Here is a 72,089-nt window from a genome sequence, read left to right as displayed (position 1 = left end):
ACGGACTGGAATATGTTCTCATCCATTCACTCCCTGCTTCCAAGTGGACTATGAAGTCTCACTTTCTGCCATGTTAATGACAGTAATTTCACACTCCTTGACGTTGCGTTCAGCATGTGACTTGCTTTGACCAATGGGATGTTATTAGATGAAACATAAGCATTGGCTAGAATTACGATTGTGTGATTAAAGTTAGTCTCTCACCGCTTTGCTGTTACCATGAGAAAAACATGCCTCAGCTACCCTGCCACAAAGACTGTGATTCACCTGGAGAAGAGCTGTCAGGCTAAGCCCAACCCAAGTCAGCAGGATCCCTACTGACCCCCAGCAATGTGAAAATAAATGCTATTTTTGAATGTCGCTGAGGAGTTTTTGTTGGTTTTTATGCAGCATTATTTCAGCAAATGTTGATTGAAAGTAATAGGGTATTAGGTACTGACGTGATTACTCGAAGGGCCAAAGGAGCTGACTCTAGACCAAACCTCTAAGAATGATTCCACAGAAGCAAACTAGCTGGCCCCCGTGGAAGCTGCTCTTTCTACTACAGTTGCTCAGTTGCTATAGGAACCGATTCCTATCGGTTCATATTCCTATATGAATAGGAATATGAACGGATAGTTCCTATTCCTATATGAAATGATTCATATATCACTTGTCCTAGATAACATGTGGGAGCAGTTGGCTAACACAATACATATTCATAATTGGATTCATGGTTAGCATTAATATACTATCAAGCCTTCCTTTATTTGACTCAAAGATTAGAAACAATTAAGTTAGCAAATATGAGGACTCTTAGCCGTTCTCGGACAATTCAGAAGCCACCAGGGATTGTTGAAACCTGCCAATAATCCATATAAAAATATAGGAATATATATTCCTTGATAAGAAAAGAATATCCAAATGCCACAGTGTATCAATTAGCCTTTTTCTCACTTATTTTTTCGTACTTCTTCCAACCCTTTAATCAAGCAACAGCAAGCAGCAAAACAAAACTATAAACAAAAATAAAAGAGGAAAAGCAGCTGTGAAGAAAGATCAGCTCGGTGCTTTGTGACCACCTGGAGGGGTGGGATAGGGAGGGTGGGAGGGAGGGAGACACAAGAGGGAAGAGATATGGGAACATATGTATATGTATAACTGATTCACTTCGTTGTAGGGCAGAAACTGACACACCATTGTGAAGCAATTATACTCCAATAAAGATGTAAAAAAAAAAAAAGGATGCAGCTTTTACACTCAGGGAACAAGGAAACAGTGGAGAATTACATCTCATTCAGCATAGACATCAAAAACTGCTTTCATTGGCTTAACCTATGTAACGTAATTTAGTAACATTAGTAGCATTCAAACTGTAATAGAGATTGAGACCATCTGGTGGATTTATGGATGCTGACATCTGGGGGTAAATTGTGATCTACACTACTGACTTGATCTAATACAATTTTGTGGGAGACTTGAAGAATCACAGCACTCCAATGTATTTCATTGTCATAGTCATATAGAGACATCATTTATAAAATATAAATACACAATTAAGTCAACTGCAATTTGCTTTAAGGTAATTTTATAATGTTCATAAAAACATACCATGATAACTTATATCCTCAGCCTAAATATGAGACAAAATTCAGACAAATCTCATTCATCTAATTAGGCATAACTACCTGTGATTATTTACAAATATCAGTAATTCTCAAAACTTTCAAGGTCGTCAAAAACAAGGACAGTCTGAGAAAGTGTCACAGCTAAGGATAGTCTTAGGGGACAGGAAGACTCAATGTAATGTGGTTTCCTGAATGGGATGCTGGAATAGAAAAAATGATTTTAGATACCCAAAACTAAGGAAATCTGAATAAAATACAGAATTTAGTTAATAATGATGTATCAATATTGATTCATTAATTGTGACAAATATGTCATACTAATGTAACTTGTTAGTACAGAAAACTTAATGTGGTGTATATAAGAACTTTCTATTTTATCTTCACAATGTTTTCATAAATCTAAAACTATTCTCAATTAAAAAAATATTAGAAAACAAAATAACAAAAATAATTTTGTCAGGAAGTCAAGCAGTAAACCACAAATGCCTTTCAGTACAAAGGAAATTTCCTACATAAAAATGTTACTTTCATTTTATGAAGAGGTCTTGAAGGTCACATGATCCAAATATAAGATTAAAGATCTCAAGCTAGGCTCACCTATGACAGGGAAAAAATTGAAGCTATTCTTTCTCCTGGAGACAGGAACTACATACTTAAGCATAAATTCCAGTACCAAAATAGTTTTAAAGAACTACTGTAACCCTTATTCCTATGGGTTAGAGGGGAAAAACATCAACTCTAAAGTTTCTAGGTGAAAACCAACAGGTGAAAAATTCAAATATGAGCTATGATAGCAAATGTGAAAAATCCAAATGTAATTACATCTTAAGTAACTATTTTTTACTGAGGAATTTCTCTAACTTTAATAATTTTCCTGAGATATGACATTGCTTAGAGGTAAAAATTAAATTAAATATTTAAATGTGCCTTTTAGGTGTTTTGGTTGTAATATAAAGAATGTCTTTCATTGTAGTTAGTGAGAGAAAAGCATGAATGGTTAGACTGAAGATTTTTTTTTTCCTTGCTTATTTTGACATCCTTGAAAAAAAGCACAATTAGAATTAAGATCTTGCTTTTTAAGGTGTGGCCCTTGGATAGGCAAAGAGCTTGCTAGAAATGTGAAATTTCATACTTCATCCCAGAACTTCTGAGCAAATTACTCATTTTGACAAAATTCCCTAATGATTTTCCTGCTCATTAAAATTTGCAAAACACCGAATTAAGCTACTTAATAACTACTTAATGGCAACTATCTAACACACTCACACACACACACACACATACACAAGCATGTGCACAACCATTTTTATCCATTCATTTATATCATGAAGCAGAAATTTGAATTCTTATAAATTTATCTTCAAAAGGACCACATGATTAATAGCGTCAGAACTAGATAAAAAGAGGAGGGATGTTATCATTTCTGTCACTTATTATCTTTGTGTCTTGGATGTTGATTAAATATTCTGAGCCTCATTTATTTCATCTGCAAAGTGGGGCTATAAAATCAATCCTGACTACTTCACAGGAGTTTTTATGAGAATAACAATCAATAATTCATGTGTCCACTTTGCAGTCCATAAAGTACTAGAGTCATATGAAATTTGCCATGATGATTCCTATTAGCACCATTTGGTGAAGGAAAATTTCATAATTGTAAGTATGTCTAAGACTACAAAGCCAACAACAGACAGGTTAGATTCATTTGTTGCTATGGTAATGCATGTCAGATAGATTAATTTGATGTAGAATTTTTTTTTTTTTTGTCATTATGTGGGCCTCTCACTGTGTGGCCTCTTCCGTTGTGGAGCAGAGGCTCTGGATGCGCAGGCTCAGCAGCCACAGCTCACGGGCCCAGCCGCTCCGCGGCATGTGGGATCTTCCCGGACCGGGGCACAAACCCTTGTCCCCTGCATCAGCAGGCAGACTCTCAAACACTGTGCCACCAGGGAAGCCCGATATAGAATTTTTATCTGCTTATTTCCTCTTTCCTAGAATATTTTTCTTTTCATAATGCAGGTCTCATCATGGGATTCTATCTATGGTAAAGATTTAAATTATCAATTTGGCAAAATTCATCAGGGAAAAAGAGGTTTATCAAAACATTGTTAGATCTCCAATTAAACAGCCCCTTTACAAAAATAATAATAATAATAATAAGAAGAAGAAGAAGCCCCTTGACTAAATTTTACATAAAGACCAAAACAGTTCACTTTTTTTCATTAATTTATGAGTAATTCATAGGAACAATTTAATTCATGCCAAGTTTCACTAATAGTCCTGCATATGTATCAATTAGCTTCCTACCTTCTCACTCTTTTTGGATGCAAGTTAGTTTTATTGTGACTTCTAAAAATTTAATTCAATACCCTTGCTTAGAGTATTCACCATCAACATCATTACTTTCCTCGCTTATATAAAGATTTCATTTCTCATATATGTATCATCAACTGTTATCCAAGTCCTTCTACATCTAACATTTAGGTTGCTTCCTATTTTTATGTGTTAGAAATAAAAATTGAATAAATGTTCATAGATTACATAACATAAATGTCTTGTTGATTAGGTTAAAATGCTTAAACCAAAATTCTTGGGTCAAAGTTATCCTTCTTATAAATATTTTCATACACATTTTCAAATGGCACCTTCCCCTGAAACTTTGAACCAATAGTCTCCCAAACAGAAGATGACAATAGGCATGCTGTCTTTCATTCCAACACCAATGATTATCTTTAAAAATTGACCAAATTAAACAGGCAAAAATAGAATCTCATTTTAAAATGCATACTAATTAAATTTATGCGGGAAAATACATTTTTAATTTTACTAGTAATTTTTGGTTATCTGCCTTCCTTTCTTCCTTCCATCTTTCTTTCCTCATTCTCCCTTTTTGAAAAAAAATAATATTTTTTATGTTGTTTTACATTGACTTGTGTCTTTTTGCTGAAATTTACCATAAAAATACACAAAAATAAAATCTCTTATTATTGAAGATAATTTGTTGTCAAATGTGTGACAACAGATTTAGTTTTAGTTACGTTCTTTTAAATGTCTTATTTTGATTGTATGGTATTTACTGTTTCCATGTAAGATATTTAAAGTGTTTTACTGTACTAATTTCATCCTTTATTTTTGTTATTTAATGGGCAGTTTACACTTGTCTAATTTTATATTTGCTTCTTATAGTTTATCTTAATTTTTAACTCCTTGATTTACCTGTAACTAATGCTATTCCATGCTCTGATATAAACTTTTACATTTCCATGTATCTAAATAATTACCTATTTGTCTCAACACCATGTGTCATATTTAGACTTTTACCCACCGTTTTCAAACGTCACCATCATGCTGCTCATTGAAATGTGTGCTAGATTGTTGTTCTGGTTGTTTTTATCTGTTCCACTAGTGTGTTTGCTCTTGTACCAGCAACACAGTTTTTTGTTTGTTTGTTTGTTTTTGTTTTTTTATGTATACTCTCACTCTAAAACATTTTACTAACAGGTAGAGCATATTCACCTCACAATTTTTTTGCATTTTTAAAATTTTCTTTATTGAAAGATAGTTGATTTACAATGTTGTGCCAGTCTCTGCTGTATAGCAAACTGTCTCAGTTATACACATAGAGACATTCTTTTTTGTATTATTTTCCATTATGGTTTATCCTAGTATATTGAATATAGTTCCCTGTGCTACACAATAGGATCTTGGTTTTTTAGCCATTCTATATATAATAGTTTACTTCTATTCACCCCAAAGTCTCAGTCCATCCCTCCCACACCCACACTTCCCCTTGGCAACCACAAGTCTGTTCTCTATGTCTGTGAGTCTGTTTCTGTTTTGTAGATAGGTTCATTTGTGCCATATCTTAGATTCTACATATAAGTGACATCATTTGGTATTTGTCTTTCTCTTTCTGACTTACTTCACTTAGTATGATAATTTCTAGTTGCATCCATGATGCTGCATATGACATTATTTCATTCTTTTTTATGGCTGAGTAGTATGCCATTGTATATATTATATGTACATCATCTTCTTTATCTACTCATCTGTCAATGGACATTTAGGTTGTTTCATGTTTTGGCTATTGTGAATAGTGCTGCTATGAACATAGGTGTTCGTGTATCATTTTGAATTATTTTTTTTTTCATTTTTGAAGGTATTTGTATTTGTTTTTCCTAAAAATTAACTCATTTCCCTACTTAAAGGCTCACATGAAGTTTTTTATTGACATAAAATTGAAATACTACCTTATTAATGCAATTCATCCAAGAGTATGATATATCTTTCTCTTTTTATTTATCTGTTCTTTATAGTCCTTCTAAAAAACATATCTTCATCAAAATTATTGTTATAATAGTAATCTCAATATCTGTGGGTAGTTGTTCTTAAAAAGGAAATTGACACCCCAAACCTAACTACTCTGAGAATAATTATACAGCACTTGTAATTTGCACATATACAAGCTCCCATCAGTTAAGAGTGTCCTCTAAAAGAAGCCCTTTTATATAAAAAGAAAACAAAATAGTGATCTCACATGTTAATGCTCTCTGCTGAGCATTGCTCATCTGTCTTCATTTATTCTGTACCACTTTAGTTTACACCTAAATAAAACCTTCTATGCATGAATGAAAAACCCATACACATGAATCTATAGGAATAGTGGTTTACTTTTTATAACAACATTTCATGTAAATTATTTTTCTAATTGCAAAGTCAGATTCAGAAGACAAACTTGATGAGAAACTTGAGGCTTAGGAAGGTGAAGTTAAATGATTTAGGTTGTATTCCAAGAAGGAACAGAGCTGGGAACAGAGTCCAGGTGTGCAGAACTCTGTTACCATTTACCCACAAAAATCAGCTCTCGTGTAACACAATACAAAGGATATTTTAAAATTATTATGTGTTAAATACTTGCTCATAATTAATCTTAAGAAGAACCTTCATATATCAAGATTTGCCAGTTATACCCATACTATTAAGCAGTTGTTTTTAGTTATTGTATCACGCTTGGATTACATTTAAATATTTATTTAAAGCAGCATATGTTATGTGGCATCAGTGAAAACATTGTTCTAATAAACATAAAAATGATCTTTCTCCATAAACAGATACTCAACACTGTCAATACCAAAGTTAATTTGAAAAAGAAAATAAAATATTTCCTGGCTTTTTCAATTGAATTTGGAGATAGAATATTTCTTAAATATTTTTCGGACAGCAGTCATGACAAGTAAGTTAAAAAGTTAAAACAAAGAAAATAGAAGATCTTTTAAAATTCTTAGAATGGCCATCATCAAAAAGTCTGCATACAACAAATGCTGGAGTGGGTATGGAGAAAAGGGAACACTCCTACACTGTTGGTAGGAATGTGAATTGGTAAAACCACTAAGGAGAACAGTATGGAGCTTCCTTAAATAACTAAAACTAGAACTACCATATGACCCAGCAATCCTGGAGAGAACCATAATTCAAAAAGAAACATGCGGGGTTCCCTGGTGGTGCAGTGGTTGAGAGTCTGCCTGCCGATGCAGGGGACATGGGTTCATGCCCCGGTCTGGGAGGATCTTGCATGTCGTGGAGCGGCTAGGCCCGTGAGCCATGGCCACTGAGCCTGCACGTTCAGAGCCTGTGCTCTGCAACGGGAGAGGCCACAATAGTGAGAGGCCCACAAACCACACACACACAAAAATGATACATGCACCCCAATGTTCACTGCAGCACTATTTACAATAGCCAGGGCATGGAAACAACCTAAATTTCCATCAACAGAGAAATGGATAAAGATGTGGTACATATATAAATGGAATATTACTCAGCTATTAAAAAAATAAACTACCAAATGTCATTTGCAGCGACATGGATGGACCTAGAGATTGTCACACTGAGTGAAGTAGGTCAGACACAGAAAGACAAATATCATATTATAGTGCTTATATGTGGAATCTTAAACAAAAAAACGTACAAATGAACTTATTTACAAAACAGAAGTAGACTCACAGAGGTAGAAAACAAACTTATGGTTACCAGAGGATAAGTGGGGTGAGGGATAAATTGGGAGATTGGGATTGACATATATACGCTACTGTATATAAAATAGATAACTGATAAAAAGATACTGTATAGCACAGGGAACTCTACTTAATACTCTGTAATGGCTTATATGGGAAAAGAATCAAAAAAAAAAAAAGAAAAAGAGTGGATGTGTGGATATGCATAACTGATTACTTTGCTGGACACCTGAAACTAACACAACATTGTAAATCAACTATAGTCCAGTAAAAATTTATAAAACAAAATAAAATGAACTCCTTAGTCCACATCTAGACAGGCATTTAAAACACAATTTGGGACATCTAGTTCAAGGCAGTAAATATGCAAATGCTCTGTTTGATAACTGAAAAGGTACCACAGAATTAGATAATGGTAGAGGTCAGATTTGAACACAAATCTGTTTGAGCCAGAGCCCTCCTCTAAATAAAGGGTAAAACACAAAAGAATATCAGAATATATATATATATATATATATATATATATATACACACATATATTCTTGTATAAAGATATAAGCTAACTCAAAAACATTTGCAAAATGAAACAACAGATAACAGCAACAATAAGACTTCAGTTTTATATCAAGGTATTGATAAATGTTTCATGGAGACAATGGAAATTAATTGAGGCTGAAGCATTCCTGAATTCATAAATTCAAACAGTCTAGTCTCAGATCACAACCAGTATCCTTTCAGTTTTGTCCTTCAGTTACTCCTACTGAAATTGTTCTCTGGTCACATCAGTGTTTGTCTTATTTCAGATTTGTATTTCTTTTATTTTCTCCTTTAGAACCTGTCATTCCAGATGTTCACAAGGGAAAGCACCAAGCTTCTGTCTTCTATCAGCATTTGAGGTTGTGTGTGGAACCTCTTTAAAATCCTCCCTTTGAATAAATACTGAAAAAAGTTTACATTTATTACATTAAAAATTAAACTGTCTTGGAGATAGAATCACTGCTTTTCCAACTTTCATTTTCTGGTAGAGTTATATGCATGATATTTCAATAAGTCTTATTATAACATGGCATCCATTTTAGTTCATCTGATTTGTATACTCTTGTTTGTCACTGTCACTCTTAGCTTATGATACAGAAGACTGCCAATGTGCGCTATGCAAATATTATATTCATATTTATTCAATTTAAATTGAACAAGACATTGATTGCATTATCAATGCATACACCTACATTTTTTTTCTTTGAGCCTTGTGTATATATCAGAAGACTTTAGTTTCTATTCATAAAGCATCTTTCCCTAATTCTTTAATGAACACTCTCATCCCCAGAGTGCTAGAAAGTACTTCCCCCACTGAGATTTCAATTCAATAAATAGTGAGACAGATAAAAGTGTATTTCATATTCACATATCAGAATAAATAATGGAACATTTTGAATTTTTCTTCAACTCCAAGAAAATAAATGAATGCTACCTTAGAAAGACAATGCAGACTTCTGTATGAAATGAGGAAAAAATATCATGTAATTAATTCTAACCTACTTTATATATTTTTTCTAATAATGTATTATCATCTTATAAGTAACTTAGAGAAGTAAAATAGGAAAGTAGTCCTATAACGTCTACTTTTAAATGAAGCAAGATCATTTATAGATGGGAGGAGTAATCTTACAGTATTTAAATCAAAATAATATTTTTCTGGTGCCACACAATCCTCTCTTACTTCAAAAATTTCCAATAATCATTTAGCAAAGAGGAATTAATAAAGTCCTTTTTGGGGCTCTCACCCAGGGGCAACCGATGTTTACTTCAATTAGATGATCACAAAAAGTGTGTTTATATGTCTTATTTTCATCTCCATGTTCTCTCTTTTTTGCATGCTAAAATTTTTGGCTGCATATATTTTATTCTTATAAACATCTTTAACTCTGGCAGTTATTGTTATTCCAGTTTGGGGGTTCAGTGCAAAGAAAGATAGCGCTGCTTTTTAGGGTGAGTTTTGGGCTTCAAGGGTAACAATGGGGAAAGAGGGCTCTGGATGGCTGCATTATTTAACGTTCTCCAGGTTAAAAAGGTGGCAGGGATTCGGTGTAAGTTTTCGTTTTGCAGTCAAGGGAGTGCGTTCATGTGGGAAGTTCTTTTTTTAAATGTTTATTTTATATTGGAGTTTAGTTGATTTACAATGGTGTGTTAGTTTCAGGTGTACAGAAAAGTGATTAAGCTACACATATACATATATATATATATATATATATATATATATATATATTATTTTTAAAATTATTTTCCTATTTAGGTTATTACAAAATGTTGAGCAGTGTTCCTTGTGCTATACAGTTGGTCCTTGTTGGTTATCTGTTTTCAATATAGTGGTGTGTATATGTCAATCCCAAGCTCCCAATTTATCCCCTTTTCCTTATTGTTGTTACTCACTGTCCTATTTTATTAAAGAGACATTGTCGAAAAAGATAAAATCATGAGGCACATAGATACAAAATAAACATGTTAAAGATTTTATTTAACTCACTATTAAGAGGAAACCAGTAAGGTATTGCAACCAGTTAAAAGAGCAATCTAAGCAAAGTCACATTTTTAGATCCGAAATATTGAAATGAATGTATAAATTGAAGCAAAACTGGATTCTCCCATATTGGAAAAATGGGAAGTCAATAGAGCTTCTATTGGAGTAATTTATTTGCATGTCTATAAAATTATTTTAAATTTCTATCAGCTATGTAAAGCTTGAAAATTACAAAATAGCTAAAAATCAAATACTTGAATTAAATGGAATTTTTTCTTTATGTCTCTTTCTGATAACTTATTATAGTGTATAGAAATGAAGCAGGTTTCTGTCCATTGATTGTGTATCCTGTAATTTTACCAAATTATTTATTAGTTCTGGTTGGTTTTTGGTGGCATCTTTGGGATATTCTCTATAAAGTATCATGTCATCTGCAAACAGTGACAGCTTTACTTCTTTTTCAATTTGCATTTTTTTCTTACCTAGTTGCTGGGGCCAGGGCTTATAATGCTATGTTGAATAAAAGTGGTAAGAGTGGACAACCTTGTCTTGTTCTTTATTCTATAGGAAACATTTTCAGCTTTTCACCATTAAGTGTGAAGTTAGCGGTGGGTTTGTCATATATTGACTTTATTAGATTGAGGTATGCTTCCTGTATACTCACTTTGTTGAGAGATTTTATCATAAATGGTTGTTGAATTTTGTCAAATACTTTTTCTGCCTCTATTGAGATGGTCATGTGACTTTGATTCTTCATTTTGCAAATGTGATGTGTCATATTGATTGATATGCAGATGTTAAAACTCCCATGTATCTCTGGAATGAATTCCACTTGATCATGGTGTATAATTCTTTTAATGTATTGCTTAAGTTTGTTTGCTAATATTTTGTTGAGGTGTTGAGGATTTGGGGATCTATGTTTATCAGGAATATTGACCTGTTAATTTTGTGTGTATTTGCTGCCTTGTCTGGTTTTGGTATGAGGGTGATGCTGGCCTCATAGAATGAGTTTGAAAGGGTTCCTTTCTCTTCTTTTTTTTTTTTTTTTTTGAATAATCCGAGAAACATAGGTATTAGTTCTTCTTTAAATGTTTGGTAGAATTTACCTATGAAGTCATTTGAAGCTGGACTTTTGTTTTTTTCTGAGTTTTGATTACTGATTCAATTTTGTTACTAGTAATTGTTTTATTCAGATTTTCTATTTCTTCATAATTCAGTCTTAGAAGCTTATATATTTCAAAGAATTTATCCATTTCTTTCAGGTGTTCTAGTTTGCTGGTATATATTTTTTCATAGTGTTCTCTTATGATCCTTTGTATTTCTTGTGGTATTTGTTGTAATTTCTCCTGTTTCATTTTTGACTTTATTTATTTGGGGTCTCTCTCTCTCTTTTTTTTTTTTTTTTTTTTGGCGGTATGCAGGCCTCTCTCTGTTTTGACCTCTCCCATTGTGGAGCACAGGCTACAGATGCACAGGCTCAGTGGCCATGGCTCACGGGCCCAGCCGCTCCATGTCATGTGGGATCTTCCTGGACCGGGGCACAAACCCATGTCCCCTGCATCAGCAGGCGGACTTTCAACACTGCACCACCACGGAAGCCCAACTCTCTTTTTTCTTGATGAGTCTGGCTAAAGGTTTATCTTATCAAAGAACCAGCTATTAATTTCATTGATCCTTTTCATTGTTTTCTAAGTCTCTATTTCATTTATTTTTGTCTCTTTACTATTTCTTTTCACCTACTAACTCTGGGCTTTACTTGTTCTCCTCTTTCTTGTTCCTTTAAATGTAAATTTAGATTGTTTGGGATTTTTTTTGTTTGTTTTTTATTGTTTCTTGACATAGGCCTGTTTTGCTATATACTTCTATCTTAGAACTGCTTTTGCTGCATCCCACAAATTTTGGAAAATTGTTTTTCCACTTTCATTTGTCTAAAGGTATTTTTTAAGAAATTTCCTCTTTGATTTCTTCACTGACCCATTGGTTGTTTAGCAGCATCTTATTTAGCTTCCATGTGTTTGTAGTTTATCCAATTTTCTTCTTGTAATTACTACCTTTCAGAATCTCTCTTTAACTTTTGCCAGTTTCTTTTTGCTGTTCTGATTGGATGACTGCCATCGTTCTATTTGCTTATCTGTTCTTCTGTATCATCTAATTTGCTGTTGATTCCCTCTAATGTAGTGTTTATTTCAGGTATTGTATTCTTCAGGTCTAATTGGTTCTTCTTTTATTTTCTCTTTGTTGAAGTTGCCTCTGAGTTCATCCATTCTGCTCCTGAGCTTGGTGAGCAGGTTACCACCACTACTTAACACTCCATTAGGTAAATGTCTTATTTCCATTTCATTAGGGTTTTTTCCTGGGGTTTTGTCTTCTTATTTCATTTGGAACATATTACTCTGTCTCTTTATTTTGTTTGACTTTCTGTGCTTGTGTTGATAAATGAAGCAAAACAGCTACTTCTCCCACTCTTGAAGGAGTGGCCTTGTGTGAGAAGATACCCAGTGTAAACTACATATAACAGGCAGTTTTAGCAGGCAGGGTAGAGATGGAGCAGATATGGATGGAAATGGGATCCCAAGGGGACTTAAACAATGGTGCTCACCAGTGCCTCTGACCCCGGAGAGAGTTCTAGCAGTTCCCTGACCATTTGGCAGATGCTCTAAGGTAAAGGGATTTCCTTCCCTTATAGTATAGGCACCCTTTTAACTGATATATGTGTGTGTGTATATATATATATATATATACACACACACACAAACACACACACATACATACAGCTGTGTCCCTTGCCAGCTGTGTCCCTTGCCAGGCATGCCTACAATGGGCCCTTCAGTGATATTCCTTCTTACTATAGGTCACTGTGTCATGGGTCGAGTTTCCATGAATACTGTGTCTTCACTGTTGCTATCCATTTCTATGTGGTTCCTCTATGTGCAGAAGCTATCAATTAGCCCTCAGTTCTTCAGGAAAAATTGCTCTATATGTAGGTGTAGATTCAGTGTGTCCATGAGAGGAAGTGGGTCTTCCTACACCACCATCTTGGACCACTTTCAGAATTTCCTTCCTTTAAATGTAGGAAAATAACCCATTGTGTATTATCACATTTTGCTTATCTATTAATCTGTAAATGGATGCTTGGGTTGCTTTCTTCTTTTAGGTTTTGTGAATAATGTTGTTATGAATATAGTTGTAAAAATACCTCTTCTGGACCCTGCTTTCAATTCTTCTACATATATACCCAATAGAGGAACTGCTGGATGATATGTTAATTTTATTTTTTAATACTTTTGAGGAACCACTATATTGTCTTCCACAGTGGCTTTACCATTTTACATTCCCACAAACAGTGCCAAATATAAAATGACATTGTTGGTGGGAATGTAAAAAAAAAAGTGGACCAATTTCTCCATATCCTCACTAACATTTGTGAATAACATTTTCTTGATCATAATTTTTCTTATTAAGCTTTCTATTGACTTCTTTTTACTTCTACTCTATTTGAAGTGATTGCTACTGGTTGTCAGAACATAATATAATGTTAACTCTCTTATTGCTGTTTCTTATGTTTGCCTCTTTTGTCCCCATTCTCTAAGTGTCAGTATCCCTCAAGTGTCTAAGTACAACTCTGTTAAATTATTTTTCTTAACTTTTCTTGCACTATGATTTAATCAAAAACTGTGGCTGTAAGTCTAACCATTACCAATAGTTCCCACATGTTTGTGTAGATCCTTCTATATGATAATTGAAATATTTTGAATTTTACAGTAGAATATCTTTGAAATGAAGTCCACTGCAAAATTTAAACATATCCTAAAAATATTTATCTAGAGCTCAATCTTGAATTTACTGTTATTTGATTCCATGCAAAACTGCAATAAAATAACTGACGTTAGAGAGGCAGTCACTAGGGGATATGCTAATATTCCATTTATAAATGTGTTTATAGTTTATAATTATGCAATTAGATTACACAATATAGAATCTGGATAAGTATAGCTGAGCTTTCATTCCAAAGTGATTTTAATTAATTTCATATATTCTCTAAAGCATCAAGAGCAATTCTGTCTGTAATATAAATATCATGTAAATAAATGAAGCAATGTTAACTAATAATACTATTGACAGTAACAGAAATCATTTTTTGTGCTTGTATGCTATAGAAAGTGCTGAACAAAGTTAATGGTTTTACAAGTATCAGATTTAACTCCATGCAACAAAAACTAGAGATAGGTTTTATTATTTTATCTTACAAATATAAAGAAAGTATAAAATGAATTTCCCTGGTTTGAACAAGTTCAAAATGCTAATAAATGACAAAACTATGATTCAAACCTAGGTCTGTAGCACCTCAAAGCCTTGTAGTTAGACAATATTTTTTTTTTTTTTGTCCATGCCACATGGCTTGTGGGATATTAGTTCCCTGACCAGGGATTTGAACCTGGGCCCTTGTCAGTAAAAGCATGAAATCCTAACCACTGGACTGCCAGGGAATTCCCTAGACAATATCTTATACATTAACTCCACAGATATAAACTGGAAGAAATACAATTCAAATGAGATATTGTCTCATTATTCCATACTTTGACAGATCAACAATCAAACAAACATGAAAAGGTCAAACAGTACATTGAATAAGGATATATTAGCTGTTCCACCTTTCTTGTTTGGGTTGCTTCTCTCTGGTATCATGGACTCCTCTCATTTTAAGGAAGTAAATCTTGGTTCATGGTTTTACGTAGTTGTTTGTGGCATAATTTGATCATTATGTCTCACAGGCTAACTATGACTACAGATGTTTTTTCATATTTATCATTTGCCTAAATCCTAATCCTAGATTTCTTGAATTCCTCTGTTCTGTGAATGAATGATTCTCAGTTATGCATTACCTTGGCTTTGATAACAGAAGGCATATAAGTTACTAATTCAAGAGAGAAGCCTTAAGTATAAGACTTTGAGGATAATAATGGAGATAATTATTTGGTGGCCCACTCTTTCCCTTAATCTTCATTGCCTAACCTATGGTAGTTCTCTGAACGTCTAACTGTTCTGGTTTTCAGAGTAGCTGACTATAGATTGGAAAGCACAGAACCCAGCTGTTTAATCTCCTCTAAGACTTCTGCTGTGACTCATATGACTCATATATTTGCTTTTGATTTACCTTTGTAATTCCCTTTTGGCAGGTATTTTCAAAATTGCTATGATGTAAGGTAAAGTGTTTTACCCATCAAATATTCTTGTCTTTTATTATTTAATTAAACAGTTTTCTCAAGGAAAAAAAATAGTGGTATTTATCTGAATGATGGGAGCAGCAATAACTACCTTAGTAGACCCTGCAAAGGAAAGTCAAGATACCATAGAAATTCTGGGTTTCCATTATTTCTGGATCAAGAGCCAGCAATGGACTCAGATAGGTTATAAAGCCCAGACCCAACAATGAAGCCTAAAGAATGAACTTACCTGAAAAAAATGGAATGAACACCTGAGGTCTTTACATAAAAACATTATGGATGGTTTTGTTTGGGGGATACTGACTCAGCTCTTCTCTAAGAAAAACTGATCAGTCCAAACCAGAGTTTCTACAATTATATCATGGAGAGCTTATCATTCTGGGTCCAAATAAGAGAAGGAAACTACACAATTATAGGAATATAAGAAATTTATTATGAAGAAATATCAATTCCAAGAGGAGGTTGGAGTAAGGAAGTATAGTTTGCTGGAAATCCACCCTCTAGTATGTTAAGAACATTGATCCCAGGACGATGTCTCACTGAAAGCACTATACTACAATTTGCTGAAAGGACAGTGTTGGCAGAAGCCACTGGCCACTGGGTGCTGTTGACTACCATGTGGGGAAAGAATCAGGTGCTGAGGAAGCTTTGAACAGTGCAGCAGACTGGTGAGAGAACACCAGAACCAAGAAGCAATACCTTCCTCCTGCAATGAGATCCCATCACCATCTATGGATAAACAAAGGGAAAAATATATAAAGGGTTCAGATCCATTTGCAAAGAGCAGGAGAAAATATACAATTTAGAGGCACAAAGGCAGTAAATCAATAACCAGAGCAAAGTGAGATAATTTGTGTTAATAAACTTATTGTTTGCTACTGAAATATGATCGCTTGGTTCATTTGTCAAGTTTTTCTTAACTGAAATAAGTTTACTTAAAATGCAAGGATTTTTTAAAATTTCCATTTCAACCTATGTATTTATATCTTAATCAAACCATTACAATGTGAAAGAACATTTGCTTTACCTCACTCCATAGTTAACAAAACATTTTGTTGAACTTCATACCTATTTTAATTGCTAATGAACTTTTCTAATGAAATTAGAAATTCTGTTAGCATGTACATTGGAGGAAAGAGGAAAATACTCAGACAAATACAAAGTGGTAATAATTGTATAAGGAGAAGCTGAGAAGAGTCATACAGCAAAAGAGAGATGAAGTTATTCTATTTAAGAATGTATCCATTATTTTTTTTCACTCATTTCTCCTAAACAAATTTAAACCATAAAAAAACACAGTTTGTAAGTAGTTGCTTTTATAGTTAGAAAGCATTAATATCCCTTGGATTAATTTCTTATTTTTTTAGTTTTTATTTATTTTATTTTTTAAACATCTTTATTGGAGTATAATTGCTTTACAATGGTGTGTTAGTTTCTGCTTTATAACAAAGTGAATCAGCTATACATATATATATATATATATATATATATATATATATATATATATATATATATCCCCATATCTTCTTCCTTTTGTGTCTCCCTCCTACCCTCCCTATCCCACCCCTCTACGTGGTCACAAAGCATCGAGCTGATCTCCCTGTGCTATGCAGCTGCTTCCTACTAGCTTTCTAATCCATCCAAATGAAACTCAGGAACATGACTACTGAGGCTTTAAATCTACTTTCCACTGAAATTGCATTTAAAACACTGTAATTCTATTGGCCAGAAGACAATTGGGTTCACATGCATGTCTAAGTATGTATTTATACAATACAGATGGTCCCTGACTTACATTGGATTGATTTAATACTTTTAGACTTTGCAAGGGCACAAAAACAACATGCATTCAATAGAAACCGTATTTCAAATTTTGAATTTTGATTTTTCCCAGCTTAGCTGTATGATAAACCATAGTCTCTAGTGATGCTGGGCAATGGCAGCTAGCCACAACTCCCACTCAGCCACATAATCACGAGGATAAACAACTGTTACATGTACAACTATTCTGCATTCTTACAACCATACTGTTTTGCACTTTCAGTACAACACTCAATAAAGTACATGAGATATTGAACACTTTATCATAAAATAGGCTTTGTGTTAGATGATTTTTCTAGCTATAGGTTAATGTAAATGTTCTGAGCACATTTAATAGAGGCTAGGCTAATCTATGATTTTTGATGTTAGTGTATTCAGTGCATTTTCAACTTACAATGGGTTTATTGGGGTGCAACTGCATCATAAGTTGATGAAGATCTGTAGTAGTAGATGAGTTTGGTTGCCCCACTAGATTGAGAGCCCTGACGGGTACTTTGTCCATTTCTGTAACATCAGTGTGCACTCCATGCACAGAACAGAACAAGAGTTCCCCGTAAATGTTGAGCAAAGGTCTGTGGAGTGTATCTAACATAAGAAAAATTGAGAACCATCCAGAGATTTGTAGTAGGGATATTGAACATGATCTGTCATGGTCATTTTTCAAAACAGATTCAGATGCTGGAGTTGGAAATTTTATGATTTTTTAAAAAACATATTCTTCAGTATTCTATGTTTCTTTGTCTCATATTACTGAAAAGATTGAAGGGCCACTGGTAGTTCAGAGGTTCTATTATTAATGAAGAACAATGTATCCATTCTTTAAGTATATCCCATCAGAGGATGTAATTTTTTCTAATATAGCATTCTCACAATGTGTGATGATGAGATAAAATACCACTCAAGACTGGAGGAAGGGGCTTCACTGGTGGTGCAGTGGTTGGGAATCTGCCCGCCAATGCAGGGGACACGGGTTCGTGCCCCCGTCCAGGAAGATCCCACATGCCGCGGAGCAGCTGGGCCTGTGAACCACAACTACTGAGCCTGCGCATCTGGAGCCTGTGCTCCGCAATGAGAGGCCGCGATAGTGAGAGGCCTGTGCACCGTGATGAAGAATGACCCCCGCTAGCTGCAACTGGAGAAAGCCCTCACACAGAAAGGAAGACCCAACACAGCCAAAAATAGATAAATAAATAAATAAATTTGTTTTTTAAAAAAAAAAGACTGGAGGAAAACCAAAAACCTGTGATATGACCCATTTATTTAATACCAGCATCCAGAATAGGAAAAAGCATGATGTTTTCTTATTTCTATGACAACTACATATGGAAATTTCCCACTTCTAAAAAGGCTCAATGGATTTCATAAAAAGAAGTTCAGCACTTTTTAATTATAATTTATTTTTACTTTAAAAAATAATTGTTACCCAAACATATTTAAATTTGTTTCCATGTGATTTTATGAGAAACTAACCATCCGAGGCTTCTTTATATTCCTATAGAAATTCTAGAAGAGCAACTATATTTTATTATTTTATCTCCTCTGTTGATAGGCCCTTGAATTTCCCATAAGATGTCAAAAACTTCAGTATAGAACAGCCTCTATCAATTATGTTCATATAAGTTCCAAGAGCCTGTGGGTTGGTAGCAATCAGATTGATCCTGAACACAATGCATTTATTTATATTCCAATGTTATAGGTATATATAAGCATATGTATGTGCGTCATGCAGAGATGGAATGGATTTCTAGTCAAAACTTCTTTGCTGCTTATTATGAATCTGTCTTCATTACCACCAAATTTATTTTCCCCATACCTGTTATGATGACTTTTTCTGTCCCATGCAGTGACAATTTATGTGATGCTAAGATCTGCTTAGCATATTCTGCAGTACAAGTTCCTATAATAGGAATATTTCTAGAACATTTGGCAGCTGTCAAGATCTTTGTTTATTAGTTCAATTAATCACTAATAGTTTACATTCATTTGTAATAGATGGGTAATGCAAACTTGGTTTGGCTAAGGACTTATCATTATGTAAGTACATATTAAAGGTAGACACCTAAAAATCTGTCTTGCAAACCAAATGGATACAGCAGAAACATTAAAAAGAGAATAGTGCAACTCCACAGATGTTGGGGATTACTGTTCTTCATATAATTGACATGGAGGAAACGCTTTATATCAGTACCTCTTTTTGCCCTTAATTTTTAAGATTAAACATACAGAATGTATAAAAATTTTTATTCTACAAAAATGGTAATTTTGTGTGGTCTGACAGAATATTTTCCTTTGATTACACTCTGAATGCTCAGAACATATCACTGTGATGCTTTATAAAATTCCCCATCTATGCTCATCCTATGTTCCAGGGGCAGAAAAGGATCAGACAGGAAGGATCAGACCCATCAGAATATTCTAACTTATGAATAAGGGGGACTTGACTCCTCAAAAAATGCTGGACAGATATGCAATCCAATTTCTACTCCAGCTCCAACATTTTTGTCTTTTCTGGTTTCCCAAGTTGGTCTCTTAGCTATATGATTAGGTTTCTTTCTCTTTTCACTATGTTTGGACTGAAAATTCACTGAGAGAGCTTGGCCGCACTTAAAATACTTCATGTTCCTGAGATATTGCGGCTCATTTTGTCTTTCAGTGCTGCAAACCTGGCTAAACTACTGTATCTAATAGGCTTTAAGGATGGCAAATCTTGGCCCAGACCTCAACCCTCTCTTTCTGTGGGAGAGTTTGGGAGATTATGGTCTTCCAATCTCAAAAATAAGAGAAACAAAGAAGAGTTTGGTGTGGTGGTGATGCTGAAATAAATGGAAAATGCACTGAGTTCAAACAACAGTTCAAATTCTAACCTCTCTCACAAACTTCGCTTTTGTATATACTGTTTATAAAAATTTTATTGAGGTATAGTTGATTCACAATGTTGTGTTAGTTTCAGGTGTACAGCAAAGTGAATCTGTTATACATATACATATATCCACTCTGTGATATAGTTTTGAATTGCCATCTGAAAGTGCCTTCATTACTCATCAGAATTTGTCCTCTGAGATGCCATGTAAAAACTTGCTTTAAAGGTTAATCCACATGGATCATACCTATGTGTTAGAGGGACGACTGGCTAAAACTTCCTTTAATAAATAGATAACATAAGCTATGATAGAAAAAATCTATTGTATTTACACATAATTGGCCATGATTTCAGAGTTATTTTGGTACCATGTGTAGCTGAATAGGTTTTAAAAATCTATTCATAAACTTTCTTAAACAAAGAATAATCTCTAAACTCTAACTGGGACTTGGGCAAGATTAAGCTGAGTAGGTGATATGAATGCATGTGTATGTGTGTATGACAAGTAGGGGAGAAAGAGAATATGAAGGAGAGAGGGAGAGAGAATTTTAATTTATTTTATATATTTTAAAAATATTTTAATTTTATTGGAATATAGTTGATTTACAATGTTGTGTTAGTTTCAGGTTTATGGCAAAATGATTCAGTTATACATATATTAATTCTTTTTAGATTCTTTTCTCATATAGGATATCACAGAATATTGAATAGACTTCCCTGTGCTATACAACAGGTCCCTGTTGGCTATCTATCTTATATATAATAACATGTGTGTGTGTGTGTGTTCATCTCAATGAAAGTAATTTCTTTAAGCAGACAAGATAAAGTTGGGTGAAGAAAAAATATATTGTTTAAACATATTGGCCAATTAGTGTGTACTATTATTATTATTCAAACATTAAAAGGGTCAAAGCAAGCCAACTATAAATATTAACATGGCTTAATTAAAATTGATTATTAATACTTATAGAAATATCAGGAGAGATATACAAAGACTCTTTTTATGTGCTTTCAACTAAAGCCAAAGTAAAGGAGATTCAAGTGATAAAAGGTAGCTAAAAGGGTAATATCTGCTTTTGCCCATTCTTATGCTAGATATTTTCCAGTCATGATCTGGATTTTTATTGGGCCTCTTCTTCAAATCTCTCCATCAATGTACAAACACTTTTTGATGAATATGCCCTTGATGTTTCATTTACATTGCTGTTCCTGATCTTCCTAATAGACAATTGCTACATATTCCAAAAACAAATATACCATAAAACCATTTTTTTCCTTATGCCAAATTCGATTACTTGAAGAAAGCAGTATATAAATCAAGACAACATTCAAGTTTTGGAACTTATTTTAATTCCCTTGTAATGACTTCCACAGTGCTTTCAAAATAAAATCCAATTTCTCTGCAAGATATAAACTCATGGACAGTTCCAGGTACTTCCCTCATTTGTCTCTGACACTTATACAATGTGAGAGTATGAAGACTATAAAGGAGTCTTGTTTTACTCATCTTCCAAACTATTCTATGGCTATAGCAAAAATGTTGGAGTGTATGTAGCCTGATATATATTTTTGTAAGTTTGCAAAAATGTTATTGATTAATAAAACAAAATAAACCAATGTTTGTCCAAGTCTATCACTAGTTAATGAAGAGACTGTGTTAAAGACAAGGTGTTTTTCCATCTAGTTAAGCTGCATTTAGCGTATATCAATGTTCTTCCTTTCTACTATGATTTTCAAGTCCATAAAACAGTCAGGCCTTGAGAAAAATTGTAAATCAAGAAAAGCTGTGGATGCCACCTCTAGTGTTCTCATCCATATTGTTCTGGTGGAAAAAATGCTTCTCTTTTTCTTTCCCACTAAGAATGTCATGGTTAACATAAACTCTTGCCTACCTAGTTTTCTTCATCAAAACTTATTTATTTCAAAAAAGACATATTGAACACCTTATGTTCCAAAGATAGGAGTAAGCACATGGGATAAAGATCTGACCTAATAAAATCTACCATCTACTAGGAAAGGTATACAATTATTGAGGTACAACACTGTTTGGTTAATTTCACTTCTGTTTTAAATCTCACATTTTATTATTTATTTTGAAAAGCAAAGTAAATTCTGTCATGGTGATTGATAGTTTGTTACTGTAGAAGCATGGAATCAGATGTGGTTCTTTAAATACTTCTTTTTCTCTAAGGTAACACCAGAAGAAATAAGTTTGAGAAGTCCTGCTTGGAGCAAGCTCTGAAAAAATTAAATTGAATAAATATTTTTTCTACTCCTTGTTTAATGTCATAAACTCTCATGTGGTATGGAATAAATTCCAATTCTGCACAATAATTTCCCAGCCTGGAATACCTCAAGTAAGTTTTTATTTACCTTTTCCATTATATATATATATATATATATATATATATATATATATATATATATATATATATTGTGTGTGTGTGTGTGTGGTACGTGGGCCTCTCACTGCAGAGTACACGTTATGGATGTGCAGGTTCAGCGGCCATGGCTCACGGGCCCAGCCGCTCCGTGGCATGTGGGATCCTCCTGGAACGGGGCACAAACTTGTGTCCCCTGCATCGGCAGGCGGACTCCCAACTACTGCCCCACCAGGGAAGCCCCTAGGACTATCTTAATGTTACAAATTTTGTAAGATATAGTTAAATGAACAACTTTGCAAAGTTTTAATATTGGTGTTTAAAATCAGTATTATCATTCAGTGGACCAAGATAATTAAAAATAGGAACATTTCTTGCTCATAATACTTTTCCCAGGAAGCTCCTGAGTGTATATATGAATTTTAAGATTGCATTACTTTTTCACTCATTGATTTATTTGAACTATACACAGTGGAAGGTGATTTATTTGAACTATATACTGAAGAGTACAAAAAATATTTGAGATCAGAGTTCAAATTAGTTCCAATTTTTTAAAAAATTAGTTCCAATTTACAGCATATTTCTGGTCATCTGGGATAAAATAAACCAAAACTCTAATGCTTCATTTAAAATTTAATTTTTCTGATCATTGTAGACAGACAATTCAGGTCATTTAGGGTGACTTATGTTTTTTTTCTGCAGAGTGAATTATTTTGTCTAAATTATTTGGCAAATTGGTTTTAACTCCATTATGTCAAAATGTATCCTATTAAAACATTTCTCCACTAGATATTTATGAAGAATCCAATTTACTCTGTAATGTAAGGTTTTCCAAATTTAATTTGGCACAAAAGCACAGATCAACATTTATTCTCAGCATATGTTTGTATATTATTATTATTTAATGTATATTTATGTCTCTCTCCTATGATATAATATTCATAGTTTATTGCTATATATCTAATGTTGTCTAGAACGTTGCTTGCTATGAGTAAATGTTCATGGTCTATTATGAAAGAAACACAAAAGAAGAAAGAAATCAAGCTAAAAATGAAGAAAGAAAGATTGCAGCGCTATTTACAATAGCCAGGACATGGAAACAACCCAAAGGTCAATCAACAGAGGAATGGATAAAGAAGATGTGGTGTATATATACAATGGACTATTACTCAGCCATAAAAAGGAACGAACCTGGGTCATTTGTAGAGACGTGGATGGACCTAGAGACTGTCATACACAGTAAAGTAAGTCAGAAAGAGAAAAAACAAATATTGTATATTAACACATATATGTAGAATCTGGGGAAAATATGGTATGGATGATCTTATTTACAAAGCAGAAATAGAGACACAGGGTTAGAGAACAAAATTATGGATACCAAAGGCAAAAGTGGAGGTGGGATGAATTTGGAGATTGGGATTGACATGTATACACTATTGATACTGTATACATAATAGATAACTAATGAGAACATACTGTATAGCACAGGGAACTCTACTCAGTGCTCTGTGGTGACCTAAATGGTAAGGAAATCAAAAAAAGAGTGGATACATGTATACATATAGCTGATTCACTTTGTTGTACAGTAGAAACTAATACAACATTGTAAAGCAACTATACTCCAATAAAAATTAAAAAAAAAAGAATACAGTGAACTTAAAGAAGGAAAGAAAAGAAAAGAAAGAAAAAAAGGAGGGAGGGAGGGAGGGAGGGAGAGAGGAAAAGTGGGGGAGATAAGGTGAGGGAAGGAGGGAGGAAGGGAAGATGGAAAGAAAATAAGAGATTGACAAGTCTCTTTTCAAGGATTAGGACTGAGAAAAGGGTTGTAAGTTCATTCAATTTCTACCCTGAGTACTCTACAAATTCTATATTCTTGGGCCCAACAACTGAATGGTGGTAGTAAGGAATTATTCTCATACCTGGGAATTCTCTGTGAAAGAATCATGGCTTGTAGAGTATTGTTTTTCCAACTCCTTAATTGTCTTGTCTCTGTGAGCAGAACCCTGTGAGAAGATTATTCATAACCCCTGCTCTTGAGTTCCCTTACCAAACAAATGTTCAAACAATAGTATTCACAAAGTATTCACACCCAGGAAGAGAAATCTTAGCAGAAAATATGCCAAACATTTCAGAATTTTTAGCAAACCTAGTGCTCTCCACCACCTATCACAAATTTCAATGACTTCTATAACATGTTGCATACTTGATACTACTTGAAGCAATCTGTTTTATTTTGGGGAAAATTATTTAAAATACCTTCTTTATAATGGGGAACAAGGAAAAAAGGCATCCTCATAACCTCCACTGAACTTGGCTCACTGAAGCAATACTATAAAAATGGCATCTACATCTAAACATGACTTTGCTATTTGCTGCTTTCCACCTGTTACTGACTATGTGGAAATTCACAAGAATTAATTAAAACATTGTTTTTTTTTTTAAACATTAGTTCTTTTTTTTTTTTTTGCTGCATTGGGTATTCATTGCTGCACACGGACTTTCTCTAGTTGTAGCGAGATTTTTTGTTTTGGTGTACGGGCTTCTCATTAAAGTGGCTTCTCTTGTTACGGAGTACAGGCTCTAGGCACACAGACTTCAGTAATTGTGACATGCAAGCTCAGTAGTTGTGGCACATGGGCTTTGTTGCTCCATGGCATGTGGGATCTTCCCGGACCAGGGTTGAACCTGTGTCCCCTCCGTTGGTAGGTGGATACTTAACCACTGCACCACCAGGGAAGTCCCAAAACTTTGTTTCTTGTTATTAAAAAAATTCCTCCAAGAAAATAAGTCACCTCAATGAGTAAGGCAAACAGAATAAGCAGGAAGCGAAGAGGGAGGTCCAAAGAAATTTTTGACTACTGTTTCCTGGGAGTCCTGGCTAACTCCATTTACCTATATGTGAAGAGATCCAACTTGCAGTGGGTTTCCAGGAAAACAATCTTCTTGTTGGTTTCTAGAACCAGTGAGCCATGGCTGCTGAGCCTGCACGTCCAGAGCCTGTGCTCCGCAACGTGAGAGGCCACAACAGTGAGAGGCCCATGTACCACAAATAAATAAATAAGTAAATAAATAAATAGGATGTTTTATGTAAGCCTCATTGTAACCATAAGCAAAAGCCTTTAATAGCTACACAAAAGAACAAGAGAAATGAATCAATGCCACTACAGAAAATCATCAAATCACAAAGAAAGAGAGCAACAGAGGAAGAAAGGAGCAAAGTTATTACAAAGCAACCACAAAACAATTAACTAAATGAAAACACTAGATTCATTGTTAATAATAATTTTACACATAAATGGAATAAATTATCCAATCAAAAGACATAGAATGGCTGAATAGGTAAAAAATAAAAATAAAAAGACAAAACCAGCTATAGGTTGCCTACAGGATACTCACTGCAGCTTTAAGAACACACAGAGACTAAAAGCGATAAGAAGGAAAAAGATACTCCATGCAAATGGAAGCAAAAATAAAGCAAGTGTAGATATACTTATTTCAGACAAAATAAACTTTAAGTTAGAATGTTACAGAGACAAAGAAGCTCATTATCCAATGATAAAGAGATCAATTCATCAAGAAGATATAATATTAGCATACATTTATGCATCCAATATAGGAGCACCTAAATATATGAATCAAATATTAACAGATCTAAAGGGAGATAGAGACAGCAACACAGTAAAAGTAGGGGGCTTCAACAATGGATAGGTCATCCAGACAGAAAATAAAAAAGAAATCATTGGACTTAAACTACATGTTAGACAAAAGAGACATAACAGATATATTCAGAACATTCCATCCAACAGCAGCAGAATACACATTCTTCTCAAGTGTACATGAAGCATTCTCCAAGATAAGGCATAGTTAAGCTTGGCAATAAAACAAGTCAATACATTTAAAAATATTAAAATCATATCAAACATCTTTTCCAGTCACAAAGATATAAAACTAGAGATCAATTACAAGAAGAAAAATGAAAAATTCACAAATATGTAGAGATTAACCAACATAGTCCTGAACAACCTACAGGTCAAAGACAAAATCAAATGCTATCTTGAGACAAATGAAAATGTAGATACCAAAACCAGTTCTATCAGGGAAATTTATAGTGATAAATGACTATATTGTTTAAAACTCTCAAATAAACAATCTAATCTTACATCTCTAGGAACAAGAAAAAGAAATATCTAAGCCAAATATTATTAGAAGGAAGAAAATAACAAAGATCATATGGTAATAAATGAAATAAAGATGAAAAAGACAATATGAACAGTCAATGAAACTAAAAGTTGGTTTACTCAAAAGATAAACAGGGGTTTCCCTGGTGGTGCAGTGGTTGAGAGTCCGCCTGCTGATGCAGGGGACACGGGCTTATGCCCCAGTCCGGGAAGAACCCACATGTCACAGAGTGACTGGGCCCGTTAGCCATGGCTGCTGAGACTGTGCATCTGGAGCCTGTGCTCTGCAACGAGAGAGGCCACAAGACTGAGAGGTCTGCGTACCACAAAAAAAAAAAAAAAAAAAAAAGATAAAAAAATCAACAAACTTTTATCTACACTTAACAAAGAACAAAAGAGAGAGAAATAAAATGAATAAAATTATAAATGAAAGAGGAGATAATAAAACTGATATCACAAAATTACAAAGAATTATGAGACTACTATGAGTAATTTTCCACCAACAAATTGGACAAACCTAGAAGAAACAAATTCCTAGAAACATAGAACCTATCAAAACAAATATAATAAACAGAAAATTTGAACAGACCAATTACTAGTAAGGAGATTGAATCAGTAATCGAAAACCTCCCTAAAAATAAAAGTCCAGGACCAAGTAGCTTCACGGATGAATTCTGTCAAATGTTTAAAGAATTAATACCAAACATTATTAAACTCTTCCAAAAATAAAAGAGAAGGTAATACTTCCAAACTCATTTTATGAGGGTAGTATTACCCTGATATCTATGCCAAATGAAGACTTTACAAGAAAAGAAAATTACAGAGCAATATGCCTGCATATATGCAAAACTCCTCAATAAAATAAGAGAAAACTGATTTCAACAATAGAAGAAAGGATCATACATCATAATCAATTGGGATTTTATTACAGGGACTCAAGGATGGTTCAGCATTCACAAATCAATCAATATGATACATCCATTAACAAAATAAAATATAAAAAATAATACAATTACCTTGATACATGCCAAAAAAGCACTAGACAAAATTCAACATTCATTCATAATAAAAACTCTCAACAAACTAGGTATAGAGGGAACGTACCTCAAAATAATAAAGGCCATATATCATAAGCTCACAGCTAATATCATACTCAGTGATGAAAGCTGAAAGCTTTTCCTCTAAAATCAGGAATTAGATCAGTTTGGAGATCCACTTGTATTCACCTTTTATTCAACATAATACTGGAAGTCCTAGGCAAAGGAATTGGGGAAAAATAAAAAAGAAAAAAAAAGTTATCTAAATAGGAGAAGAAGAAATAAAAGTATCTCTATTTGCAAATAAGATATTATATATAGAAAACCCTAAAAATTCCACCAAAAATGTGTTAGAACTTAAAATAATTTCAGTGAAGTTTCAAGTTACAAAATCGATATACAAAAAATCAGTTGGATTTCTATACACCAACAATTTGAAAACAACCTCATTTACCATAGTATCAAAAATAATAGAATATTTAGAAACAGTTTAGCAATAAATTTAACCAAGGAGGTGAAAAAGTACACTGAAAGCCATAAGATATTGATTAAATAAATTGAAGAAGACACAAATAAATGGAAATACACTCCATATTCATGTATTGGAAAAATTAAAAAAAATAATATTGTTAAAATGTGTATACTACCCAAAGCAATCTAACAGATTCAATGCAATTCTTATCAAAATCCAAATGGTACTTTTCACAGAAATAGAAAAATTATCCACAAAAGACCATGAATATCTGAAGAAATCTAGAGAAAGAGAACAAAGCTGGAGGCATCATGCTCTCTGATTTCAAACTCTACTACAAAGCTATAGTAATCAAAATTCCATGCTGTTGGCATAAATACAGATACATAGATCAATGGAACAGAATTGAGAACTCAGAAATAAATCTATGCATATGTAGTCAATGAATTTTCAACAAAGGAGATAAGAATAAACATTGGAGAAATAATAATTCCTTTAATAAAAGGTATTGGGGAAACACATGTAAAAGAATGAAACTAGACCCTTATCTTACACCATGCACTAAATATAAGACCTGAACTCATAAAACTTCTAGAAGGAAAATATATAGGGTAAATTCCTTGACATTGGCCTTTGCAATGATTTTTTTGTATTTGAATCCAAGAGTGAAAGCCACAAACTCAGAAATAAAGTGGGACTGCATCAAACTTAAAAGCTTCTGAACAGCAAAGAGTACCATCAACAAAATGAAAAGGCAGGTTCTCTTTCCTCCACACCCTCTCTGACATTTACTGTTTGTAGATTTTTTGTTGATGGCCATTCTGACCAGTGTGAGGTGATACCTCATCATAGTTTTTATTTTCATTTCTCTAATAATTAGTGGTGTTAAGTATCTTTTCATGTGCTTCAGTATAATTATGAAAAAAGTATCAGAAAAGGACAAATGGGGCGGCAGTGTACAAAACACCTGATGAGTACTCCTCAAACTGCCAACGTTATCAAAACAAAGAAAATCTGAAAAACTGTCCCAGCCTAGAGGAGCTTAAGGAGACAGAAGACTAAATGTAATGTGTATCTGAGATGGGATCCTGGATCAGGAAAAGGACATTAGGTAAAAATTAAGGAAATCTGAATAAGGTATGGAATTTAGTTAATGATAATGTATCTTTGGTTTATTAATTGTAACAAATACAGCATTCTAATGTAAGATGTATAATAACTGTCTGCAGAGATTGGGTAGGCAGAGTATATGGGAACTCCCTTTACAATCTGCTCAATTTTCTGTAAATTTAAAGCTGTTTTAAAAATAAAATTTATTAATAAAAAAACGGAAAACAAACAAAGAAAAACTAAATGAAAAGGCAAGCTGTGGAATGAGAGAAAGTATTTGCAAACTACGCACCTGATATGGAGTTAATATCTAAATGCAAAAAGAACTCAACAACTCAATAGAAAAAAATATAATTGCAATATGGGCAACGGACCTGAATAGACATTTTTCCAAAGAAGACATTCAAATGGCCAACAGTTTATGAAAAGGTGCTCAACAGCACTAATTATCAGGGATATTCAAATCAAAATCACAGTGAGATATCACCTCACATCTGTTTGGTTGGCTGCTATCAAAAAGACAAGAGATAACAAATGTTTGCAAGGATGTGAAGAAAAGGGAAAATGTATACACTGTTGGTGGGAATGTAAAATGAGTATAGCCATTATGGGTACAGCACATTATGGAAAACAATATGGTGGTTCCTTAAAAAATTAAGGATAGAACTACAATATATTCTCACAATTCCACTTCTAGGTATATATCCAAAGGATACAAAATCATCATCTCAAAAAAATATCTGTACTCCCTTGTTTATAGCATTCACAAGAGCCAAGGTATGGAAACAATATGTGTCCCATGATAACAACAATGGATGAATTGATAAGAAAACATGATATATGTATACACACACACACACAAAATTGAGTATTATTCAGAGTTTATAAAGAAGGAAATCATCATATTTGTGACAAAATGGACAAAACTGGAGGGCATTAAGCTAAGTGCAAAAAAGGTAAATACTAAAAAAAAAAAAGGTCAAACTCATAGAAACAGAGAGTAGAAAGGTGGTTGCCAGGGACTGTGGGGGAGCAGAAAATAAAGAGAGATTGTTAAAAAGGTAAAGACTTTCAGTTATAAGATGAATAAATACTTTGGATCTAATATATAACCTGATGACTATAGTTGATAACAGTTTCCTATAACTGAGATTTACTAAGAGAGTAGAACTTAAATGTTCTCACCACCCCACACCAAAATGTAAATATATGAGGAGATGGATGTGTTAATTAATTCGAGGGGGGAAATCTTTTCATGATGTATAAAATATATGAAATCATCACATTGTACATTTAAAAAATCTTACAAATTTATTTGTCAATTATAATTAAATAAGATGAAATATGAAATAAAATAAAAGGGAAAACAGATAGATTATAGATAGATAGATAGATAGATAGATAGACCCATACATACCTAGATACTTTTCCTGCAAGGATACTTCTTCCTCTGCAACCTTCTCGAAAAGATTATACTTACTCTCCATACCACATATGCCTCTGACCTCTTTCTGGCAGTAAAGTTTTCTTTTTTTTTTTTTTTTTTCTGTACTCCATTTCTTTAGTACTTTAATCTTTCACCTTTAGGTAAAAACCCTATCCCACTGAAGTCGATAACCATTCAATAAAAGCTCTTCCTAAGTTTTATGTTATCAATCTGTCATCTAGTCAGAACGAGCATTCTTTGTACCTGGATAAATCCTTCCCTCCACTTCAAGTTTCACCATTATTCTATCTGAATTCACCAGTCATATGGCTACATATCCAGATCCATGCACCCTCAATGGACTCAGGATAAACATTTCCATTTTAATTTGGCCACTAGGACCTGTGGTCGCAACTTATTTCTTGGTGAGCAAAGTGTTTTAATGCTGAAATTCTAAATTTACACCTCCAATGATAATATCCTAAATTTCTATTCTGATTTCTTAATCTGTTGTTTCTATTACAAGTGGTAATGCTATCATCAAGACCTGTAGTTCTTTAACTTTTCTATTCCACAATGCATCTATCTATTTATCTATCTATCTACCTATCTCTCTACAATCTATCCATCCATACATACATCCATCCACCTATTCATGCATCTAAGTATGACACTTCTTTCCTTTTTTAAATTTTTAACATTTTAAATTAATTTTTACTGGAGTATAGTTGCTTTAAACTGTTGAGTTAATTTCTGCTGTACAGCAAAGTGAATCAGCCATATATATAAATATGTCCCCTCATTTTTGGATTTCCTTCCCATTTAGATCACCACAAAGTACTGAATAGAGTTCCCTGTGCAATACAGTAAGTTCCCATTAGTTATTTATTTTATACTAGGAGTGTATATATATATATATCAATCCAATCTCCCAATTCATCCCACTCCCCCTTTCCCCTGGTATCCATACATCCTTTCTCTACGTCTGTGTCTCTACTTCTGCTTTGCAAATAAGTTCATCTGTATCATTTTTCTAGATTCCACATATAAGTGTCATTACATGATATTTGTTTTCCTCTTTCTGAGTTACTTCACTCTGTAAGACAGTCTCGAGGTCCATCCATGTTTCTACAAATTGCACAATTCTGTTCCTGTTTATGGCTAATATTCCACTGTATAGATGTACCAAAACGTTTTTATCCATTCTTCTGTTGATGGACATTTACGTTGTTTCCATATCCTATGTATTGAAAATAGTGCTGCAATGAACATTGGGGTGCATGTGTCTTTTTGAATTATGGTTTTCTCCAGGTATATGCTCAGGAGTGGGATTGCTGAGTCATATATAGCTCTATTTTTAGTTTTTAAAGGAACCTCCATACACTTCTCCATTACATTCCCATGAACTGTATAAGAAAGTTCCCTTTTCTCCACACCCTCTCCAGCATTCATTGTTTGTAGATTTTTTGATGATGGTGATTCTGACCAGTATGAAGTGATACCTGATTGTAGTTTTGATTTGCATTTCTCTAATAATTAGTGATGCTGAGCATCTTTTCATGTGCCTGAGGCTCCAGCTTCGGAGGTCAGATCCCAGGGAGAGGACTGGTGTTGGCTGCGTGAACACAGACCGAAGGGGGCTAGTGCACCACAGCTAGCTGGGAGTGTGTCCGGGAAAAGGTCTGGAGCTGCCACAGAGGCAAGAGACTTTTACTTGCCTCTTTGTTTCACGGTGCACAAGGAGAGGGGATTCAGAGCACCGCCTAAACAATGTCCAGAGATGGGCGCGAGTTGCGGCTATCAGCACGGACCCCAGAGACAGGCAGGAGAAACTAAGGCTGCTGCTGCAGCCACCAAGGAGCCTGTGTGCAAGCACAGGTCACTATCCACACCTCCCCTCCAGGGAGCTGTGCAGCCCTCCACTGCCTGGGTCCAGTGATCCAGGGACAACTTCCCGGGGAGAACATATGGTGTGACTCAGGCTGGGGTAATGTCACGCCCGTCTCTGCCAGCACAGGGTTCCCCACATCCTGCAGCCCTCCCTGCCCCTGGCCTGAGTGAACCACAGCCCCCTAATCAGTTGCTATTTTAACCCCATCCTGTCTGAGAAGGAACAGATGCTCTCAGGTGACCTACATGCAGAGACGAGGCCAAATCCAAATCTGAACCCCAGGAATTGTGTGAGCAAAGAAGAGAAAGGGAAATTTCTTCCAGCAGCCTCAGGAGTGGTGGATTAAATCTCTACAATCAAATTGATGTACCCTGCATCTATGGAATACCTGAATAGACAATGAATCATCCCAAATTGAGGCAGTGGACTTTGGGACCAAATATATATATATATATATATATGTATTTTTTCCCCTTTTTCTCATTTTGTCAGTGTGTATGTGTATGCTTCTGTGTGTGACTTTCTCTGTATAGCTTTGATTTTACCATTTGTCTTAGGGTTCTGTCTGTCCGTTTTTGTTTTGTTTTGTTTTTTAGTATAGTTTTAGCACTTGTTATCATTGGTGGATTTGATTTTTGGTTTGGTTGCTCTCTTCTTTCTTTCATTCTTTCTTTTTTTATTGCTTTTAATTTTTAAAAAAATATTTTTTTTATTTTAATAACTATTTCATTTTATTTTTTCTTTCTTTTTTCTCCCTTTTATTCTGAGCCATGTGACTGACAGAGTCTTGGCACTCCAGCCAGGTGTCAGGACTGTGTCTCTGAGGTGGGAGAGCCGAGGTCAGGACATTGGTCCACCATAGACCTCCCAGCTACATGTAATAACGAATGACAAAAATCTCCCACAGAGCTCCATTCAATGACCAGCAAGCTCCACTGCTGGAAACCCTATGCCAAACAACTAGCAAGACAGGAACACAACTCCACGGACTAGCAGAGAGGCTACCTAAAATCATAATAAGGTCACAGACACCTCAAAACCCACCACTGGATATGGACCTGCTTAACAGAAAGACAAGATCTAGCCTCATCCACCAGAACACAGGCACTAGTGCCCTCCACCAGGACCCTACACAACCCAATGAAATTAGCCACTGGGGACAGACACCAAAAACAATGGAACTAATAACCTGCAGCCTGTGAAAAGGAGACCCAAACACAGTAAGTTAAGCAAAATAATAAGACAGAGAAAAACACAGCAGATGAAGGAGCAAGGTAAAAAACCACCAGACCAAAAAATGAAAAGGAAATAGAAAGTGAACCTGAAAAAGAATTCAGAATAATGATAGTAAAGATGATCCAAAATCATGGAAATGGAATGGAGAAAATACAAGAAACGTTTAACAAAGACCTAGAAGAACTAAAGAGCAAACAATGATGAACAACACAATAAATGAAATTAAAAATTCTCTAGAGGGAATCAATAGCAGAATAACTGAAGCAGAAGAACAGATAAGTGACCTGGAAGATAAATTAGTGGAAATAACTACAATGCACCAACATTCAAATTATAGGGGTCCCAGAAGGAGAGAAAAGAAGGAACTGGAGAAAATATTTGAAGAGAATATACTTGAAAATTTCTCTAATATGGGAAAGGAAATAGTTAATCAAGTACTGGAAGTGCAGAGAGTCCCATACAGGAAAAAACCAAGGAGAAACATGCCAAGACACATGTTAATCAGACTATCAAAAATTAAATACACAGAAAAAATATTAAAAGCAACAAGGGAAAAACAACAAATAACATACAAGGGAATCCCAATAAGTTTAACAGCTGATCTTTCAGCAGAAACTCTGCAAGCCAGAAGGGAGATGCAGGACATATTTACAGTGATGACAGGGAAAAAATCTAAAACAAAGATTAGTCTAGCCAGCAAGGATCTCATTCAGATATGAGGGAGAAATTAAAACCCTTACAGACAAGCAAAAGCTAAGAGAATTCAGCACAACCAAACCAGCTTTACAACAAATGCTAAAGGAACTTCTCTAGGCAAGAAAGAAAAGAGAACAAAAAGACTTACAATAATAAGCCCAAAACAATTAAGAAAAATGGTCATAGGAACATACATATCGATAATTACCTTAAATGTAAATGGATTAAATACTCCAACAAAAGGACATAGACTGGCTGAATGGATACAAAAACAAGACCCATATATTTGCTGTCTACAGGAGACCCACTGCAGACCTCAGGACACATACAGACTGAAAGTAAGGGTATGGAAACAGATATTCCATGCAAATGGAAATCAAAAGATAGCTGGAGTAACAATTCTCATATCAAAAAAATAGACTTTAAAACAAAGATTATTACAAGAGACAAAGAAGGACACTACATAATGATCAAGGGATCAATCCAAGAAGAAGATATATCAATTGTAAATATTTATGCACCCAACATAGGAGCACCTCAATACATAAGGCAAATGCTCACAGCCACAAAAGGGAAAATCGACAGTAACACAGTCATAGAAGAGGACTTTGACACTCCACTTTCACCAATGGACAGATCATCCAAAATGAAAATAAATAAGGAAACACAAGCTTTAAATGATACATTAAACAAGGTGGACTTAATTGATATTTTTAGGACATTCCATGCCAAAACAACAGAATACACTTTCTTCTCAAGTGCACATGGAACATTCTCCAGGATAGATCATATCTTTGGTCACAAATCAAGCCTTGGTAAATTTAAGAAAATTGAAATCATATCAAGTATGTTTCTGAACACAACACTATAAGACTAAATACCAATTACAGGGAAAAAATCTGTAAAATATACAAGCACATGGAGGCTAAAGTATACACCACGTAATAACCAAGAGATCACTGAAGAAATCAAAGAGGAAATCAAAAATTACCTAGAAACAAATGACAATGAAAACATTACAACCCAAAATCTGTGGGATTCAGCAAAAGCAATTCTAAGAGGGAAGATTTTAGCAATATAATCCTACCTTAAGGAACAAGAAACATCTCAAATAAACAACCTAACCTTACACCTAAAGCAATTAGAGAAAGAACAACAAAAAACCTCAAAGTTAGCAGAAGGAAAGAAATCATAAAGATCAGATCAGAAATAAATGAAAAAGAAATGAAGGAAAAAGTAAAAAAAGATCACTAAACTAAAACTAAAATCTGGTTATTTGAGAAGATAAAAAAAATTGATAAAGCATTAGCCAGGCTCATCAAGAAAAAAAGGGAGATGACTCAACTCAATAGAATTGGAAATGAAAAAGCAGAAATAACAACTGACACTGCAGAAATACAAAGGATCATGAGAGATTACTACAAGCAACTATATAACATTAAAATGGACAACCTGGAAGAAATGGACAAATTCTTATAAAAGCACAACCTTCCAAGACTGAACCAGGAAGAAATAGAAAATATAAACAGACCATTCAGAAGCACTGATATTGAACCTGTGATTCAAAATCTTCTAACAAACAAAAGGTCAGGACCAGATGGCTTCAGACGTGAATTCTATCAAACATTTAGAGAAGAGCTAACACTTATCCTTCTCAAAATCTTCCAAAATACAGCAGAGGGAGGAACAATCCCAAACTCATTCTACAAGCCCACCATTATCTTAAAACCAAAACCAGACAAAGATGTAGCAAAGAAAGAAAACTACAGGCCAATATCTCTGCTGAACATAGATGAAAAATCCTCAACAAAATACTAACAAACAGAATCTAACACCATATTAAAAGGCTCATACACCATGACCAAGTGGGTTTTATCCCAGGAATGCAAAGATTCCTCAATATACACAAATCAATCAATGTGATACACCATATTAACAAACTGAAGAATAAAATCCTTATGACCATCTTAATAGATGGAGAAAAACCTTTCAACAAAATTCAACACCCATTTATGATAAAAAACCTCCAGAAAGTAGGCATAGAGGGAACTTACCTCAACATAATAAAGGCCATATATGAGAAACCCACAGCCAACATCATCTTCAATGCTGGAAAACTGAAACCATTTCCACTAAGATCAGGAACAAGAAAAGGCTGCCCACTCCCACCACTATTAGTCAACTTTGTTTTAGAAGTTTTAGCCAGAGTAATCAGAGAAGCAAAAGAAATAAAAGGAATCCAAATGGGAAAAGAAGTAAAGTTGTCATTGTTTGCAGACAACATGATACTATGCATAGAGAATCCTAAAAATGATACCAGAAAACTACTAGAGCCAATCAATGAATTTGGTAAAATAACAGGATTCAAAATTAATGCACAGAAAATTCTTGCATACCTATACACTAATGATGAAAAATCTGAAAGTGATATTAAGGAAACACTCCCATTTACCACTGCAACAAAAAGAATAAAATACCTAGGAATAAACCTACCTAAGGAGACAAAAGACCTGTATGCAGAAAAGTTTAAGACACTGATGAAAGAAATTAAAGATGATACAAATAGATGGAGGAATATACCATGTTCTTTGATTGGAAAAATCAACATTGTGAAAATGAATATATTACACAAAGCAATCAACAGATTCAGTGCAATCCCTATCAAGGCACCACTGGCATTTTTGACAGAAATATAACAAAAAAAAATTCACAATTTGAATGGAAACACAAAAGACCCCATATAGCCAAAGCAATCTTGGGAAAGAAAAATGGAGCTGGAGTAATCAGGCTCCCTGACTTCAGACTATACTAGAAAGCTACAGTAATCAAGACAGTATGGTACTGGCACAAAAACATAAATTTAGATCAATGGAACAGGATAGAAAGCCCAGAGATAAACCCACACACATATGCTCACCTTACTTTTGATACAGTAGACAAGAATATACAATGGAGAAAAGAAAGCCTCTTCAATAAGTGGTTCTGGGAAAACTGGACAGCTACATGTGAAAGAATGAAATTAGAACACTCCCTAACACCATACACACACAAAAAAAACTCAAAATGGATTAAAGACCTAAATATAAGGACAGACACTATAAATCTCTTAGAGGAAAACATAGGCAGTGCACTCTTTTTGACCCACCTCCTGAAGAAATGGAAATAAAAACAAAAAATAAACAAATGAGACCTAATGAAATGTAAAAGCTTTCACACAGTAAAGGTAACCATAAACAAGGGGAAAAGACAACCCTAAGAATAGGACAAAATATTTGCAAATGAAGCAACTGACAAAGGATTAACCTCCAAAATTTATAAGCAGCTTAGGCAGCTCAATATCAAAAAACAAACAACCAAATCCAAAAATGGGCAGAAGACTTAAATAGACATTTCTCCAAAGAAGATATACAGATTGTCACAGACACATAAAAGAATGCTCAACATCATTAATCATTAGAGAAATGCAAATTAAAACTACAATGAGATATCATCTCACATTAGTCAGAATGGTGATCATCAAAAAGTCTACAAAAAATAAATGCTGGAGAGGATGTGGAGAAAAGGGAACCCTCTTGCACTGTTGGTGGGATTGTAAATTGATACAGCCACTATGGAGAAAACTATGGAGGTTGATTAAAAAACTAAAAATAGAACCACCATATGACCCATCAATCCCACTACTGGCAATACACCCTGAGAAAACCATAATTCAAAAAGATTCATGTACCACAATATTTATTGCAGCTCTATTTACAATAGCCAGGACATGGAAGCCACCTAAATGTTCATCAACAGATGAATGGATAATAAGATGTGGCACATATATACAATGAAATATTACTCAGCCATAAAAAGACATGAAACTGAGTTGTTTGTAGTGAGGTGGATGGACCTAGCATCTGTCATACAGAGTGAAGTAAGTCAGAAAGAGAAAAACAAAAACCATATGCTAACACATATATATGGAATCTTAAAAAAAAAATGGTCATGAAGAACCTAGGGGTAGGATGGGAATAAAGATGCAGACCTACTAGAGAATGGACTTGAGCTCACGAGAAGGGGGAAGGGTAATCTGGGACAAAGTGAGAGAGTGGCATGGACATATATACACTACCAAATGTAAAACCGTTAGCTAGTGAGAAGCAGCTGCATAACACAGGGAAATCAGCTTGGTGCTTTTTGACCACCTAGAGGGGTGGGATAGTGAGGGTGGGAGGGAGGGAGATGCAAGAGGGAAGAGATATGGGGATATATGTATATGTATAGCTGATTCCCTTTTTATACAGCAGAAACTAACACAGCATTGTAAAACAATTATACTCCAATTAAGATGTAAATAAATAAATAAATAAATAAATAAATAAATAAATAAACAAAGTCATTTGGAGCTAAACACTAAGCTAGAGGATGTACAAGAGAAACAAAGATATAATAGTAAGTTCTCTGGACAGTATTTATAAAGTTGTCTTTTCAAGCAGGTTACTTTATGTTGCAGTAACAAGCCACTCTCAGACTTTAGAAGCATGGTCAATATGGTTTGCAAGAAGGCTCTGCTCACTAAAGACATGAACACTGGCTGACAGTCCACGAGTGTATGATCCCATTACCTCAATAAGACCCTTCAAGCAGTAAAAGAGAACACAGAGAATGCTTCACTCACCCTTAATTGTTTCCACCTGGAATTGATGTGTATTACATTTCATGAAGCTAAGCAAAAGAAAAGGACAATCCTAATTTAAATAAGGCAGGAAGTATAATTGTCTTTTCAGTCTGAAATGTCAAGATAATTGAAAATATTAGTGAGTAGTATGAATATCTACCTAAAGAGAACTATGAGACACTTGTATATTGAAGGTATTGATAGTTTATCATATACAGGTGTGAGATTATTTACATAGTGATATAATGTGAAAAGTGCATATAGTGGAAAAATTCTTAAAGAAGTCAATTTTAGCAGTCATTTTCTGGAAGAATAATTCACTCTTTATTATGGTAATTGAAACCTCTTTAGAAAATTAAGTTGATCAACAGTAATGAATATCTAGAAGCTAACTAGAAATTAAAATATATAAAAGAAGAAACAAAAGACTAAAACAATCAAAATGCTCATTGAATAATTTGAGTGATTTTATTTTCAACTCTTATTATAGTTTTTTTAAAATTATTATTTTGCGGGCTTCCCTGGTGGTGCAGTGGTTGAGAGTTCGCCTGCCGATGCATGGGACATGGGTTCGTGCCCCAATCTGGAAGATCACACATGCTGACGAGTGGCTGGGCTCGTGAGCCATGGCCACAGAGCCTGCAGGTCCGGAGCCTGTGCACCACAACAGGAGAGGCCACAACAGTGAGAGGCCCGCATACCACAAAAAAAAAAAAAAAAAAAAAAAAAAATATATATATATATATATATATATATATATGTATATATACTATTTTGCTTAGTATGAGATTTGTATTGAAATAATAATAATAAAGTTAAGCTAAAATTTTGTATGGGTCAAGCATGAAGATATTTTTTATTTTAATATTCATGATAACTGCCTATTTGTTACTAGTTTAAAACCCATAGATTTCATTAAAATATATAAAATATCCTCTTTTCTTAATTCATGTTATTTTCTCTCCAACCTTCAACAACTATAACAATTTAAGATCAAACTTCTAATCAGACAAAGCCACATTCAAATCCCCTATTATTTACTAGATGTTTGAGCAAGTAGCATAACATATATAAATCTTATTTTTTTAAACAAATGTAAACAATTGTTGGTAATTTGTAAAATGAAGATAAAATTTTACTGTAAGGCTTAAGTTATATGCTATATGTACAGTGCTAGATATATAATAGATCAAAAAATATGAAGTTAATTCCTTATATCGTTCATGTAATAATTTGGTGAATATGTACTTTATTTTCTTGGATGACCATTTTATTTATGATTCCATTAATCACTTCTATTCCAAACAGACACGTTTTGGTATTCCCTAGAACATAGCTGTTGTTTTGGTTGTTGTTGTATTCTTATTTTGAGATTTTAAATTTGTGGTTATATATACCAGCCTTTCTGTGAGCTGGATACAAGTTAAACTATATGTTCTTTCAGATAAAATTTACAATGATAAGACCAAGAATATGTAATTTAACAAGACATTGTGAAGTTTAAGTTTTCCATTGAAAGGAACCTGAGAATTTGACTTTGTCATTTAGTTATTCTGTGACTTTGAGCATGCTGCTCACCTTTAGAGATCATTACCTTATTTGTAAAATAAGAGGGGATAGACTAAATGATCTTGAAATTTCAACCAGTTCTTTTATTCTTTGATTTCAGTGGACTACCCTAATAAAATTCTCTGTTTGATTTTTTTGTTTTGTTTTTGTTTTGCGGTACATGGGCCTCTCACTGTTGTGGCCTCTCCTGTTGCGGAGCACAGGCTCTAGATGAGCAGTCTCAGTGGCCATGGCTCACGGGCCTAGCTGCTCTGTGGCATGTGTGATCTTCATGGACCGGGGCACAAACCCATGTCCCCTGAATTGGCAGGTGGACTCTCAACCACAGTGCCACCAGGGAAGCCTAAATTCTCTGGGTTTTTATATTTTATTTGATTAAATCTAAATGTGTGAATTGTTTCTGCATTGTTTAGAATGAGTTTTTCTATTAGGTTAAACTGTACGGAAGCAGCTCTCTTTTTTTGTACATTTATTATTTCAAGAGAGCGAAAGCATAAAAACAGCACATTCCATTTGTTTACAACATATTTGAATGAGAAATGCAAAGAGAAGAGTGTGCTAATAGAGTATATCATATTCACATAACTCTTTCTTCTTTGTACTAATAAGAATATTACAATGTCATAATCAGCCTCTGTATAAATATTGCTTTCTTCCCAGGGGGCTATGTAAAGTAATTTATCAGTAACAATGATCTTCTTTTGTAATTATCTATTATTTTTTTAAAGTCATTAATCTCATTAAATAATTCTAAATAACACAAAGGAAATTTTAAACTTTGACTCTATGAAAATTAATGAAAACGAATCCAACATATTCCATAAGGTTTTATTTTCTTTGAAATCAACAAATATGATTAATTTTATATGTGACATTCTCATTATTACACTGCTTATAATTTTCTCACTGTAGTCTAATTTAGAAATGTTGAACAATGAGGTACTAATCTAAGTAAACAATGGTATTAGTGTCCTCAGTAGATATTATCTCTTCACATTCTTTGGATCTAATAATACTGATGTCACATAAGAGCTTCAGGTCATTTTCTTCAAGCTAATGTTAATATCTAGTGAATTCCCTTTACAAATATATTGTGTTGATTAACTGGAATAAATAATGTCAAAGCACTTTTTCAACTATACAGTACTATTTCAGATATTAAAGTGAGTTGAAACTAATTTAAATAAACTCTAATATCAGTTTTAGTGATTGAAGGTAAGCTCAGAGGACAAAAAGCTATGAGGTCTTCATGTAATGGTGAAAAAAGATGCATGGATAATTTTGCACAAGTTGAATAATTTGGCGGCCTTTGAGACAAAGTTTGCTCAGTCTAATTTATTCAGCCAAGATCTTTCTCCCAACCTTCTCCAGAGACTTATGACCATTTATGAAGGTAATTGTGTATTAGGGAAAAAGAAATAGAACTTTTGGGAACTATTGGACACAGGTCTGAACTGTCACTATCTCAGGAGACTAAAAATGTCACTAGGGTCCACAAGTCAGAATAGAAGCTTATGGAGGCCAGGTGATCAATCAAGTTTTAGCTTAGATCCCTGTCAAAATGAGCCCACTGGATTCCCAAACCCATCCTGTGGTTATTTCCCCAGTTCCAAAATGCATGATTCGAATAGATATTCTCAACAGCTGGCAGAATCCTCACATTAGTTAACTGATCTGTGCAGTGAAGGCTAAAAGGATGGAAAAAGTCAAGTGGAAACCATTAGAAATGCATTTACCTAGGAAAATAGTAAACCAAATGCAATAGAAAGCTATTCGAGTGATTGCAAAATTAGTCGTATCACCATCAAGGCCTTGAATGATGCAGGGGTGGTGATTCCTTTCATGCCCCCATGCAACTCATCTATTTGTCCTGTGCAGAAGATAGTTGGATCTTGGATAATGACAGTGGATTATCACAAGTTTAACCAGGTGGTAACTCCAATCACAGTTGCTATACCAGATGTGGTTTTAATGCTTTGGCAAATTAACACATGCCTTAGAACCTGACATGCAGCCACTGATCTGGAAAACTACTTTCTTCTATACCTGTCAGTAAGGTTCAACAGAAGCCGTTAGCTTTCATCTGGCAAGATCAGAATCACACCTTCACTGTCTTAACTTAGGGGTATATCAACTCTCCAGCCCTATGTCATAATTTAGTCAGCAGGGATCTTTTGTATTTCCCTTACACAAGATTTCACACTGTTCCATTACATTGATGATACTATGATGATTGGACTTAGTAAGCAAGAAACAGCAACTATGTTGATGTTTTAAAGACATTTAAGTATCAGAGGATGGGAAATAAATATGACAAAAATTCAGTAACCTTCTACCTCAATTAAGTTTCTAGGGTTCCGGGGTGGGATAAGTCAAGATAACTCTTCTAAGGTGAAGGATAAATTGTTGTATATGGTCCCTCCTACAACCAAAAAAGAGACACAATGCCTGTTGGACCCCTTTGGATTTTGGAGGTAACATATTCCTCATTTGAGTGTGTTATTCCAGCACATAGGGAGTTCCCTATGGTCAGTTGACAAAGGAAGAGAAAACTTGAGTCCAGTTTGAAGATATTTCTATAGAGGCAGGCACCACCACAAAGTGGATAGGTGAAGCTCTATAATCCATTTCTGGGACATCCCTGAGGGACAGTGGTGAAGAAAATCCTATCAATGGACAGAACTTCAATGAATGTACCTGGTTTTTCACTTTTCTTGAAGGGAGAAATGACCAGGTGTGTGATTATATACAAACTCATGGACTGTGTGTGATCACTAGTTTGGCTGGTTAGTCAGGGACTTGGAAGGAACATGATTGGGAAATTGGTGACAAGGATGTTTCGTGAAGAGCTATAATAATTGACCCCTCTAACTAGGAAAATAACATAAGAATATTTCTGTTTCATGTGAATACCCATCAGAGTGTGACCTTAGCAGAGGAGTATTTTAATTATCAATTGCATAGGTTGACCCATTCTGTGAGTACAAGTCAGCCTCTTTTCCTGGTCACCACTATCCTCGGTGAATGGGATTATAAACAAAGTGCCCATGGTGGCAGGAATGTAGGTTGTGGCAGGAATACAGGTTTTGCCTGGGCTGGACAACATGGATTTCAACTCACCAAGGCTAACCTGGTAATAGCTGCTGCTTAAGGTACAGTCTGCCAGCAATAGAGATCAACACTGCATCCTCAGTATCACCACTCCTCAGGGTGATCACCCAGCTACCTGGGGGCAGGTAGACTACATTGAATTGCTTCCATTATGGAAGGAGCAGAATTTTGTTCTTATGAATAGACATTTACTCTGCATACAAAAGTACCATCTCTCCAGGCCAAAATGTCCATCCATGGATTTCCACAATGCCTTATCTACCACCATGATATTCCACAGGGCGTTGTTTCTGATCAAGAAACTCACTTCACAGCAAAGGCGGGACAGCAATAGTCACATTCTCATGGTATCCACTGGTCTTATCAAGTTCCCCATCATCCTGAAGTAGCTGGCTTGACAGAATGGTGGAATGGTCTTTTGACTACTCAATTAAATTGCCAACTGGGTGACACTGACTCAGTGTCTTATATATGATGCAATTTGTCCCATAGCCAGGATTTACAGGTCCAGGAGTCAAGAGGTAAAAATGAGAGTGGTGACATTCACTATTACCCCTAGTGAACCATTAGCGAAAGTTTATCTTCCTGTCCCCATGACTTTATTCTCTGATGGCCTAGCCCATCATAATTCCAATGGAAGGGGTGCTTAGATCAGAAGGCACAACAGTGAATCCACTGAACTGAAAGTTACGACTGTCACCTGGAACTTAAGGTTCCTTACGTCTCTGAATTAACAAATAAGAGAGTTACTGTGCTGGTTGGGGTGAGTTATCCTGACTACCAAGGAGAAATGCAACTACTATTTCACAGTGGAATTAAGGAAGGATATGTCTATAATAAAGAGATCCCTTAAAGCATCTCAGTATTGTTTTTGATTGAAGTGAATGATAAACTACTTAACAACCAAGTGCAGGCAGAACTAGTAGTGGCCCATACCCTTCATAAATAAAGGATTGGATAACCCCACAACATAAAGAACCACAAACAACTGACATTCTTGATGAAATTAAAGGGAATATAGAAAGGATAGTGAAAAAAAAGTAGTTATAAATACCAGCTATACCTAATGACCAGTAGAATTGCAGGCTGTAATCATCATCTTCATATGTGTTTCCTCCTTATTTTATTATATGTTTGTGTATAAATGTGTGTGTGTAGAATATTTTTGTTCTCTTCCTTCTCTTATCACTTATCAAGTAACATAAGAAGTATTGACTTTGTCTCATGATATTTAAGTTATTGGATATCAAAGAGAAGAGCAAAGACCACTCAAGGACTTTGTATCCTCTTCTGTGGAAAATATTGGTATGTTTTTGGTTGTACACAGAATAGTTTTATCATGTTAGGTAGAAGTATGACCTTGTTTTATTATGTTATTGTTTTTAGTTGTAGATCAAGTATGGTTTAAGGAGATGTGTATGAGTGCTCACATGGTTGGGTCACACGGTACCCAGATATTTGGTCAAACCCTATTCTGGATGTTTCTGTGAGGGTGTTTTGGATGAGATTAACATTTAAATCAGTTGCATTTGAGTAAAGCAGATGCCCTTCATAATGTGGATGGGTCTCACACAATCAGTTGAAACCTTGAATAGAACAAAAAGAACCCCTTCTCTCCCCTCACCCAAGCAGGAGGGAATTCTCCAGCACACTGCTTTCAACTTCATCTACAACACTGGCTCTTCCTAGTACTATAGTAGACAGCCTTCAGAGGGAAGACATTGATGTCAAGAGAATTAAGTTTTTCCTCATTCTTACGGTCAAAATTCTGAGTGCCCTTTTAGCTGAGACTGTACTTGAAAGTGAGAAATTAATGAAGGGATTTTCCTTGCCCTGAAATGAGAGACTGAAGACAAGAAGAAAGGCCCAAAGAGAAGTATTCCATGTGGGAAATGAGACTCCAGGTTGATTGAACCTCTTATAACCCTGAATGGGGATCTAGACATCAAAATGTAAATTGCGTCTCAAAACAAGAAGGTAACTCTTGCTTTGATTTATCTTTGGGATACTAACTAGAAATAAAGGACTAGGGGACATATTTTTTTCTCTGCCCTGCACCCTTCTTACCACTGGAAAGTTGCCCTTTCTCATGCCATGTGGTGTCATTGCCAATCATGTGGCCTCATCTGTTTCCTGGCAATAGGCATCGGTATGGAAGACAAAGGGCCTATTTAGAGTCCTTCCATTATACTGAATAATCATTCACTAAATCACAAATAAAAGGAAAAGGGCTTGGGTTGCCAGAGACCATCTTCCCTTCTGTATGGTGGACTAAGCCATCATTAAAAGTGATGTGAGTAAACAAGAGTAAATTGCAAGACCAAGAAGAGTCAAGAAAATAAAGGGGTCAGGGAGAATCTTTATGGCATTTTTTGGGACCCTGGATCCATGATGCATATTAGCATCATTTAAACTTGTCTTAAGGTAGGTCACTCATTCTACCTTCAACAAATAAAATATATCAAGTAATATACAATAACATATAGTATATAGCCAGGGATTGCTCACAGTGATGTTAGTGCATTAGAGAAAATATGGGAAATGTCCCTACCTATATTAGGCTCACATTCTAACAGAGTGAGGAAACTAAGAGATAAGCTCGAGTTTCTGAGTTGAGTTTCTAATACTCCAAATGAAAAATCTTTGTGAATACCATAGTCTTCATGCCTTAATTCAAGTAAGAGATATATCGGCAAGGGGTCAGGGAGCCAGAGGGTCAGTTAAGGATTCCCTAAATATTTAGATAGAATGTTTATGGTCACACTGTGAAGTGGTATTCATGTCATTGGCAAGTAGGTTTTATTTCAGCAGTCAGAAATATTCCAGGAAAAATAAGGGTTTTATATAAATCAAGTGGTTGTTCAGCTGTACTATTTTATCAGAGATAAAATTTCTATTCGGAATGCCCCATCTTCATTTTGGATGGATTATATATCATTATAGCTTAAACGTAATTATCTTAGCCTCTCAGCCCTTCACTGCAGCTCCTTTATTTATCTGTGTGTGAATAAACAGTGACAGTAAAGGAAATCATTATATGATGAATCCCAGGTGAGACCTTTTGTAAAGTGAAGACTCATTTTATAATGCAATTTATCACCTCTTTATTTACTTATTTTGTAAAATAGGACTTTAATATATGACATCTTCATAAAAAATAAAATCAGGAGGGCTCACTTATAAGTTGTCAAGTAATACTGACCTGAGTCATAATGCTATAATACTAGCAATACATAATATGAGAAATTATTCTCCTGAGTTACAGAATGTAAAGGGGATTTAAAAATCAAAACCTCCTAGTACCCAAAGGATGTTTTATATGGAGTTCAGCCTTTGAATTCTTAGTAGCAAAATTATGATAATTAATATTTGGTCATGAGTTAAGCTAACATTAAAAGGAGAACAGATTTTTTTAAATCATTTTCTGAGTGAATGAAAACTTTTAATTCTTTCTAAGTAAGAATAAAAGACTTAAGGACCTTTTATCTCTGAGGGTGTTTCCAGAGGTATTAGAAACACACAGATAATAAAATCTCTTTATTGTCATAGTCATGCATGACATTTTGCCTGCTTTATTCTTTATTTTTAACGGGAGAAATACCTTTATTCTTCTGTTTCCAGAAACTGCACCTGGAGACAAAGACTGCAAAGTTAATACCCTGACTTTGTTGGCAGTTTAATTGGATTAGAAGTGTCTTTGATACTGAGAAGATTTTGTGTTTAATCATTAGGCAGTATCCACTGTAGGTGAGACTGTGGACAAGGTCAAGGACTTCTTCAGCAACCATACTCTGGCCCTGCCTAGTGTCCAGGGTTCACAGACTCCTTTCCTGCAATTCAGCAGTGTTCAAGTTTGGGATCTGAGGTCAGAGTTATGTAAGGACTTAATGTGGATGAACCGGCATTCAGTATCAAGATTTTCTTACTCAGTGTGAGTGATTCTCCAATGTACCTTCTGGTCTGCTAGTCTTATGAGGTACCCTTCTAGTATTTGAAGCTAGATTCATTTTCCAATGACTGTCCCATTCCAGACATAAAGTCTATTTTTAGCCTTTGCAAACTCAAAATTTGTCCTGTTCTTCCACAGCCAACTTCATGCCTACCTCCTAACATCTCTTTTCCATATTTCTCCAGGGTAAAAGTGATCCACTTCCATTAGCCTACATTCATAGGACATGCTCTAAGACCTAGACTCTACCCTTCCATCCCTCAACACACCCAATTCAGCCCCATTTAAAAGGATAGATAAATTACTATGTTTACTGATAATAGCTCACTTCCTTTCCTATCCTATTAGTACTATTTATATGTTAAAGAGGTTGAGCTGGAAAAGCTTGTATTCATGTTTCCTTTGATTTAAACAAGAGATTTTGTTTTTCTTTTCACTCTGAGTTTCATGAATCATCTTATTTGAGATCAATTTAAGACAGGAATTCAAGTTTATCTACTATATGCGAGAGCCTATTTTGGGGGTATTAGGGATTTTGGCATCCCTCAGATCCATTCATACGAGTCAACTCTTAAATATTTTCTTTTAAAAAAAGAGAGTAGTTTAAGTTTCTTTAAAAAAATGAAAAAAATGCCAATCCTTGTTTTAATTAGGAAGTTGTTAACTTATAATGAAATATTAATATTATCTTGGTAAAATGTTAGTAAAATGTTAGCCTTAGTGTGTGAGCCAATTTAAAAAGTCACTCTGCTGATAAATTCACTCTTTCCTTTTTAATGAACATCCTTTCTTTTCCACCTTATTTTTTGGAAAATTCTCTGTTTTACAATCTGATAAAGGAGTCTGGAACTCTGGTTTTGATACTTTCTTGTGGTCTCATTTCTTAATTGGTCCACAACCTTTCCAAGCTTCAGGACCCTTTACTTTTTGTTGCTTTGTGTTTGTTTCTTTCTTTTTGTTTGATTAATTATACTTGCCAAATGAGAAGAAAAAAAGGTATCATTCTGGGTTCAAATATAGTGTCCAGTTTTATATTTAACAGATAAATATCCTAAATAAATGCTGTTTCCTAATTTCTTAACTTGCATAGCCTTTAAAAAAAAATACTGCCTTACATCCCTTACTGTACTTTTCTTTCTCTTCTATTTTCTCACACTTATTTTTTCAAATTATTATTATGTTATATCTTTACCATCACTCCCTTTCCCATTGTCAATATCCTTCCTTCCTCTCTTTTTCTTTCCATCTATCTTAGAGGAAGAGCTAACATTTCTGCCTGCAGTGAACTTTCTAGCTCTAAGCTAGTACTAAGGACAGGGCTGGAAACGCTGCCACGAGTGAAAAGCAACATGTCTGACCTCCCTGGTTAAATAGGAGAAAGCACAGATATGATCATGTTAAACTCGCTTCATAAATAACTTAAACTCCTCTTCATGTAGATAAACTAAGGTGCTTGCTTTTGTAACAATAAATTGAGATAGTGATCAAGTCTGAAAGACTGAGGAAAAGACCAATATTTGGAGAAATGCAATTTAGAAGATTAATAGAAATGTTAACAGAAACTTTTGAGACACTGGCTGGCTTTCAAAAGGACAGTGAAAGAAGCTTTTCAGCTGCAGAGAGAATTGAGGAAGCCCAGAAGCCCACAGGTATCAGGCTGGTTCATTGACACTCTCACGAAGGCATAAACTGATATTGAAAAGAAGGAAAAAAAGTTTAAAATTACTTGAAAATCAGACTAACAGGAAGGAACTAAACTAAATTTAAGCACAAAAAATAACAAAGTGCTTTGGAACGGATGAGTCTGGTTATTTGCAAGGTTTGACCCTTATGTTTCCTTAAAGGCAGGAGTGGGATTGGGCTAGAAAAAGGACTGGGGAAAGATTTGCTCTCCTCTCTGCTACAGGTGCCTGGTACAGGGTGGATATTTTAGGTGGTGACTCTTTCCTAGTGTGCAATAATATGATTCATATAAACATAACTTAGAAATATGGCAGGATTGCTTCTAGAGCACTGCAATAATGTGAATATCACAATAAAGTGACTCACCCAAAGGTTTTGGTTTCCCGGTGTATATAAAAGTTATGTTTACACTATACCATAGTTTATTAAGTATGCAACAGCATTATGTTTAAAAAATGTACATACCTTAATTTAAAAATACTTTATTATCAAAAAATGCTAACTGAGCCTCCAGTGAGTTATAATTTTTTGCAATAGTAACAGCACAGATCACTGATCACAGATCACCATAACAGATATAATAATAATGAAAATAGTTTAAAATATTGAAAGAATTACCAACACGTGTGACAGCAACACAGATGTGAGCAAATGCTGTTGGAAAAATGGTGTCAATAGATTTGCTTAACACAGTGTTGCCAGAAACCTTCAATTTGTTAAAAAAAAATCCCAATATCTGTGAAGCACAATAAAAAACAAAGCACGATAAAAAGAGGTATGGTTTTATATGACTAGGTGTCTCTTGATGATGCTGTTGGCTTGATGCTTTTGATCCTGCCTCAAAATACTCTCCTGATTGGCTTTACATTGTATGTTTTCCTCTTCATTACTCTCTAGATCTCCACTGGGCCAATGGCAAATGGTCAAGCTGGAGAATAATGGAGTCATTGCCTGAAAATGACTCATGTTACTATTAAAATGAGTGTCTTTATGAGAATCATCCTCTTGTGTTTTCTTACCTACCAATTTAGTAGAAAGCATTAGTTTTCAGTTTCTGTTTAATCAACACTTTTCTTCCTTTTAAATCCATGTAATATGGTATACACATCAAAAAGGAATTCAAGGAGCATTGCAGAATGGTGGCCTTCTCAAATCCATTTTCCATCTTTCCCAAAATGGCTTCTATGTGGCATCAGTCCAATCTCTAAGGGTCTGTACATTGTCCATATATACATATCTTATAAAGACTTATGGGTACTGGCTACCTCTGACTTAAATTTGGTAATTTTTCTGTAGATTATTTAAAAAATACTAGCATAGGAGCTTAGGCAAAGAGGGAATGCACAATATAGAACTATTGCGTGATCTTAACAGGCCACAGGATATGATTAGAGGCTGAGAAAGATGAAAGTAAAAAATGCAAAAGAAGAAAAAATTGATAAGGCCTGTAAACATTCTGTTCAAGTTTGACCCCTCATGCATGTAGGAACAGAATGATGATGGCCAAATATGTGTGATTCATTGAGAGAGCACAGAAGACATTTGCTGCTAATAAAGATAAGTCATAATGAGTCAATTAGAGATCATTTATTTTTCTATCAGCGCCCTCTCTTTTGCCTTTCTAGCAAAACAAAAACAGTCAAAGAACAGGTCTGAGGTGAGAAAATAGCATGTTGATTTTGAAGAAATAGTCAACAAGTAGAACAGACAGAAGAAAGACAAAGACTGAATTTCTATCAACTTTCTTCTTAAGCCACTCCAAATAAACACACTATCTGAGTAAAATTAGCATGCTTTCCTGAACAGAAAGCTTTAAGAAAAACCCTCCACAGTTCGTTCCTCTTCATCTGCTACTCAGATTGTCATCTCCCTTTACATAAATATCTTCTGTCTGTTTATTCAACAAATGATCTTGGGTGCTGTGGTAAGCCAGGCATTGCACTAGGTACCAAGCAGGATTTTGAAATAAACAATTCAATTTGGCCACTTGTCAGTTTTTTCAGGGGTCTAGAATTATTATCTTATCCCCAAACTGATGGGAAATAATTTGTGTCATTTCTGTAGGAAAATGTAAATTTCTACCTCTCACTGGCTGCCTTATCTAAGTGAACGAAGAAGGTACATATTCTATGCAATCTAGTACCAGTTTGTCAGAATCAAATATGATAATGATGGTAGAAGAAGAGGACAGAAAGTATTTTTACCTTTTGCTTTAATGTGTCTTTCTATTCTTCCTCCATAGCTCCTCAGAGGTTAAAAGGAAAGAAATAAAACTCTCATCACTCATCTGTTTCTGCTCAAGTAACCCTGAGGGCTACTTCCTGTTTGGCTGTGCATGAATTATAGTCTGGTGCTGAGGGCAACTGGCTTGTGTTTTATTTTATTGTCCTGCTGTAAAACAATTTTAGTCTCCAATTGAACATTTAATTCCTTCTTTATTAAATTTCACTATTGTTCTTTCACCTCAGGTAGTTAGAGTAGTAGCACTTACATTTTTGGAGAACACATTTTCTCCAATGTAAGTGCTTATCATATAGAACCTGGTGCTTTTCAGTGCAAGGAATCCAGGCAAGATAATCTGGAAATGGGTACTTAGACCTTGGAAGGACAGAGTTCAGGCACTTGTACAATAGAGAGGGAGGAAGGAGGGTAGGAGGGTGAACTGAAATAATGCAGGGCAGATCAATGTGATACCTAATCAATGTGGCAAAAGGGTCAAACCTTCATGGTTGCGATGTGATTGATAATGGTCTTCATATCTGTGAACATGAATGTGAACTCTGCTGAGGCTACAGGCAAAGGACAAAAGCTACCAGTATAGTCGATTTAAGGCTGAGTTCAAGTGTCACCTTTTTTATCAAGTCCTCTCTGACTCCATCAACCCTCACTGCCCTTTCTCTTCAATGACCTTATATATTGCTTCCTTCTCTGCTACACAATTTAACATTTAACCTTTTTTTATTATTATTTCTTCTTTTTTTCAACACTTTTGTATATGTAATGCTGTTGGTTTACATGATCATACCTTACTGCTTAAGTAGCCTGCACAGCTTTAGGGGCAGCAGTTGTGTCCTCAAAGAGATAACCTGATGTGACATATAATAGAACCATACTAATTGTATAAGGTAAACACAACAATTATAATATTTAAAACACAGAATCTGCCTTTTCACAGGTTTATATAATTTGCCTGTGTTGATATTAAAATTTAAAAACAGATCTATAAACCCCTACAACTCACATTTACTCTATTGTAAAGGAGCACTAGAATTCTACTCAAAAAATCATAATTCTAGTCTGAACACGATTCCCTTCCAATTGCCCACTGTGGACTTTCACTGCCTTTTTCTAAGCCTCAGTTTCATCATCTATAACATGAATATAATAGTGCTTGTGAAACTTCTTAATATGGTTGACATTTCAACAAAATCTTAACAAATACAAAGAAATGTCTAAATTAAAAAGTAATATTCAAATTAAAGAATGATGTCTATGTCTTCTTTCATATCCCCTCAGTGCCAAACACAGTGTTGATATATGAAAGCCATTAAACTCTTTTGTTTTCTTTTTTTTCTTTTTCTTTTTTTTTCTTTTCTTTTTTTTTTTTTTTTGTGGGACATGGGCCTCTCACTGCTGTGGCCTCTCCTGTTGTGGAGCACAGGCTCCGGATGCACAGGCTCAGTGGCCATGGCTCACGGGCCCAGCTGCTCTGCGGCATGTGGGATCGTCCTGGACCGGGGCACGAACCTGCATCCCCTGCATTAGCAGGCGGACTCTCAACCACTGCGCCACCAGGGAAGCCCTCAACTCTTTATAAGTGCCGTAGTTTTTAAAATGATGATGAAATGAGGAAAATAAATTTCGGGAGCAGTTCTATAAAAAATGTAATCAATTCTAGTAGGCTTTTTATGTTGTTTTTAAAATTTAATTTCAGGTGTGTGTGTGTGTTTGTTGTGTTGAGCAAGATTAGGGTGTGGGGAGAGGAGAAATGGTTTGGTGTCTGGAAATATTCATATTAGCAGAGACTTTACACAGAAAACAAATTAGTTCTGCAAATTTCAGTTGTGAATACATCAGGGAACAAAATTCAAATGAAGTTATTGATTTGGTGTATTCAAGTGGTAATTGGGCCCCAGAAGATAGTTGCTAAACCCAATATTTTTGTTTAAGAAAATTCTGGAACATTGTCTAACCCCTATTTCCCATGTACCCTCTCCATTACCTAAGGCAAAATAATTTAAATTCAGTTTGTTCGAATCTGATGTTTATTTTGAAATTCTAATTATGAGAGGCTTTTAAATTGGTAGCCCCCACTGAATCATGCCTTCTTATACTCAGGTACTTATGTAATTCTTTCCTACATTTACTCTGGGCTTGGCCACATAATTTGCTTTGACGGTTGGGACATTAGCATGGCAATGAAGGAAGAGGCTTGAAGAGTAATTGCACATTGGGGCTGTCATCATAGAACCCCCTCTCCTGGAAGCCAGCCACCATTCTGTAAAGAAACTCAGACAAGACTACTAAATAATGAGAGATGACACAGAATGAGGGAGACCTTGAAGGCTGAGAGACCCTCTTGGAAATTCCAGCACCAATCAAGGTCACATTTGAATAAAGCTACTTGAGTGACTTCAGAGAAAAATGTGGAGCAGAACCACTCACAGATTTATAATGTTACTTAAAGCCACTATGTTTTGCTTATTATGTTTTGCTTCAACAGATAGGTAAAACACTCATGAAGATTCAAACAATATTGATAGAACACAAATTTCATCCTCCACTATCCTTTAATTGGCTGTCTTCCTTTCAATTATATTAGGATGAATGTAATCAGAAAGCTGAGCTTTAAGTTTCTCTTGAGTTCACTACAATACCCTCTACCATCTAAAACTCAAGACTATTGTTTAGGAAGGTTGATGCTCCTTCTTTATATGCTCTCATAAGGAGACAGTGGAGAAAACTTTGATTTTGCTTCAACCCTGTTTTTTCTTCAGCCTCTCAAGAACTATCACACAAGAATTTGCAAATAAGAACAAAGATATTTTTGAGGAATTGGGACTTCATAAAATGTTGAATAACAACTCTGGAAAAATCTTGTGAAATGAGAGTCCAAAGTAATATCTCCGAAGGACTTTACCTTGCCTCAGCATTCTCTCTCATGTCGGGTACCCATTTCCTAGCTTAATATTTATGGCCCATTCGTCAAAAACCTCAAAACTCTTCTTCAAGTGTCAATGACTTTCATTCACATTTGAATAATATCCGTTTCTATTTCAAACAGGACTCTTGCTCTCGGAATCTCTTCTCCTCCTCCTTCTGTCCCTTTCTCTAAAGGTTCTCATGTCTCAATTATTCTCTCTAGATGGCACTTCAGGTCTTTGGCAAGATGGTCAATTTTCTTTATTACTTCGCAAGTTTCAAAGAATCATGTTGGGGACCTAGAGTAGAATACAGTGAAAATATAGAATGACCGTTCTCAAGGGCTGCTCTGTAATATTCTCATTACATTAAGTTGCAGGCGAGTTTCTTGCTTGTTAAGACTATTGAATCAAACATGTGAAACTTATTCCAGGGTTAGACATTTATTCTGGAGGCTGTTACAATCTAAACTCATATCAACAGGGAACATATTACCTTACCTGGCTCATATTCACTATTACCCCTCTGGAATTAGTAAGCACCATTGTTCTGCACAGTAGACTTAAATTAACTACATGACACTTCATAGACTCCTTTCTACATTACCTCAAGTGAATATCTGAATTGACCATTTTAGTGTTAAAAAAAACTGTGTATTTTTATTTTACTATTTCTTAAGGCTATGGGGGGCAGCAAAGAAAAGGAAAAACAGGGGAAAAGGTAAATGGCCAATTCTTAAGTTACAGAAATATTTTCTTTTTAAAATAAATGAAAAAATTAAAATAGTCAATTAAACAAAAACAGTTATTTATGGAGGAATGGCTCACCTTGTCCCAATTTTTCATTTATTTGAAGACTGTACTGTTGACCAAGCTTTCCATTAATGTAAAGAGATAAAATCTATCTTGAAATTTTTTCTCTTCTTAGCTGATGAAACGTTTTTAATATAATACATATATTGAATGGAGAATCTAGAAAGTTTAAATTACTTAAGTAACAAATATTAATTTTATAATGTAATAAATTACACTGGCACTTTCCTCTGACTTTATCCTTAAGATTCAGGATTTAGGGAAACTCACATGGCAGAATTACCACTTAGAAACACATCATTAGCTAATAGATATGAATACACTTTTTATTTTAGAATATTTTTAGAATGATTTCAAAGATAATACATAAAATTCTCATATACCTCATACCACACTCTTATTATTAGCATCTTAAATAGTATATATGTCACAGTTAATGACCAAAGACTGATATATTATTGTTAACCAAGTCCATACTTCATCTGGATTTTCTTAGTTTATCCCTATTGTCTTTTTTTTTTTTTTAACTTCAGGATCCTATCCAGGATATTGCATTATATTTAATCATCATGCCTCCTTAAGCTTCTCTAGACTGTGATTGTTTCTTAGACTTCCCTTGTTTTTCAATGACCTTGAGAATATTGAGGAATTCTGTTCCAGTATTTTATACAATGTCACTTAACTGAGATTTGTCTGATGTTTTTCTTATGGCTAAACTGTGGATTATGTTTTTGGGAGAAGGATCTCAGTGGTGAAGTGCCATTCTTATTGCATCATATCAAGGACACATAATCAATTAGACTTATTAATTTTGATGTTAATCTTAATCACCTGACTTAAGATTGTATTTCTCCAGTTTCTATACCATAAATTTACTCTTATTCCCCCTTTCTTCCACACTGTATTCTTTGGAAGAAAGTCAGTGTGCCTAGCCCACAGTTAAAGAATGGGCACTTATGCTCCACCACTTTGAAAGGTGAAGGATCTAAAAAAAAAATATTTGGAGTTCTACAAGGGATATTTGCCTATATTCCCCCATTTATTGTTTAGTAACTGTTTTATTTATGCCATTATAGACTTATGGATATTTGTTTTATACTTTAGGTTAAAATCCAATACAACTTTACATTTTTTTGCTCAAATTATCCCTGTTTTTGCCAGTGGAGCTCTTTTGGTTGTCCCTTATATCCATTTGACATACAAACATCATTGTGTCTCTTCTGTTCGGTTTATTAGCTTGATTGTTTGTTTTTAGCACTTTCTTGTTTTTTTTTTGGCATTACAAGATGCTTTAGGCTCTTGTATATTTATTTCCCAAGTCCTAGAATAAGCTATTTCTCTAAGGAGTACTGTTTTCTATTGGGGAATAGTATTTAAAACCAATAAAATGTGGTATGTATTTATAGCGGAATACTACTCAGCCATTAAAAAAAGAATGAAATTTTGCCATTTGCATCACCATGGATGGACTTGGAAGGCATTATGCTAAGTGAAATAAGTCAGACCAAGAAAGACAAATGTTGTATGATATCACTTAGACATGGAATCTAAAAAATACAACAAAGTAGTGAATATAACAAAAATAGAGGCAGACACAGATATAGAGAACAGACTAGTGGTTACCGGTGTAGGGGGAGTGGAACAGTAGAATGATGGGGGAGCAGGAGGTAGAAACTATTGGGCATAAAACAGTTTCAAGGATGTGTTGTACAACATGGGGATTAGAGCCAATATTTGTAATAACTGTAAATGGAAAGTAACATTTAAAAATTGTATACACATTAAAAAAATTAAAAACCAAATATCATGACACTAGATGTGCTCATTGCTACTGGAGCATCATTGCTTCTAGGCACTCCTAGCTAACAGATCAAGGAGATATTTATGTGTAATATTACCAAGGTACTAACACACATATATATTTCTATTTGTAACCATCTTCACATCTATTAAATTAAAAATGAATGCATACTGAAGTCTCCTACTTTAATCCATTACTATATGGATCACTCTATCCTGCTTCTCTGTAGCCTTCCATTCCATAAGTGTGATAACTGACTTCTACCACTTGATATTCACTTGCTTAATTGTTCAATTCCAGTACACAGGTGTAATGGTTTCAGAATTGTCCACCTGTTATGCCCACGGAGCAGAGGAGAACAACCTTTTTAACTAGAGGGCAGTGCTTTGTACAATTCGGTTTGTCTTTTGTCTTGCAGAAGCCACTCATTTTCAAAGTTACTTAAGTCAGCACATTATCACATTGTCTCCTTCACATTGTCACACACATTTGCAGTATATTTAGATTATTTTTCACATTCTGCATTTCATGGTGGGACTGCCGACCTATAAAATATTTTTAATTTGCATGCATTAAGATTTATCCTTTGTGTTGTAAACTTCTACTGGTTTTGACTGATTTGCTCACTTTATGTCTCTGTGTCACATTTTGGTAATTCACAAAATATTTCAAACTTTTTCATTATTATTATATTGTCATGGTGATTTGTGATCAGTGATTTTTAATGGTATTATTTTAATTGTTTTGGGGCTCCCCAAATCACACCCATGGGAGATAGCAAACATAATGGATAAATGCTATGTGTGTTCTTACTGCTCCATCAACCAGCTGTTCTCCCATCTCTCTCCCTCTCCTCAGACTTCCCTAGTCCCTGAGAAACAATAATATTGTAATTAGGCCAATTAATAACCCTACAATGCTCTCTAAATGTTCAAATGAAAGGAACAGTTGCATGTCTCTTGCTTCAAAGTAAAAGCTAGACATGATTAAGCTTAGTGAGGATGGCATGTTGAAAGCCAAGATAAGACAGGCTGAATGCAACGTCTTTTGCACCAGTTAGTCAAGTTATGGATACAAAGGAAAAGTAATACTGCAGTGAACACATGAATGATAAGAAAGAAAAACAGCCTTATTGCTGTTATGGAGAAAACAGATATGGAGTAAGTTTTAGTCTGGATAGAAGATCAAACCAGACACAGCATTCCCTTAAGTGAAAGCTTGATCCAGAGCAAGGCCCTAAGTCCCTTCAATTATTTGAAGGCTGACAGAGGTGAGGAAGCTGCAGAAGAAAAGTTTGAAGCTAGCAGAGGTTGGTTCATGAGGTTTCAGGAAGGAATCCATCTCCATAACATAAAAGTGCAAGGTGAAGCAACAAGTAATGATGTAAAAACTGTAGCAAGTTATCCAGAAGATCTAGCAAAGATAATTATTGAAAGTGGCTACACTAAATAACATATTTTCACTGCAGACAAAGTAGCTTTCTATTGGAATAAGATGTAATCTAGAACTTTCATAGCTAGAGAGGAGAAATCAATGCCTGGCTTCAAAGCTTCAAAAGGCAGACACTCGTGTTAGGGCCTAATGCAGCTGGTGACTTTAAGTTGAAGCCAGTTCTAATTTACCATTCCAAAAATCTTAGGTCTATTAACAATCATGCTAAATCTACTCTACCTGTGCTCTATAAATGGAACAACAATGCCTGGATGACAGCACATCTGTTTACAGCATTGTTTACTAAACATTTTAAGCCCATTGTTGAGACCTACTGCTCAGGAGGAAAAAAAAAAAGATTCCTTTCAAAATATCACTGCTTAGTGACAATGCACCTTTTAACCCAAGAGCTCTGAAGGAGATGTACAATGAGATTGATGTTGTCTTCATGCCTGTTAATACAACATCCACTTTGTAGCCCATGGACCAAAGAGTAATTTTGACTTTCAAGTGCTGTTATTTAAGAAATACATTTCTAAGACTATAGCTGCCATAGATAGTGATTCCTCTGACGGATCTGTGAAAAGTCAATTGAAAACCTTCTGGAAAGGATTCACCATTCTAGATGTCATGAAAAGCACTTATGATTCATGAGAAGAGATCACAATATAAACATTAATAGTAGCTTAGAAGAAGTTGATTACAACCCTAATGATGACTTTGAGGTGTTCAAGACTTCAGTGGAGGAAGTAATTAATATGTGGTGGAAATAGTAAGAGAATTAGAATTAGAAGTGGAGTCTGAACATGTGACTGAATCCCTGCAATTTCATGATAAAATTTTAACAAAAGAGGAGTTACTTCTTACGGATGAGTAATTAAACTGATTTTCTTGAGATGGAACCTACTTCTGGTGAAGATGCTATGAAGATTGCTGAAATGTCAACACAGAATTTAGAATATTACTTAGTTGATACAGCAATTGTAGGGTTTGAAAGATTTGACTCTAATGGAAAGATATCCTACTGTGGGTAAAATATTATCAAACATTATTGCATGCTCATTCATGAAAGAAAGAGTCAATTGATGGTGCAAGCTGCGTCATTGCCTTATTTAAAGAAATTGCCACATCTGCCCTAGCAACCTGATCAACATGGAGGCAAGAGCCTCCACCAGCAAAAAGATTACAACTTGCTGAAGCCTGAGATTATGGTTAACATTTTTAGCAAAACATATTATATTTTTAAATTAAGATATGTTATTTTTTAGACAAAATACTATTAAACCCTGAGTAGATTACAGTATAGAGTAAACGTAACTTTTATATGAACAGGAAAACTGAAAAAAAATTTGTGTGACTCAGTTTACTAAGATATTTGCTTTATTATGTTGGCCTGGAACCAAACCCACAATATCTGAGGTATGCTTGTAAATCCCCTGTGATATACTTATCCAACACTCTACCTCCTCCAACCTCTGCTAAACCTGTTAGCCACTGATTTATTTACTCTATGATTTTGCCTTTTCCAGAATGTCATATGGTTGGAATCATATCGAGGTTTTCATATTGGCTTCTTTCGCTTAGCAATATGCGTTTAAGTTCCTCCATATCTTTTTGTGGCTTACTAGCTCACATCTTTTCATTACTGAGTAATACTTCATTGTAAGAATATACCACAGCTTGTGTCCATTCACCCATTGAAGGACATCTTGGTTGCTTTCAGCTATAGCAAGTATGAATGAAGTCACTATAAACATTAATGCACAGGTTTTTGTGTGGGAATAACATTTTAATTCAATTAGGTAAATATCTAGGAGCCTGATAGGTGAATTATATGATAAAACTACATTTAGCTTTGTGAGCAATTGCCAATCTTCCAAAGTTGATATACCATTTTGCATCCCAACAATACATGAATAAATCCTTTAGCTCCACAAACATTTCAGCATTCAATAATTGTCATTTTGATAGGTATGTAGAGGTATCTCATTGTTGTTTTAAGTTCCAATACCCAATGGCAAAATATGTTGATAATATATTCATATGATTATTTGCCATTCATCTATTTTACCATTTTCAATTGCCCTGTTCATTTTTCATTCTTGAATTTTAATTTTTTTTTTTTTTTTTTTTTTTTTGTGGTACGTGGACCTCTCACTGTTGTGGCCTCTCCTGTTGCAGAGCACAGGCTCCGGACACACAGGCTTAACAGCCATGGCTCACGGACCTAGCCGCTCCACAGCATGTGGGATCTTCCCAGACCGGGACACGAACCCATGTCCCCTGCATCGGCAGGCAGACTCTCAACCACTGAGCCACCAGGGAAACCCTTGAATTTTAATTTTAAGTGTTGTTTTTAAAAGTCAAATATTGTATATTTTGGATACAAGTTCCTTATCAGACATATGTTTTTTGTTTCTTTTTGATTGTCTTATTGGTATCTTTCATAGAGTAGTTTTTAATTTTAATAACATCCAAGTTAAGCTTTTTTTTTTTCTTTTGTGAGTCATGCTAGTGGTATTTTACTTAAAATTTCATCACAAAATCCAATTTCATGTCAATTTTACCACAAGGGTTTTCAATGTCTTATAGATTTGCATTATACTCTTAATTTCTATATTCCATTTTAATCTAATGTCTGTGTAAGATATAAATTATGTATATAGTTTCATATTTTGCATATGGAGGTCCAATTTTGCCAACACAAATTTGTAGACAAGACTATCCTTTCTGCATTAACTTGTCTTCTTCTCTGTCAAAGATCTGTTCACTGTATTTGTGTGTGTCAATTTGTGAGCTCTCTCACCAACGCTCCATTGTCTTGAATATTGTAGTTTTATAATGCCTTCAGATTGGTTACTGTGCATCATCCAACTTTGTCTCACTTATTCAGTACTAGGTTAGCTATAATAAATCTTTTTCATTTCTCCAAAAATTTTAGAATCAATTTGTCAATATTTACAGTTAGCTTTCTGGGATTTTGACTGGGGTTGCATTGAATCTATAAATCAAGTAGGGAATAATTGTTATCTTAGCAATATTGGGTCTTCCACTTCATGAACATGTACTATCTCTTCATTTATTTAAAAGATAAAAAGCTATTTTTTCCAATCAGAAATAGTAACCGTTGAGTTATTCAGCAACTACATTAAATTAGAATTTTTGAACACATTGTTAAATTACTTTGCTTTGAAAGAACATGTTTCTTCTTACTTTAAAAGAGCAATTTCTGGATACATGTTCATTGTAAAATGATTGGAGGACCATTGTGTCTCTCATATTTGGGAGATGGAGGATTACTAGTCTTTGATACTCTATTAGGCTGCTTCAATACATATGTAAACAAATTCAGAAACTATTTAAAATGCATTCATTCATACTCACTTCATTTATTGTGGTTGGTAGTAGGAGCTGAGAAATGTTTGAAGTGTTATTATATAAAATCTAAAACTTGATAATCAAAGATCTGCAAAAAAAGCAGACAATATGTGAAAACAAATCACTTGGTTAATATCATCATCATAGTCAAAGCTATCTGTAAAGTCAACTCAACTCAAAGGATGTGATCATGCTGAATTCTGAGCAGTAGACAGTACCAATAATGGGTGTTTGATTGATTTGGGGCTTCAATCTATTGCTTTTGGCAGAGTTGAAAAAGCTAAATCTAAGCTTATCCTTAGAAATGTAAATGCAGTCTCTTCCTTTTTATTGTAACTGACACATTAGAACAGATTATTTTCCCTAAGATGATAACATTAAAATTATACCTTTGTGTTTCTTAGAGACAGTAAAGATTCCTAACATTAATTAATTTCTCCACCATCTTATAGCAGATCTTAGTGTCCCTTAAACATTAATTTAGAGTCTCCAAAAAAACTTATCCACAAGGAAAGTATTTATAACAAGAAAACTTAGTATGGTTATCAGTAGCAAAGACAATATTTTAAGTTCCAATCAAAATTAAGTTCAAGGTGGGGTGTAATATAATGACATAGTACTGCCATGATTAATGTTGCTCCTGTATCTTGCCAAGTTATTTTTCCCACTTCTGTTAGTTGAAATTAGATACTGAATAACGCAGAAATTTTTTCCCTAAAGAAACTACTGGCAGACATATATGAGTTATGACAACTAGGAACAAGTGATAAAGATTTGAAAATTTCTAAAATCAATTAGATCTAAATAATTAAATTTTTTTCCACAAGAAAACACTGAGGAATTAAGTTCATTCCTTGAATTTTAAAGTAGAAACTCAAGTTTCCAAAGGGGGGGAACAACTATACTGTTGAAACCTGATATCTTCTTAGAATACTATAGTCTTAGATTAGAGAACAACTTAATAAAAGAGAGAGTTTGAGATCCAAAGTTTATATTTATTTTTAATTTTCATGTTTAAATTAAAAAAATAAGCCACATATATTAAAATAACACTTAAAGTATTTATTTGAGAGTCCCAAAATAGTCCTCAAAGAACTACATTGAGTCTACTACAAAATATACTTTATTTTCTCTTGTATTGACTCTGCTTCTATTTGATCTCCAGAGAAATATGTTTGATGAGTTTGTTATACTTTTATACACTGATATGTTTATTTTACTATACTGGTAAGAATAGGATAAATTCTATCTTACATTGTGTCATAAGAACATAATGAAATATGTGTTAATTTTTCTATAATTTGGGGTGGATAATGGCAGAATTAAGGGATTCCACTCAAGAGTAACTCAATTTTCTCAAGGATGCAAAAGGCAAATCCTTGGTTAAGGGTGAAAGTGAATTTAAGATCTAGGGGAAAAAAAGACATTTTGAAGAGTTGCTTGGGGAAAAATAATTAAAAACAGGAATTAGCATAACTAAGGATGAATGAAAAAGATTGGCCTAGAGCTAAGATTACAGGCAAGCATTTTTAGTTTGAATTTCAAAATCCTTAATAAACATTCTTAGATATTTTCTTTGCAACAGATGAGTTTCCCAGAGGCTACTGAGGAACCAGTATCATAATGCAGACTCAATGCTCTTTGTAAATTGTTGTCCATTCCTTTATTTACCCAGAGTAAAAACGACAGTAAACAAAAAATAATAATATAGGAAAGAAAGAAAAAGAGACAAAAACTCTTTAAGTTTCTTTTTATTGTTCTTGGTTCCAAGATATGTCATATGACAAGTCTGAAGGGCTGTTTGAGTCTTAGAAGCAGAAGAGAAATTAAGTAAGAGATGATCTGCTCAGAATGTCAGTGTGGAAAATAATCAATGAAGTTGCTCCATATTTGGATATTTGAAAGATTAACTCAAAGTTTAATCTCTCAGTTGTGTATGATCTGAAGCATGAAGAGATCTCAGAAAGTTGATGTCTGTTCTCAAACCACAGGTCACTTGACCAGGTTGAGAAACCTATCATATCACCTCTGTCTTTGTGGTCTCCCCACCCATTTTTTTTTATACTAGATTTCCTCTTTTACAAAATATTTTTAAACTTAGTATTAGTGATGTCTCCTACTACTGAAGGAGCCTGTATTTCAGTCCTAACTTACACAACAAATACAGTTTTCATATACAAAATAACATTTTACAAAATGATACCTCTTCAGTACCCTTAGACAAAAAGTAGAGTTATTATCAGGGGTTATTAGAATAAATCACTGCCAGTAAAAAATTAAATTTGATTTCCAAATATCTCCACATCGAAGTTTAAAACAATAAACATACTTTTACTATTTTAATGAAAATTATTATTTATATAAGGAAGAAGACTGGAAAACTAGTGATTGCATTTTCTTTACTTAAATTTGTAAAAGAAATATAAGAATATGGTTAGAATCTCCAGTGCTCAGGGAGGCAGTTGAAATGGGAAAGAATTAAATTCAGATTATATGAGGCAAAAATCCGACTGAGGAAGAAGCTGATAGTAAACATAAAAAATGTCTTAAGCAGCACAGCTAATGCTGAAAACAAAAATCATCTTTCATGACTTGAATATTAGTAGAGGTGAGTACACAGAAAGTTGTGCTTAAGAAACTCAATATTATTCAGTATTATTGTTGAATAAATATTCAACAAATATTTATTAAATGTCTCCTTTATGGTGCCAGGGATACAGTGGCAAACAAAGACAGCCCCTGCATTCATTGTGATTAATTCTATCAGACTAAATAGTTAATAATCAATAAACAAATACATGCAAAAAGTGTTAAGTGATAATATATGAAATATATGATAATATATGAAAATAAGTAAATATAGTCTTGGCTAGACAATGGTAGATTCTGTATTAGAAAGAGTTGTCTGAGACTTCTCTAAGAGGGTAAATGACTGATGCAAGGTGGGAAGTTATGCAAAGGTCTGAGGAAGAAGATTCCAGAAAAAATGAAACACTGGATACAAGGCCCCTAACACAGGAGATGCTTGGTGTGCTTGAGGAATACCACAGAAACCAAATGGCTGGAATGAGTGGGAAATGGGAGAAGAGGTAGTATATGAAATGAGAGAGGTTGCCAGGGCCAAATTAATGTAGATGTGGCAATAATTTTGGTTTTTTTTAAGATACATGGAAAAATTGCAGGGACTTTAGAGAATAAGTGATATGAAATTTGGCAAAGCTTTAATGATATCATCCTGTTCAGTGTGTAGAAAACTATACTGTTGAGTGCAAGGGTAGAATAAGGGAGACCTCTCAGGTGCTAGATAATAAAAGGCTTGCAAGACAGATACTTTAAGATAGAGATACATTAAGAAGAGGTAGTTGGACTGTGCATATGTTTTAAAGAAAAAATTAACAGAATTTGCTGATATGTATCAATAGATGAGGAATATGAGATAAAGAGATATTTATATAATATCTCCAAGGTTTTTAGCCTTGGCAACAGGGATGATAAAGTTACCATCTAGTGGGTTAACAAGAAATAAGAAAAGGGAAAGAAGACTTGAGGAGAAGATGAGGGTTTACATTTCAGCATAGTGGCTTTGATTTGTTGACATCTAGACTTTCACATGCAGATGGCAGATAGGAAAATTCATATACCTGGCATTCAAATACAAATGTCATTTAAACTCATAGGTCTGGATGCAATCATTAAGAGAGATAAGATGAGAGTTTCAGGGAATGAGTCTGAAGGTTCTTCAAATTTAGATATTGGGAAAGTTCATCAACAAATGTTTAGTAAAGTAGGGGAAAGAGAGTGAGAGGAAAGGAAGTGTTTCAAGAAAGAGGGCATGATCAGCCATGTCAAATGTAATGAGTTGAGTAAAGTGAGGTCAGAAAAAATAACACTGGTTGTAGCAACATGGGGGTCATTGCTGTCTCAATGGGTTAATAGCTGTTTTATTAAAGTTGAGAAAATAAAATATGACTGGTAAATTCAGTAGAAAATGGAAGAAGGGGGAAACGAAAATAGCATTTTTTTTTACAAAGAGAAACAGGGAAACCAGGTGGTTTCTTCAGTGGGGATTTGATGTCCAAAAAGATTTTATGAGTTTTTAGGATGGGAGATATTTTCACATTGGGGTATGATGATGATGATGATAACCCAGCTGAGCTGGACTTGTTGATAACGTAGGGTTGAAATGGGTCGATTGCAGGGGTCACAACTTTGAATAGATGGGATTCAGCATATAATTAGAGAGGCTTGCCTAAGAAAGCTGTATGGATCATTTCACCACCATAGCAGAAGAGAAGGCCAAGTAAGGCAGGGTTCCAACTAAAATGGTAGATATGGCTTTGGGGGTGCATGGAAGTTATTTTAGGTTTGCTACTTCTTATTCAGTGAAACGAGAAGTAAAGATATCAATAAAGAGTGAGGATTTGGAGAGTAGACTTGATAGTTTGAGGAGAGTGGAAATTATTGCTTCTGATACAGGAAAAAAGACTAAGGAGAAAGAGTAGCTTTCTGGGCAGCAATAAAGCTCATTTGAAATTAATACTTAAAAACTTAAAGTGATGTTTGCTATGGCTATTTTTTTTCAACTGCATTTAGAGAAAGTGGCTCTGGTGTTGTGTAAATAAAAGAAGATGTCTTTCTGGGTTAAATTTATTTACAGTTAAAAAATTTCACATATAAATGTGTTTGGGATATATGAGGATTCCTGAAATACTGTGCTGAAGGTCACTGAAGTATAAAAGTCATTCATATGGACCTTATTATTATCTGCTTCCAAGGGAGCTGACAGAGAAAACATCTAGAAGAAAACTGAAAGGCCCTTGTAAAATATCTTACAAAACATAGGGAAATGACTTGAAGTTAGTCAGATGATGTTGAAAGAAAAGAGAAGTGAGTAGTTTAACCAGCTGATGTGATGTTCAAAAGGAAAAGTGACATTAAAATTATATATATATATATATATATATATATATATATATATATATATGGCACTGGAGTAATTTTTTTTTCTCTTTTTTTTTCTTTTTTTTTTGGTACCCGGGCCTCTCACTGTTGTGGCCTCTCCCGTTGCAGAGCACAGGCTCCAGATGTGCAGGCTCAGTGGCCATGGTTTACGGGCCCAACCACTCCATGGCATGTGGGATCTTCCTGGACCGGGGCATGAACCCTTGTCCCCTGCATTGGCAGGCGGACTCTCAACCACTGCACCACCAGGGAAGCCCTGGAGTGTTTTTTTCTGAAAGAGTAGTGTTACCGGCTCCAAGCTCACTCTGTTCGCCACCCGACAGGCCAATGAATCAGAGATGAGGTGTCGAGGCAAGGAATACAAATTTATTGAAAGCTGACAGACCAGGAAGATGGCAGAGTAGTATCTCTGAAAAACCATCTATTGGGGTCTGGATGCCAGTTTCTTTTACAGAATCAGACAGGGAGGGGCAATGAGGAAGTAAAGTAAAAGGGCCATCAGTCTTGCAAAACATCTCCAGTAATGACCATCCTTGGTTGATGGGGTGTGTTAATTTCTTCTTTCTTGCAGCAATTCACAGGTGGGCAGGGTCAGATTGTCTCCCTGTGAGCTGAACAGGAGAGGGGCTGGGTTCCCTGAGGCAGGCCATTATGAATGATTATAATAACAAAAGCAATGAAAAGCAAAGGTTAAAGTCAAAGAAACAGATCTAACATGGAGTCAGATTTAGCTCTTCCTTGTTACATTAGTAGTGTGAATGTTAATATCTCTCCCTTCTCTACTATATCAGAATCCATAGGAGCAAGAAAGTGTTTAGATTTATAGTGTCATGTAGAAAAAGAAAGTGACTGGGGAAAAGGTGTGAAAATGGTCAGTTGTTCATAAGTGAAGCTATTTTTGGAAATCGCTTTTAAAAGTGTTACAGAGAATAGTAGGAATTAAACTGAGAACATTTGTTTACTCACTGGGCAAAATGGTCTCATAAAGTAAATAAGAAGTGGTGGGAAAGTAAGTAGAAACAATCACTTTGAAGAGCAATTTTGTATTAGTTAATAGAGTTAAACGTGCATTCACCGAGATCCATCAATCCAAATTCACAAACTGTGCTTCTGAGAAACCCTCATATCTGTGGAAGAGGAAAAGGCCGTGAGATGCTCTGAATCTTTAGGTTGACAGAAAAATGAAAACAACCTAAATGGCAATTATAAATAGTCTGAATAAATAAATGATGTTATAGTATTATAGTTGATAGCAGGTAAAGAAAATAAACTATATTTATACACATCAATGTGAATGAATATAAAATCTCAGGTGGATAAAGACACCAGTTGCAGGAAGGCACACACACAATGATACTAACATAGATAAATTATAAACAGACACAAAATGATATCCAATTTCAAGATTGTTTATGTAGACACATGTGTTTTGAAAATATAACTGCTAAATAGAAAGCATACATAGCAACTTCAAGATGATGGTTATTTCTGATTAAAGGATGAGTATGGGACCAGAACATTGTTCAATGCTTTAATTATATCTCTTAGAATATATTTTATTTCTTAGAATGAAAGAAAGAGAGAAAAAATATAGAAAAAAGAAACAGAAGAATAGGCTGAATAAGGAGCCTGACATTTGCTACATAATACTGGGAGGGAACCTTACCCAGGCTCTTTTAAGCTGATGAAGAGGTGTCCAGCTTGAAGAGATTAGACTTGGATAAATCCTTCACATCTGGCATTGATTTCTTATTTCCACTAGCTTTACTCCATTTGCTGTGTGCACCAACATGTTGGAAAAAATGCATATTGTTTTAAAATAATTTAATTTTGTCCTTAAGAAGTATTTTGCCTGAAAATGTCAAGATATTCTCACTCTAATGAGAGCTACAATAAAAAGAAAAAAATAAAATAAAAGCTAGCACCAATTGGGGAATTTAATGTGATGAAGTTAGTTACTCTGTGCATTCAGTAGAGAGCCAGTGCTAAACTCTGGATTTTTTTTTTTTAACATTCCCTGTAGGCCTATAACCTCACATACTTTTCTGCATAAGACAAGCACATGATTTGGAGACGGCAGCTTCTTAATTAACTGCCATGGGAATGTTCAGGTGTGAAATTAATCACCAGAGGGAGCCCATATTATTCCTCAAAAGCAATCTCAAAAGACTAAGGACAAAATGAAAATACATGTAGAGACTGGGGCATAGAAGTTCAAAGAGAGTACAGAATGTTCTTTTACAGTTTCTTAAATTGCAGTTTCCTCTCAATTTCAAGCTTCAGAATCAACTAACTTTGATAGCTGCAAAGGCTTTTTTATAGCAAAGACACAGGAAGAAACAAAATACCTTTTATTTCCCCTCAGTGGCTATTTATCCATTAACCTTCACATTTACTTAACATGAAAACTACTTTTGTATATGTTCATTCAATTTACCCATTAATAAGACATTTTATTAAGTTTCTGGGCAGATTAACTGTGATCATTTCCAAACAATGCAAGTGTCAATAAATTGCCGGATTCTTTTCAAAATGAAATCAAGCTTGCCCATGTATTTAGCAAATCAAATTGTCTACATTTTGGTCTTTTAATCAAGTATTAAAAAAAGCAGAGTTTGAAAGCAGAAAAAACTCCTCACTCCAAAGTACTTCCTATTGTGAAATTTCATAATTTTATGATTCTATGAAATGGAATCTATAAAAGGTTCTTAATCAATCAATTCAAACTCGCTGGGCAGTGTAGCCCTTTTTTTTACAGAAACTCGGGACAAGATTCAAGCAGGCATTTTGTACTCTACAATTGAATCATTTGTATGCTTGAGTAGACTGAGATGGAACAAAATGCCATATGCAATATACTGTATGATCTCTATTGGCTTTGTTTATCCAGATATTAAACTCAAAGAACTAGAGCAAGATCATGGATTATTCAGATTTTTTAAAATGTTAAACTCTCCTATATCTATCGTTGAAAATATGACTACTGGAACCTGTATAACTTTTCAGTCTGTAACAATGACTTAAGTTGATTGACTTGCCTTTATATGTTGAATTCTGTAAATACTCTCTTTTTGTATTGAAGTAGAGTTGACTAACACACAATGTCATATTAGTTTCAGGTGTACAGTACAGTGATTCAGTTATATCTATATCTATATATCTCACTCTATATGTATCTTCTTTTTCAAATTATTTTCCCTTATAGGTTATTACAAAATATTGAGTATAGTTCTCTGTACTATACAGCAGGTACTTGTTAGTTATCCATTTTACATACAGTAGTGTGTATATGTTAATCTCATCCTCCAAATATATCCCTCCTGCCCTTCCCCTTTGGAAACCATAAGTTTCTTTTCTATGTCTGTGGGTCTATTTCTGTTTTATAAATAAGTTCATTTGTATCTATTTTTTTCAGATTCCACATATGAGCAATATCATATGATATTTGTCTTTCTCTGTCTGGCTTACTTTACTTAATATGATAATCTCTAGGTCCATCTACATTGCTGCAAATGGAATCATTTTATTCTTTTTTATGGTTGAGTGATATTCTGGTGTGTGTGTGTGTGTGTGTGTGTGTGTGTGTATTACATCTTCTTTATGCATCCATTTATCAATGGACATAGAAATTTAAGTGGCTCCCTTCTCTTAACTATTGTAGATAGTGCTACAAGGAACATTGAGGTGCATGTATCTGTTCAAAGGAAATACTTCTCCTAATATATGCCCAGGAGTGGGATTGCAGGATCATATGGTAACTCTATTTTTAGTTTTTAAAGGAACCTCCATACTGTTCTCCATAATGGCTGCACCCATTTACATTCCCACCAATAGTCTAAGAGGGTTCACTTTTCTCCACATCCATTCAAGCATTTGTTACTTGTAGACTTTTTGATGGTGGCCATTCTGACTGAGTGAGGTGACAACTCCATCCTAAAATTCTTAGGCAAATGGAGTGAAGTCTACAGCTACCGTGCAAACACTCAACTTTTGAATCCTAAATGTTCATTTATTTTACTCTACTGCTTCCCACCCATTTATCAACTCATTTCCCACTGCTGCCTTTCCTATCCCTATTTGGAAGAAAGCCATAGACAAAGTAGACCACACATTTGGCCCCATTTCTGAATCTTTATGTAAAGTGTAGTATAGTGGTTATTGGATATATGTTCTGTAGAGAAAAAGTCATGATTCCTGACCTTGGCTGCAATATTGTCTACCTGTGTGTTCTTGGGGAATTTACTTAAACTTCCTCTTTACTTTCTGATTTTAAAACTGGGTTACTAATAGTTCTTACCTCATACAGTCACTGGCAACATTAAATAAGCCACCCACTTGTTAAGAATATTGTCAGGAACATGGTACATTCTCAGTAAATGTTATATGTTGTTATCACTGTTTATCTTTTCATTATCATTGGTAGTGTTGTTGTTATATTCAATGAAAAGCCCAATTATGACCATCCCATAATCTCCACATTTCACTCTCCTCAAGCATACATGCACACACAGACATACACACAAACACACATATTCACTGTTGATAAAATATTAAATGGATGAGTGTGCAGCAGGAGGCTTGTGTAACTTGATGCATTTGAAGCCATTATCTAGAGAACTGCTGCTTTGGGAGTCATACAACACCATTGTGGTAAGAAGCTTAGATCTCAATCTCAGTCTGGTGAACATGGATCTGACCTACAAGATGGTGGTTGTGGAGGAGGTGGGGAGAATTATGGTGGCAAAGGGCAATTGTAATGTGATAGGAAGAGATAGAGAGATCAAGAAGGCTCTGTACATTTCAAACCATTTTTACCACGTGTCTACTAGAAGATGTCTGATTGACAAAACTAGCTCATAATGGAAATTTAAAACAACAACAAAATTACAGTGATAGTTTTCTCAATTCAATTTAGCAGTAGAGTAAACATAAATAAATACAATTACATTTTCCTCTGAAATGCTATCCAAGGAATTTTCCCCTGATTTGTAGTTGTCATCTATGACCACAGATGTCGCTTCAAAGTATAAAAATCTGTATTCTTCTAATCTTATAAAAATTAAAATAATTACTAGTGGTTCATTGAGAAGACTATTGATACCTTCTGTTTAACTTTTATGCT

This window comes from Mesoplodon mirus, assembly GCF_964341445.2.
Source record: "Mesoplodon mirus genome assembly, chromosome: 14".
NCBI lineage: Eukaryota > Metazoa > Chordata > Mammalia > Artiodactyla > Ziphiidae > Mesoplodon > Mesoplodon mirus.
Note: the sequence above shows the minus strand (reverse complement) of the source record.